Source organism: Hippopotamus amphibius, chromosome 3 (assembly GCF_030028045.1).
Source record: "Hippopotamus amphibius kiboko isolate mHipAmp2 chromosome 3, mHipAmp2.hap2, whole genome shotgun sequence".
Taxonomy (NCBI): domain Eukaryota; kingdom Metazoa; phylum Chordata; class Mammalia; order Artiodactyla; family Hippopotamidae; genus Hippopotamus; species Hippopotamus amphibius.
The window spans coordinates 154,732,161-154,802,379 of record NC_080188.1 but is presented as its reverse complement, the minus strand read 5'-3'; the positions used below and the strand labels follow the sequence as shown (position 1 = coordinate 154,802,379).

Genomic DNA, 70,219 nt, shown 5'->3' with positions numbered 1-70,219 from the left:
ATATACACATATACTTTCTTTTTTAATATTATTTTCCATTATATTTTATCACAGGATATTGAGTATAGGTCCCTGTGCTACAAGCAGGACCTTGTTGTTTATATGTGTATAACTCAGTCACTTTGCTGTACAGCAGAGATTGGCACAACATTGTAAATCAACGATACTTCAATTTTTTTGAATTATTAAAAAAAAAAACAACCCACAGTGAAGTACCCTAGTGGGTAATCACACCCACTAGGATGACTAAAATCAAAAAGTCAAATAATAAGTATTAACACCGATGTGGGGAAATCAGAATCCTCATACGTTGCTGATGGGAATGCAAAATGGTGCAGTCACTTTGGAAAACAGTATGGAAATATATCAAATGATTAAACATAGAGTTCCCATATGACCCATCACTTCCAATCTAGGTACATATCCAAGAGAAATTAAAACATAGATCCATACAAAATCTTGTACATGAAGGTTTATACCAGCATTGCTCATAATAGCCAAAAGGTGAAAATTCAAATGTTCACCAATGTATGAAAGGATGAATAAATGAAATGTGGTATATCCATACAATGGAATATTATTCAGTTGTAAAAAGGAATGAAGTACTGATACATGCTATAATGTGGACGAACCTTGAAAAATATGTTAAGTGAAAGAAGCCCGACACAAAAGACTATATGTTATATGATTCCATTTCTATGAAATGTCCAGAATAGGCAAGAATTGATATGTAGACGGGAAGCAGATTCGTGATTGCTTAGGTCTAGGGGGAGTAAGATGGGGCAGGAATTAGGGATGATGGCTAAAGGGTACAGGGTTTCTTTTTGAGGTGATGAAAATGTTCTAAAATTGACTGTGGTGATGGTTGCACAACTCTGTGAACATATTAAAACCATTGAATTGTACACTTCAAAAAAAGAAATTTGACATCTAGACACTTTGTAATGAAACTTAAGAACACTGAAAACAAAAAGAAGTCCTTAAAAGGGGCCAAAGAGAAAATCAGTTCATTACAACAGATCAATAATTACACTGTCAGTCAACTTCTCAACAGAAAAAATGGAAGCCAGAAGACAGTAAATTAATGTCTTCAAAGTGCTAAGAGAAAACAACCCTCAACTCACAATTGTAGACTCAAGAAAATCATCTTGCAAGAATGAGGATGAAATAAAGATATTTTTAGCTAGACAATAATGGAGAGAGTTGACTGTCATTAGACTTTCAAGAAAGTAGCTTCAAAAGGATGAACACTGGGAAAAAGAAAAATTATTCCAGAAGTAAGATCTGAGATTCAAGAAGAAAGATTAAACAAGGAAACTGGTACACATATTGGTAAATATAAAGAAACTGTCTCTATATACTAATAATAATCATAATAACTAATTTGTGGCATTTTAAAAAATAAATTTAAAAACTAAAATAATGAACAGCAATAGCATATCTCTATATGGTGACCAGAGTTAAAGCGTTCAAATGTCTTCATATTTTTCAGAGAAAAAAGGTTACAATATTAAATACAAATGTATTAAATACTAAAATTTCCATATTGAAGCAGGAGACAGCAGAGAATATAATTTCCAAACCAGTGGGGCAAAGGAGAATAGAATAAGAAAAAAACCTGCACAATGAAAATTGAATGAATTGTTTTGAAAGGCAATACAAGGGAAGAAAGAAGCATAGAAAAAATAGTGCAAATAGGAAGATGATAGAAATAAATCCAAATACACAAGAAATCGCAAAGAAAATATAGCTAAACTAATCTCATTAGTAAAAGAAATTGTCTGATTAGACTTTAAAAATTAAGATTTATTTGTTTATTCATTCTTGGCTGCATTGGGTCTTCGTTGCTGCCAGCAGGCTTTCTCTAGCTGTGGCAAGCAGGGGCTACTCTTCTTTGTGGTGTGCAGGCATCTCAATCCGGTGGCTTCTCTTGTTGCAGAGCACAGGCTCTAGGCTCACAGGCTTCAGTACTTGTGGTGGGCAGGCTCAGTAGTTATGGCCTGCGGGCTCTAGAACGCAGGCTCGGTAGTTGTGGCCCATGGGCTTCGTTGCTCCACGTGTGGGATCTTCCCGGACCAGGGATCGAACCCATGTTTCCTGAATTGGCAGGTAGATTCTTAACCACTGTGCCACCAGGGAAGTCCCCAGATTAAAATTTAAATTCAGAGATCCATCTAAAACATAAGGACAGGGACTTCCCTGACATTCCAGTGGTTAAGACTCCATGCTTCCAATGTAAGAGACATAAGTTTGATCCCTGGTCAGGGAACTAAGAACCCACATGTTGTGCAGGGTGGTCAAAAAAAATTTTTAATGAAAAAAACCTAAAAAATAAAGTAAAACATAAGGACACAAAAATGGGAAAAAAATATACAAGATAAATATTAACCAAAAGAATGAGATAGCTATATTAATAGCAGACAAATTGGCTTTAAGAGATTAGGAAGCATAAAAGACCACTATATCATTGTAAAATTTTCAACAATTCTAAACTTGAATGTACCAAATAAAAGTCTCAAAATAAATAAAGCAAAATTGATTGTTTTAAAAACTGGATAAAATGACAAATCCACCAACAAAATGGAAGATTTCAATATACTCTCTCATTATTAAGTCATACAAATTTTTAAAAAGTAAGGTATGGGACTTCCCTGGTGGCGCAGGGGACACAGTTTCAAGCCCTGGTCCTGGAAGATCCCACATGCCACAGGGCAACTAAGCCCGAGCACTGCAACTACAGAGCCCACACACCACAACTACTGAAGCCCGTGTGCTAGGGCCCATATGCCACAACTAGTGAAGCCCACATGCCTAGAGCCCGTGCTCTACAATAAGAGAAGCCACCACACTAAGAAGCTCACACACCACAAGGAAGAGTTACCGCCACTTGCCACAACTAGGGAAAGCCCATGCGCAGCAACAAAGACCCAACGCAGCCTAAATTAATTAATTAATTTAAAAGTAAGGTGTGAAAGAGTTAAGCAATAAAATAAACCATGTTGATTTAATGAACATATACGGAATTGTACACAAAACAATTAAAATTTATACTTCTTCAAGTACACATGAAATATTTATAAAAATTGATCATATACTGGATCCTAAAGCAATTCTCAACAAATTTCAAAACATAGGTATCATTCCACATTTTGTGACACAATGCACTGAAGTTAAAAATCAGTTACAAAACATAACTTGAACAGAAAAATACGCATTTAAAATTTTTTTTAAAACACTTCTGAAAAACTCATATTCAAGGAAGAAATTATATGGAACCTTTAAAATACTTAAACCTAAACAGTAATGAAAATACTACATATCAAAACTTGTGGTACACAGGGAAGTGTGCTTCAAAGTAAATATATAGCCCTAAAATGCTTTTGTTAGAAAAGAAAAAGACAAAAATTAATGAGCCAAATATTCAATTATGATAGTTGGGGAAAAAAACAAAAACAAAAAACCTCAAAGAAAACAAAAGAATGGAGATAGTAATAATAGAATAACTAACATCCACTGACTGGTTACTATATGCCATGTTCTCTTCCAAGTCCTTTTCACGTATTAACTCATTTAATCTTCCCAACAACTCTAAGAGGTACATACTGTTATTATTCCCATTTTACAGATGAGGAAACTGAGTCTCAAAAGTTTAAATAGGTTTCCCAAGATCACACAGCGTAACTCCATGAATGTGGAGAGCCTAGGAATTTAACCCAGGCAATCTGGCTCCAGAGCTTAAACTCTTAGCTAGTATAAAGTTGAAAACTTAGACTCAGCAGTTTAAAGTCTTCCCACAGAAAAAATACCAGGTCCAAACTATTCTATTTTTAGAATTATTAGAAAAATATCTTAGGGCTTTGGTCCTCTTTTGTACACACTCTTCCAGAGAATACCAAAAAAAAAAGGGGGGGAGGAAGGTCAATCCTTTAGTGGTTTAAATGTGGTATGCATTTCCCTTTCCTTTCCCTTCCCTCCTCTTCTCCTCTCTCTCTCTCTCTCCCCCTCACTCCCTTACTCACTCCTTCCCTCTCCCCACAAAAGCAGACCATCACAGTCCAACATGCCTGCTAGAGCTGCAGCCATCACACACGAGAATGGAGGAAGGAATTTAAGCAGAGGGTGTCTGCTTATCCTTCATTCTCCAAATTCAGTCACATGGCAAACCTGGCTGCAAGGGTCTGGGAAATTTGGTCTTTTAGTTGGGTATCAATGTGTTGAGCCCAAACTCGGGGTTCTGATTACTTAGAAAGATGGGCGAATGAATATTGGGGCAGCTAGAAATCTCTACAATATTCTCTAATTAGATTTCTACTATACTCTTGATACCAAATCCCAAAAAGAAAAATTACAGGCCAAACTTATAAACAGAATTGCAAAAACCTTAAAAGAAGATCCAGCAATGGGTTTATCCAAGTTGAGTTTATCCCAGGAATGCCAGAGTGGTTGACATTTTTTCAACTTATTAATGTAGTTCATTACATTAACAAGCTAAAGGGGAAACATGCTCTACCTGATGTTGAAACATATTTTAAAGTTATAGTAATTAAGACAGTCATATTAGCATAGCAATAAGAAAAAGCAACCAATGGAACAAAATAGAGAGCCCAGTAGTGGGCTGAGTCATGCATGAACACAATAAATGAGAGAGTTGTTTTTTCAGATCACTGAGGAAAGGGTGGACTATTTAATAGATGGTGCTGGGAAAATTAGTTACCTAGTTGGAAAAAAACAAAATTGGACCTGACCTCATACCATTTACAGGAAACCAATTCCGGTAGGATTAAGATTGTTGATGTAAAAAGCAAAAGTTTAAAACTTTAAAAAGATAGCATATCAAAATATATCTGTGACCTTGAAATAGGAAAAGACGTTAAGCAAGAAAACAAAAGATTGATAAATTCACCTACATTAAAATTAGACTTCAATTCATCAAAAAAGAACATAAAGTCACAGATGATTGAACTTGGTGTACCCCCCAAAAATAATAAATAAATTAATTAATTAAAAAAGAAAAGAACATAGTGAAAATACAAGACACAAATGGAAAGAAATATTTGCAACATAGATATAACCAGTAAAATATTACTATCCATAATATTTAGATACTCCTAAAAGTCAATAAGAAGACAAACAACTCAAAACAAAAATGGGCAAAAAAATGAACCATCATTTTACTGGGAAAACACAAATAACAAATAAGCATATGAGCAGATATATAAACTCCTTAATAAACTGGGGAAGTACAAATTAATACAACGAGGTAGCATTTTCCAGCCACAAAATCAACAAAATTAAGACATCTGAACTGCCAAGTGCTAGTGAGAAAGTGGAGCAACAGGAACTTACTATGCACAGCTCACTGATGGGAATATAAACTGGTTCAATCGCTTTGCAAAATGATTCACCATTGTCTTATAAAGTGGAGCATTCACATACAGTGCAACCCAACGTTTCTACTGCAAGATATAAACCAGAGAATCTCTTTCACCTGTGGCCCAGGAGACATGTACAATAAATGCTTACATATTCACGGAATGCAATACCATGCATAGTGAATGTGAATAGACTACAGCTAGATATAACAGTACGAACAAATCCCACAGACAAAATTTTAAGTGAAAACATCAAATTGCACACGACCATGTGTAACATGCTGTCATTTGTATAAAAGCAAGTAAAACCAAATTCTCTTCTCATATATATATATATATATATATATATATATATATGTTAGGCATCATACATATGTGGTAGAACCATTTAAAGCACACACAGAGACACACACAGTTTCAGATTGTGGTTACTTGGGCAGGAATTGAGGGATAGAGGCACTAGGACACACATCTTAAATTAAATGCTATTAATCATTTGGGGGGGTCACAGTTGTTTGTGTTATTATTTGCTTGACATATTCATTGCATACATTCATTAAGTATCAAATATTACATGATAAGAGAACTTAAAGTATATTTAAGGACAGGGAAGTATTTATAATGCTGAAAGAAAGAAGCAGAACATAAAACTTTGCATATAGTATGCATGTTTCATTTTAAAACAGATACACCCTTCATATGTGGGTAATTGTGCACATAGAAAAAAGATTGGATAACATCAAAATATAATGAGTGAATATCTCTGGATATTGGGATGGCACACATTTTTTTTCTTTATAGTTTCCTATGTTTTCCAAATAGTTCACAGGGGAATAAATGCATATTAATTTTACAATTAAAAATTTTGTTTGGGGAAGTTCCCTGGTAGCCTAGTAGTTAGGATTCCAGGCTTTCACTGCTGTGGCCCAGGGTTCAACCCCTGGTCAGGGAACTGAGATCCCTCAAGCCATGGGGCAGGCCCTCTCCAAAAAAAATTGTTTGGTAGGAATTAAACTACTTTGTAGTAAAAATTCTGTCAATGTCCAATTTCTTAAATCATTTCAACTCTGTTTTTAATATTCTAGATCTTGAGCTGGGTAGTGAATACAGAAACTTTCATTACATTATTCTTGACATCTTTCCACGTGTGAAGTTTTCATAATATTGTTTTTATTTTATTTTTTTTGGGGGGGGGGTGGAATCCTGATTTTTTTTTTTAATTTATTGGAATATAGTTGATTTACAATGTTGTGTTAGTTTCAGGTGTGCAGCAAAGTGAATCAGTTATACATACACATATATCCACTCTTTGTTTTTTTTTAATTCTTTTCCCATATAGGCCATTACAGAGTATTGAGTACAGTTGCCTGTGATATACATCAGGTTCTTATTAGTTACCTACTTTATATATAGGAGTCTGTATATGTCAGTCCCAATCTCCCAATTTATCCTTCTCCCCCTTAACCCCTGGTAACCAGGGTTTGTTTTCTACATCTGCGACTCTACTTCTGTTTTATAAATAAGTTCATTTGTACCCTTTTTTTAGATTCCACATATAAGCAATATCATATGGTATTTGTCTTTCTGTGTCTGACATTTCTCTCAGTCCATCCATGTTGCTGTGATTGGCATTATTTTGTTCTTTTTTATGGCTGAGTAATTAATATTCCATTGTATATATGTACCACATCCCCCTTATCCGTTCCTCTGTGGATGGACATTTAGGTTGCTTCTATGTCCTGGCTATTGTAAATAGTGCTACAATGAACACTGGTGTACATGTGTCTTTTTTTTTTTTTTTTTTTTTTTTATTTTTTGGGGGGTACACCAAGTTTAATCATCTGTTTTTATACACCATGTGTCTTTTTGAATTATGGCTTTCTCTGGGTATATGCCCAGGAGTGGGGTTGCTGGGTCATATGGTAGTTCTATTTTTAGTTTTTTAAGGAACCTCCAGACTGTTCTTCATAGGGGCTATACCAATTTACGTTTCCACTAACAGCATAGGAGTGTTCCCTTTTCTCCACACCCTCTCCAGCATTTACTGTTTGTAGATTTTTTGATGATGGCCATTCTGACCGGTGTGAGGTGATACCTTACTGTGGTTTTGATTTGCATTTTTCTGATAAGTAGTGATGTTGAACATCATTTCATGTGCTTTTTGGCTATCTATATGTCTCCTTTGGAGAAATGTCTATTTAGATCTTCCACCCATTTTTTTAATTGGGTTATTTGGGGGTTTTTTTGATATTGAGCTGCATGAGCTGTTTGCATATTTTGGAGATTAATCCCTTGTCAGTTTCTTCGTTTTCAAATATTTTCTTCCATTCAGAGGGTTTGTCTTTTTGTTTTGTTTATGGTTTCCTTTGCTATGCAAAAGCTCTTCAGTTTAATTAGATCCCACTTGTTTATTTTTGTTTTTATTTTCATTACTCTAGGAGGTGTGTCAAAAAAGATCTTGCTGTGATTTATGTCAAAGAGTATCCTGCCTATGTTTTCCTCTAAGAGTTTTATAGCATCTGATGTTACACTTAGGTCTTTAATCCATTTTAATTTTATTTTTGTGTATGGTGTTAGGGAGTGTTCTGATTTCATTTTTTTTACATGTAGCTGTCCAGTTTTCCCAGCACCACTTATTGAAGAGACTGTCTTTTCTCCATTGGATATTCTTGCCGCCTTTGTCATAGATTAGGTGACCATAGGTACGTGGGTTTATCTCTGGGCTTTCTATCCTGTTCCATTGATCTATATTTCTGTTTTTGTGCCACTATCATACTGTCTTGATTACCGTAGTTATGTAGTATAGTCTGAAGTCAGGGAGCCTGATTCCTCCAGCTCCATTTTTCTTTCTCAAGGTTGCTTTGGCTATTCAAGGTCTTTTGTGTTTCCATACAAATTGTAAAATTTTTTGTTCTAATTCTGTGAAAATGTAATATTGTTTTTAAATTGCTACTGAAAAATAAGTACATGATTGTAGGGGTTTTTTTTGTTTTGTTTTTTTCAAGTAGGATAAGGGAAATTGTTGGAGCAAAGAACTTCCTCTCTGAGCTTTGGCAAACACCAGGAGTGCAAATTTGCAGCTTTGGTCATGACTAGCTAGATGGCCCTACTGGCTGTATAGCACTTGTGAATTTTTTGAAAATTCTAAAATGTGAGAGTGGTACCATATTAAATTGCATCAAGTGTTCTGTAAGGAAACGTTTCTTCTTGGCTCCAGGAAATCTAATTTTTTTTTTTTTTTTTTTTTTTTTTTTTGGCACACGGGCTTAGTTGCTCCGTGGCATGTGGGATCTTCCTGGAGCAGGGATCGAACCTGTGTCCCCTGCATTGGCAGGTGGATTCTTAACCACTGCGCCACCTAGGAAGCCCGGAAATCTAATTTTATATCTCTGTATCCTAAGAGATATTTTTTTTCAAAATGACCCTCTACTCTGAAAGCTAACAAATTTCCGTTTATTGGGTACATTGAAATTAGTAATACGTAATCTTTCTAAAAATCCTTCAGTCAATGTATTTGCCTAGAGCTGCAAAAACGCAGTGTTAACACTGATATCAAAGACACTTTCAGCGAATTCCTAAACAGGAGCAAACCCTCTGATGTAAAATACTTCAAAACAATGTCTATAGACAGAGCAAATATTGTTCCAATTCAAATTAAATCAAGCCAGCGGGTTGCAGAGCTTCCCCAATGGAATCTAAAGGAAATGTTAGAGCTTCCCCAATGGAATCTAATGGAATCTAAGGGAAAGCCCCAAGCTTCAGAGGAAGCGAGAAGCAGATAAAGGTCTGATAAACTTCGCTCATTTATTTGCTTTTTCCCCTTTTACTTGACCCTTTGTCATATAGAAAGAGATTGACGTGAATCACAAAGCATAAGATCAAGCGCATGCAAGACCTGCCACTCACTTGCCTGGAGTTCTGCTTCGTCTCTGCTTTGCAGCCGCGAGCTACAGGGCGAGAAACCACAACCCCCAAAAGGCCTTGCGGATCTGGGGCGGGAGCATCCCGTGGATTGGTTAGCCCTCATCACCAGGCAAGCGATGATTGGCCAGCTCTGGGAATGGGCTGGGCCTAGACCGTTGCGAGAATTCGAGCCGTGAGAGAGCGAAGATCGCTAGCTGCAGTTAAAGTCCGAACTCCAGCCGCCAACTGGCATGGCTCGGCCGTACGTTTGCCTGCTGGCCTTGGCGGCTGTGCTGCTGCTGCTAGGTATCGCCGCCGTCTCCAAATCGAAGGGCCTGGGGGGCAAGGAGCATCAGAGGGCACCGCGAATCCCTTCTCAGTTCAGCCAAGAGGAGCGCGTCGCGATGAAGGAGGCCCTGAAAGGTGAACCTGGGTCCCCTTCACCACTTATTCTCACATATAGGGCGCTGTGTCGTCGGGCCAACCCGTGACTCCCTTCTTCCGTCGCAGAGGTCGGCTACTCGAGCTCTAGCTCCGCAGCACCCCACCGCCGAGCCCTGGCCCCATTCCCGGCACCTCGTGCTCGGCATGGGGACCTCACTCTTCTCCTAGACCCGGCTTCTGGGGACTCCAGCGTTCCCTGCTTACCCTGGAAGCTTCAACTTTGCCCCTGTTGGCATGCCTCTCATGCACCCACACCCACCCCCACCCCCGCTTGCGTGGAGCATTACAGCAAGCTTTTAACCTTTGAGAGTTTTCACTTGTTAAATAACTTAAGACTAAATGATCTGAACCTTATATACAGATGAGGGATATTGAAGTTTGGGTCAGTTAAATGATTTTCCCCAGCACCCCACACCTTGGAGTAAGCACTGGGTGACAACATTTAGTGCCTGTAGGATCCTGTGTTTCTAGATGGCTCCAAAAAGAAGTGTTGGGGGTGTTGCCGGGGTGTGAGATGCTCCTAATTCCCTCTCCTAATTAAAGGACATCTCTCTTCTAGACCTCAAACCAAGGATAAAACCTTATTTACCTTCTCAATATGCGTTTTCCAGGAGCAAAGAGGAAAGTTTCTGTTGACTGCTAAATCCTGTGTTATAATGAGATCCTTCCTCACCATTGGACTTAACTCCAGTCTTTTCTCTTCCATTAAGTAATGGATTAAAAGAAACTGCCTGCATAAACATGTGTGGGCAGATGCAAAAGCTAACCCTCATTGTTAAATGTAAACTGTGTTTGTGCTGGAGTGATAGGCCTGGAAGGCAGGGCAGGGCTTTCCCAAAGCATCATAGTATAAATAGGTCTCTGAAAGGCACTGGCCAGCTGCTTACCAGAGTTCCTTGCACAAAAGGCAAAAGCTAGATAAGAACCTAAAATAGGGACCTCATAGCAACATGGCTTAGAACTCTGAGCAGGGGGCAAAACACCTGAGTTCAGATCTTGAGTCTGCCTCTCAATCTCATGTAGGCAGTTTATTTAGTCTTTCTGAACCTTGGCTTCCCCACTTGTGTGATAGGCTATGATGCAGTGTTGATTCTTAGCAAAACTGAGTATAGAAGTCAGAGGCCCTCCCTTGACATCAAGCTGCCCTGGGTGCATTTGTTCCTACTGTTTTTGGATAGCCATCTAATCAAATAATCTCATGATCCATGTGTTTCTCCCCATCCTTTCCCAGCCCCTCTCCCCGGGTCCCTCACTGTCTGCATTTGATAGTGGAACTCTTGGAGAATGTAGAGCCTTCACCAAGGAGTGAGCCTAGTGGCAATTCAGGAACTGAGACTTCTGGGTAGAGTGGGTGAGATTGTTTATGACTGAGAAGCTTGCTTGGGAGCTTCCAAAGCCACCCCTTCCCAGGCATCACGTGCCCAAAAAACTGGCCGTGGCTGAGACATCAGTGAGACTCTGGATGAGCCAGTCTGTGAGGAATAAACCTACTCTCTGTATACAAAAGCGTGCAAAGCTTCATTCATGTGGGGACCCAGGACAGTGGGCTCCTTGGATTTGTCAAAGGAATGGTGGCTTCAGAGGCTGAGTGAGGCCTTAGAAGCAGTTTATAGCAGCTTCCCACTTAGGGTCAGGGTACAAAATCTACTCCCGTCTGACCTCCCCCATCCCATCTTGGACTTTATTTTACTTTAAGAACCACATTAGCCCAAATAAATTCAAAGGGCTTGAGATTATATCCCAGTTCTACTACTTACTTCTGAACAATCTTGAGCAGCTCACCTAATGCCTCTAAGCTCATTTCCTCAGCTTCAAATTAGGGAAAACAACAGTGCCTACCTCAAAAGACTGTTTTGCCCTCCGCAATGAGATAATGAGTGCAGGAGAACTTTTTATGTATCGAGGGCTGGGGGAAATCAGTGGCTGTTATCGTCTTCTATCTCTGACTCCGACAGGTGCCATCCAGATTCCAACAGTGTCTTTCAGCCCCAAGGAGCTCAACACGACAGCCCTGGCTGAGTTTGGAGAATACATTCGTAAAGGTCAGCCACAAACTATGGAAAAGAGCTAGAAGAGGTAGCGCTGGAGACACAGTACTTTTACAAGGTGACAGAGAAGTTTAATTGGTGACTGACCAGAGGGCAACCTAATTCACGTGGGCCCCTTTTGACCAAAGTTTGTACGTAGTATAGGGAGGGATAGAAGGGAGAGTCCAGGAGTTCGAGTGGACCCAGAGTAGAGACTATAAATTTGCCCTTGGAAGAACCAAGGCACAGAGCTGTTGGGCTGGAGTTTGAACTCTCCCAATCTTTGCCCTAAATATGTCAGCCAATAAAAATGATCTAATCCAAAGGTAGGACTAGGCATTCCTTCTCCCATAATTTCCAGAACTATGCTCTATGCTCCTCCCACCCCTACCTCCACACACATACCTACAGCCCATAAGTGCACATACGCCACCTACCTGAGCCCTACTGCAGATTCATTACTAACCCATTTCGGAGCTTCTAGACAGTCAACAACTTTGAACTATCACATCAGTCCTCTCCCCTCACCCCGCTGTCCATGAGCTAAAGAGAGATGGGTCAAGGGAAAAAAAGGAGACTTGGAGCTCTCCCCGGTACCCCTGCCCATAGAAAACGCTCATGGAGAGTAGTGAAGCCACTTTCCTAAATCAAATAAAAAACAGCTCCTCTCAAGTCAGCAGGTGGGAGGGGCTGGCAAAGGCACAGCAAGTAGCCGCCTCTCTAACACTCTGGGGACGGGTAGATCCGGGTTCAGTCCCCAGCCACCAGGCTCAAAGTCTTCACTAAATAGGAGGTAAAAACCAGGAAAGAAATGTACAGTAATAGTAGGCTAGATAAGCTGGCTGACAACACAAAGACGTGTTCTTCTTGGGTTTTGTTTGTTTGTTTTCAGGTATCCACAGAGGTATGTATGGATTCTTCCAACACAGCCCAGAGGGAGATCAAAGTTCTTTCTCCCATGTATCTAAGGCCACCTGTGCTAATACCTATCTGTAACCAGAATAGTTGACCTTGGGAACACCCACACCTGCACACAAAAGTGTGGCCATATGCTAGACAGAATAATCTTCGTCTCCATATAAAACAAACATTAGAAGTATTGTTTTGTAGAAGAAAAATATCTCTGATTTTTTTTAATAAATATATAAGGGTTATGTTTGGTTCCAAGTAATTTGGATACTGGGGCCTATTACATTTAAAATCTAACATCGTCCTAGTCTGCATCACCCTGCAACATGTATTTGTGACAATGTTAGAGGTCAGACCAAGCCAGATTTTGAGCTTTTATGTGTCATAATGGTGGGGTCTTGATATGCATGTTATTACACAGTAATAGCACATTATAGTATAGGGAAGAGGTATTTCAGAGATTTTCTGGGCAAATCAGGAATCAGACTGGCTTTGTACCAGAAAGCTTCCTAAAGGAGGCTGCATGTTTTAAAGGGGAGAGGAAAAAGACTGGGAGAATCAAATGGTAGGAAAACCAAAGGCAACTGTTGATTCTGGCTTTCTCTCATTGCTTTTCATCTCTTTGCTTCTAGTCTTTCCTACTGTGTTCAAAACCAGATTTATCCGGCATGAAGTCGTGGGAGGGTACAGCCACCTGTTCACTATCCAAGGCTCGGACCCCAGCCTGCAGCCCTACATGCTTCTCGCTCACATTGACGTGGTGCCTGCCCCCGATGCAGGCTGGGACGTGCCCCCGTTCTCTGGGTTGGAGCGTGATGGCTTCATCTATGGTCGAGGCACACTGGACAACAAGAACTCTCTTATGGTCTGAAATGCTATGTTCCCTCTGCCTTGGAGTCCTAAAGATTAACCCAGGCTGGGGGTGCTTGGCTAACTCCTGGGAGGCAGGAGAACCTTGGCTCCAGGAGACCTGGGTTCCAGCCCTCGGTTTGTCACTTCCCTGGGCCCTGATCTCTCAAATGTGAAATAGGGATTAGAGTAGATGATCTCCACGTACCCTTTCAGCTCTGACATTGATAAATTTATGCTTTTCTCCAGGTGGTAAAAGTTTTATGCAGAGCTGTGCTTCCCTACATCCCATCCCCTGGGACCATTTTAATTTGATCTCTCTAAAGAGAGTCTATCACATCCTAGTCCCATCAGCCCTGTTGCCACCTGCTGAATGTCTCAATCCCTTGGTACCACCACTTAGATAATAAGCCTTTCTCCTCTTCCATTGTCCTTCTGTCCCCCAGGCAATCCTGCAGGCCTTGGAGCTTCTGCTGATCAGAAACTACATTCCCCGAAGATCTTTCTTCATTGCTCTGGGCCATGATGAGGAGGTAGGAGCCCCTTATCCTGTACCTATCTCTGGGTCCCCTCTTGGGGGAGGGAGTATGCGTCACCCTGGTCTGGTTTGCTTCTCAGCTGCACAGTCTCCAGGGTATGGCGTGGTAGTTTGCCAACTTCACTGTGTATCTGTTGCCAGAAATATTTAAGGACTTTGACCAAACTGCAAATGCCTGAGCTCTCTGCCAGACATCTGAATTTGGTTTTTTTTAAAGGCTTTTTTTTTTTTTAAGAGCAGTTTTAGGTTCAGAGCAAACATGAGAAGATACAGAGATTTCCCTTATTCCCCCAACCTGCACACATGCACAGCCTCCCCCAGTATCAACATCCCCCACCAGAGTGGTACATTTGTTTCGCCTGATGAACCTACACATCATAATCACCCAAAGCTACAGTGTGCATTAGGATTCACTCTTGGTGTTGTATATTCTGTGGGTTTGGACAAATGTATAATGACATATATGGTATCCTTATGGTATCATACATATTTTCACTGCCCTAAGAAGCCTCTGTATTCTGCCAATTCATCCCTCCCTCCTTCCCCCAAACCCTAGCAACCACTGATCTTTTTACTGTCTCCATAATTTTGTCTTTTCTAGAATGTTATATAGTTGGAATGATACAGTATAGTCTTTTCGGATTGGCTTCTTTCACTTAGTGATATGCACAGATCTGAATTTTTAACAAACTCCCTGGTCATATCTGAGGCAGGAACCTAGTCCATCAACTACACCGTGAGAAACACTGGTGTGATGGGTGAGAAACAACAGGGAGATCAATAAATGTGTCTTATTCCAGTGATGCCACCTACTTTGACCCTGGGCGAATCACTTCGCACTCTGGGTCTCAGTGTCTTCACTTGTGAAATGAGGAGGGTTGGGCCCTTCTAGCTCTGACACTCCAGGATTCTGTGAGGCAGGACTGTTGAGGGCCCCGCCCTCCAGGAAGGAGCCTGGGTGGGGAGACTCTGGAGCCCCCAGCTATGCTGAATGGGTCACTGTGAGCTACCTCTGGAGGTCTGGCTGAGAAGGACTGTGGCTCTGGGTTCAATGTCTGCAGGTATCAGGGGTAAACGGGGCTCAGGAGATCTCAGCCCTGCTACAGGCAAGGGGTATCCAGCTAGCCTTCATTGTGGACGAGGGGAGCTTCATCTTGGATGGTTTCATTCCCAACCTCAAGAAGCCCTTTGCCATGTGAGTGAAGTGCCCCATCCCCCACCTTGGAAAGTGTTCTAACCCCATTAGAGTTGACCTCAGCCTGGTACCTATAAGCCATGCTGAGACAACTCTTCATTTTACTCCTCTTGCTTTAATCACCCCGAGCTTCGACCATGTTTGAGCTCCTCTTTCCCTTCCTCCTCTAGAGTAAATTTTTTTAAGCAGCATGCAGCTGACCTCCTGGCCCACCAGACCACTGCACAGATGGGCCTGGGGGCCTATGGGATCATTCAGGGTGGGAAGAAGTCAGGAGGGCCCTCTCTGACCCTCTCCTGCAGGGTTTCAGTCTCCGAGAAGGGTGCAATTAACCTCATGCTGCAAGTAAACATGACTCCAAGCCATTCTTCAGCTCCTCCAAAGGAAACAAGCATTGGCATCCTCGCAGCTGCTGTCAGCCGGTAAGCAGTTCCTGGCCCTGCTTCCTTGCCAGACTCAGGCTGAAAGACCTGGCACTTTCCTGCTTTGAGTCTGAGGAAGCTAAGCTTCTTGTCCTGAAGCTGGGCTAAGAAGCCGCGACGGGGGCTGCGGGGAGGACAGAGGGTTAGAGATCAGAAGAGGATCTCTCCATATGGCAGGCACGGGCCAGCAGACAAAAGCTAGGTTAGTTAGCTGGAATAGTCCAAAGTCCAGGCCTGAAGTTAGAGGTCACAAGCTAGAAAAGATGTCTAAATTCTCCACCTGCCCTGGCAAGATGACTAAAATAAACAAAGGCTGCTGACTGTGGGTGAGGACAGCACTGTCTATAACAGCAGAGCTTACCTCTGGCCAGTTTTCTTGCAGAGTGGGAAGAAGAATTATATTCATTCGGTTAAATAATTAACTACCTACCGTGTTCAAGACTTTGTGCCCAGTGATGGGCATACAGTGGTGGAAGAAACAGACAGTCTCTTTCCTCCAGGAACTCAACAGTTAGTAGAAGAGACTGAATTTTGCTGCAGTGTGGTAGGTGCAGTGAGACTGGGAGTGCCCTCCCTTGGGCTTGGTAGGCAGGGACAGCTCCTGCTGGTGGAGTAGAGGTAGCCCCCCTTGTGCTTTGAGATCTTGGAATGGTTGGATTGGTGGAGGTGATGGGGAAGTGAGTGGGAGACCTCCTGGCCAGGCCTGTTGAAACGTCCTGTCTCCCTCCTTCTCTTCAGACTGCTGGTCTTAGCCTGAGTTGGGTAAGTCTTGAGAACTCCATTTCTCTTCCAGACTGGAGCAGACACCAATGCCAAACATGTTTGGAGGCGGGCCATTGAAGATGGCATTGCAGCAGCTGGCAAATGAGGTGTGAGAAGGAGTCTTGCAGACTCCTTGTCAGCTGTGGAAGAGGAAGAAAGCGTGGCAGAGAAGTTGCCTTTAGAATAATAAAGGGGCCCTACGTCTGGCCAGTACTCTGCCCACTCTCACCTATTCCTAGCCAGTGGCCAAGCCAAGATGCAGGGACCCAGCTTGTTCGTTGCAGCTTTGGTGCGCAGGCTGAGAACCTGAGACCTAACGCTGGCACCCTGAGGGAGCTGGTTCCCACTCATCCTTGAGGCTACTGCCAAGTGCTCTCAAGGCAGATCTAACGTAGGGAGAAACCCAGGCCCCAGAACAGTGGCCCTCTTATGCTGACTCCTCTGAAATCCTGCTGACCTGCTGCTTTCCCTTTCAGTTTCCCTTTCCTATGAATATAGTCTTCAGCAACCTGTGGCTATTTGGGCCCCTTGTAAGCAGGTAAAGTTTTATCTTTCTGTCCCTCACATCCCCACCTCAAAACCTACCCACTTCCCGGTCCCCTCTGTTTGGCTTACCTGGGCCTGACTAACCATCCCTCAGCCACCAGACACTACATCGAATTCGTACGTAAGACATCCCTCCTAGTCTTAGAGATCTCCAAGGATTGGGAAAAGGGGTAATCCTACAACCTATTATTTCCTTCCATTGAACAATGTCTAACCTTAATCCTTTTGCTTTAGGTTGATAGAGAGGAATCACATAACCAATGCTCTGGTCAGGACCACCACGGCACTCACCATGTTCAATGCAGGGGTCAAGGTAACACCACCTGGTTCCTCCCACACACCCCTCCATCCCTTGGCTTTATCTCCTGGCTTCTCCTTCCTTCTCTGGTTACAGTTTGGATAGTAGGAAGGTCCAGTGCTGTACTGCTCTGTGTCATCAGATGCGTAAGCCTCAGGAGCAAGGTTTCTAGCTGACGTCTACAAACTCCATGAAATTGCTGGCCAAGTTTCATATATGTGTCTTTAAGGGGTCCCCCTCAGGCTCTTTGGGTCTGTACCCCTTCAAAAAAACAATCACTACACTAATGTGAAGAGGCATTATTTGGGATTTAATTCTTACGACCTGTACTCATTCAACATGTAATATTTTATCTCTCTACCACCTTTTTATTATTCTTCCTCATATTTTGAAAGATTTATTCACCTCACAGATCTAATGAATGATGACTATATTTTCCCCTGGTGTTACCCTGAGTTGAATGAGAGAAACTCACCTGCCATTTTAAAAATCTATATGAGGGAGGGAGGGAATACGGGGATATGTGTATAAAAACAGATGATTGACCTTGGTGTACTCCCAAAAAAATAATAAATAAATAAATAAATTTTTTTTTAAAAAGCTTTAATCAAAGAAAAAAAATATATAACATTTGTGATATATACGACACTTAAAATACATACGTTGTCTTTCCCCAAAATACAGTAAATATTATGTGGCCTTCACAAATGCAAATTCTATATGACGTTAACTTTTTTTTTTTTGGCCACACTGCACAGCCTGTGGGATCTTAGTTCCCCGACCAGGGATTGAACCCAGGCCCTTGGCAGTGGGAATGTAGAGTCCTAACCACTGGACCACCAGGGAACTCCCGAGGTTTACTTTTATAGAAATAAGTTTTAGGTGAACCAATATTTTGATAATTTTTTTTCCCAAGAACTACTTTTCAGTAAATTGGTCTACTTTCAATTGGACCAGCCACTAAGGGGCTGGTCTGTTTGAACTAGCCATGCTAGCTCACCTGGGCCGAGGCCTTTCTAAAATCTGGGAAGGAGTTAGACCATTCCATTTTCTACCAGTACCACCAGTACAACTTCAATGAGAAGTATTCACTTAGAATACAGCATGGCCTTGTGGAGCCTGGTAATGGGCAGCCCAGGTTGAGTATAAATGAATGATGCCTCAGAGTTCATTCCTAGAGTAACTGGCTGGAGGATCTGGCACGTCAACCAGACCCGAGCTGGCTTCACCAGCTGCCTGGAGAGTTCACCAAAATAATAGTACTGTGTCCTTGCATGTGAATGGTATTTTTATCTGTCAAGAATACTTTCATATTTGTTACTCCATTTGGTCTTCCTAACAGAGGATTATTGCCCCAATTGCCAGCTGAGAGACAGAGACACAGAGGTTGTCATTATTCAAAATCACACGGCTACTTTGTAATAGCCAGTTCTCCTGTCCCTAGTCTGGTGCCGTTTTGCACTGTACCCATTCAAAGACAGACAAGCAATTGGGGAATCTGTTCCCTCACGGCCTCTGAGGAAAAATTCCCTCCATAGCTTAACTCTCTTCTCTAATGAGTCCTGGGTTTTTCTTGGTCAGACAGAGACCAGAGTTAAATTTCGCAGCTGGATATGGGAAATCCTCCTCACCATCATCGTCACCACCACCATCATCATGAGAACCCCCTCGGGGCCACGATGCCTCAGATGCTCCAGGTGCCCCACCCTGAGTAAGGACTAATGCTGACCGCTGCAGAAGTGTCCTGGGTGCCCTGGGAAAGAGTGCACACAAAAGACTGCCCGTGGCACTGCGCGTGTCCATGTGGTCCCAGAGAACGCAGTCTTGCTCTGAGCAGCAGTCTGTGACCCCTTCCAGGACCAAGAAGCATGAAGGTCTGGCCTGAAGCAGAGAAACACCTCTAGTGTTGAACATAACCACAGGTCAAGGGCCCAGAGAGGAGAGGGGCCAACTGAAAAAATTAAACCTTGGATTTTTTAATCAAATCAGTTTCCTCTCCCCCTGTTGGTGGTCGTGGGCACTTCCTGGGCAGGGGTCAGGTGTGGTGGACTTGAGGTCGGCTCAAGCCAGGGTTTGTGGTTCTCTCTCTAGGTGAATGTCATCCCTCCAGTGGCCCAGGCCACAATCAACTTCCGAATTCACCCTGCACAGACAGTCCAGGAGGTATGTACCACGTGTTCCTGACAGCTGGGTCAGCATCAGTGAGGGGTGGCCGTTGAGACTGGGTAGAGCTGCAATCCCAGGGCTGGCCCAGGCTCTCATTTGTTCAGTGATTTTTCAAAGGCTTCCTATGCGCCAGGTGCTTGGCTGGGATAGGAGAGCTCTGGCTTGGGGGAACTTGGAGTCTGGGGGGTGGGAGATGAATGATAATAATAAGTGACAAATAGGAAATGATAACAACAGTAGCAAACACAGACAGTGGACTTTCTGTGCTCTTGGCACTGTTCTCAGATAGACACACACTCATTTAATCCCTACAACCACCCTATGAAGTAGGAAGTGTATTATCCTCATTTAGCAGGGAGAACGGAGGCACAGATCAACAGACCAGGTGAGTAACATGTGCAGCGTTATACATCCAGCACTCGTTCCAGGGTCTGTGCTTTTAGCCACCACATTATACGAGGATTAGAACAATTCACAACAAACAAATTACCATAGGACCAGTGCAAAGAAGGGGGCTGATGGATCAAGAAAGTCTTTTCTGATCACTAGAAATTTGAACTTGGACTTAAAGAACAAATAGGACTTTGCTAGAAGACATTCAAACTACAGCTAAAATAAAGTCTAAAGAGTAGAATAAATTGGGGAGAAGGATGGAAGATGAAAATAGAGTTGTGGTTTAGGGATCAAGGCCTTGTATGCCATGCGGAGGAGTTCAGGCTGTAATCTGTGGACAAAAGGAAACTGTCAGAGGTCTTCAAACAGGGCTGTGATAGACTCAGATTCTCTTTTAGGGAGACAGTGCTGGTGGCGATGCCGAGGAAGCCCTGGAGTAAGAAGAAACAGTTAAACTGTTGCAACATCTCAGGCAGTAGGTATGGAGGTCTGAATGAAGGCTGTGGTCATGGGGTTGAGAAGTCCCTGCCAGAGGTGGGAGAGATGGGTTCAGCAGGATGCGGTGTGTAATGGATGTGGGGTGAGTGAAAGGCAGGACGACCCCAAGGTTTTAAACCTGGGTAGTTGGCTGGCTGCTGATGCCTTTAGCCAAGATTAGGAATTCAGGAAAAAGAGCAAGTGCACAGAGAAATATACGGTTTAGAAATTTGAGAAGCTTCTGCTATGTTAATAGGCAATTATAAATACCTCAGATCTAGAGAGAGAATGAACTAGAGACAGAGGCTGGAGTATCAATAACTGAAACCTCTATGGCCAATAAAATCCCACGGGAAGGTGTGTAATGTTTGGAGAGAAGAGGGTTGCGGACAGAGCCTTGCAATATTCTGCTGCGAGCATCAATTTTAAAATTACAGAAATGAATGTATACTTGCAAACCATGATGAGTGCTCTGAGGAGAGGGGGCTGGGCGCTGTCACAGAATACAGCAAAGAACCAGACCTTGTCTGGGAGGTCAGGCAAGGCTTCCCTAAGGATGTGATATTTGAACTAAAAGCTAAAGGGTGAAAAGAAATACACAGAATGTTTGACATCTGTAGGAAAGGCCAGCTCATTTAAACATCAGGTGGAGCTAAAAAGAATTTAGAAGGTAAATCTGATCCTTCTGAAAATGAGCAAAAAAGGGCAACCTAACAACTGTCAGATGAATAATGTGTTCAAGGATTAAGCAGGGTAAGGGACAAGCTTCGAGGGGCCACCACACTTAGACTTCTGTGGTCCTTTCTCCCTGGGGCCTTCCCCATGGAGGGTGTTGTGTGTCCTCGCACAGGGTGGGAGGCACACCCCTCATTGCAGGGGTTGGAGGGACAAGCTGACAGCCTGCCCAGAGTCACCCAGCACTGGCAGGAAGCTAGGACAGTGTAAGCCCTGGGCTCTGCTGCTTTTCATCCAGTGCCAAGCTTTGTCCTCTCCCTGGGGGCTCATGGAGCCTAAATTCCCCTCACTGAGCTTCTTTCCACCAGTTTTTTTCCAGCCTCATTCCAACTCCGTGTGCTTTCCACGGGCTGTTTTCCACCAGCTGGGGCTTTCATCTCCGCAGGTTCTAGCACTCTTCCTTCCTCTCCAGTTCCCTGCCACAGTGGCCTTCCTTCCCAGCCTATCTGGTGAAATCTCCGGAATCCCTAGGCCCATCACCTGCCCCAGTGAGGAATGGAAAGCCCCCGTCATCCCAAATGCACACAGCACCTCTTTTTCCTGGTCACTCCTCTCCCTTGTGCCCTGATTCCATGCATCAGGGACACTCCCTGATGGTCTGAGGGCTGAGGGTGCAGAGCCTTGAGCTGGATCTGATGGAAACATAAATGGCTCCCAGAGCCATCTTCCTGCATCTTTAGCTGGTCTCTCCCATGTCATGGATGGACTCACAGATAGGTCTCCAGCACCCATCTGTGAGGAAGAAGAGCCTTCAGAAGTGTAACAGGCTACCATGTAGAAAGGAAAGTTTGTCTTGCATGGGTCTCAGGGAGTGGAAACAAGGCCACTGAGAGATGCTTCAGGGAGCCCTCACTTAAAGGAAAGCTTTGGAGTATGGCACCTTAGGTGGTAATGAGCTTTTCAGAGGCTGGATGTCCACCTATCTAGAGTGTTTTACAGAAAATTCCTTTCCTTCTTCATGTATTCATTCACCAAGTATTTACTGAGTGGCCACTGTGGGCTAGACATTCTTCCAAGCACTTGGGAAAATGGTGAACAAGCCAAGATTCCCATTCTAAACTGGGTTATGTGCTCATGGATAGAGACAGCAATAAGCAAGTAATCAAATAAATGAACAAGTAGAAGAAGTAGGTACCAAAGAAAATCATAGGATGATATGTCACAAAGCGATTGTGAGGTGGGAGTGGGGCGGTGAGCAGCTTTAAATACAGCGGTCAGTCCTCTCTGAGGGGGCATTTACACTGAAACCCAACAAGGAGCAAAGACCTGGGGCGACACACGCCCCTGATCTCAACAGAGGTGAAATCCTGCTGATGTGTCTAGTACTATATTATCCTGAGGACTATATAGAATATTTTATAATAATAATAAAAAGAGGTGGGGGAGGTTAGATGGGTGGGACAGGAAGCCACATCTCGGTAAATTATTAGGAAGACATAACAGAGTTGTTCAAAGGTGGAATAGGTTAAAACACATGATGGTGAGCTTTCTGCCGCTGGAAATAGTCAAGCATGATGACGGCCTGTCATAGACATTCGAATGAACAGCCTTACTGTAGGATGGAAGCTGGTCTTCCTGACTCTAAAGACCTTACCAGTTTTTAAGTACACATTGTCCTTGCCTTCAACGACTTTATCATTCATTTGAGAGGAAAATATAGCTTTGCATAAAATAGAAAACAACATAGTGTGGGAATGTGCTATAAGGACTATAGGAGCTCAGAGAAATGAGGGATCAACGTGCTCTACAGTGACCTTTGAGGTCCCTCTTACCATTCATGAGTCCCTCTGCTTAGTCCCATCCTTGTGCCTCTGATGATTGACCAGCATGGCCCCTCCATTCTAAATAGGCACGTAACAGCTCACATACATTGAGTGCCAGGAATCAGCCTGAGCACATTACATATATCCCAGTAGTGGTAACAACCACCTTACCAGGTAGGTGCTACTGTTATCCTTCTGTTAACAGATGAGAAAGCTGAGACACAGAGGTTAAGGAGCTTGCTGAACATCACACAGCAATAAGTGGCTGTCTGTGGCACAAAGTTTGGTATTACTCCTCAATTTTTATGCATGCCTCTCTCCATGCTCAGACTGTCTCTTGCCTCTTCTCCATCAGTTCCATATCCGTCCTTCAAATTCTGGCTCAAAATTCGTACCACTAAGGAATCCATCTTAAATAAACACCACTTTCTCTCTGGCTCTAGTCCACGCCACCTCAACCTGTAGGTAGTTTGGAAGCAGCAAAGCAACATTCCTTGTGAAGTTGGATAAACCACTTTCAGATACCCAGCCCAGCAATATTAACTGTATAAACCTTGGACAAACTCCTTAATGAGACAACTCCCATTATTATTTTTATTGGCTCACAACTTTTAAAATTTGTATATCCAACATCCATTGCATGCTTTTTATGTTCTTCATACTGGAATTACAGAAATGAGGTCTTTGAGTCAGGACCTAGCCTAACAACTGGTGGGAAACCTGAGCTCCTGTGGCACTCATTGAGGGAGGTCCAATATGTATGCCCTCTTCAATTTCTGGAAGCAGGAATCCTTAAATAATTTGGGACAGGGAGCAGCAGACTCTTGTGGGGATGACTTCAGGAACCTTCCAGTGGGTCAAGAATACATCCAGTCTACATATTAATTCTTGTATCAGAGTATTAAGGAGATAAGTGCTAGAGTGAAAATCTGACAAGTGAGTTGGCTCCTACCCCCAATCCAACAGCAGGGAATTTGGTTTGGCTCAAATGGTGGTTTCTAAGCCAGAAGTAGGAACCCTCATTTCCTTTCCAGACTCAGCTCATAGCATGCTTCTAGGAGACACTGACCTAAAAGGGGTCCTCTTGAGATCATGCCCCCCAGTTATGGGACACACAGTCCCCTTTCTAGGGCAGAGACAGTTCAAAAGCAACTGTTGATCAGATGGACTAGTGCTGGGGCTTTCCCTGGGTGGCTGGGTGGGCTTGGGGGCCACCCTAAGTCAGCATCCTGGTCCATTCCCACATGGCTCCGTATGACCTGATCCTCAGAGTCTGGTCTACATCCTGCCTGGGACCAGGACTTTTGCTGAGTGCAGCTCTAGTCATTTCAGACTGAATTTTCTAGAAGCTTCCTCAGGTTCCTTCCTGAGGAAAGGAGGCACAGAGAGAATGCTTGAATACCAGTACCCCAACTCCTGACTTTTTGTCTGTTGAGCTCATCTTCCTGACTTCAGTGCAGTTGGTTACAAACAGGAAGCAGGGATGCCCAGAGAGAAGAAAGAAAGTATATGACCCTGTCACCACCTGTCAGAGACTCTCCCAGGCTGAAGTGAGGTCATCGCATCTATCCCCCTGTCTCGAGATTGTTGAGATTTACACTGTGCTGTGCCTTCTACATTTTCACCCAGCCCAGGGTTCTCAACCCAAGGGAAAGGACACAATTTCCTGATTTTCCAGTCCCCCATCTGCCTCACAGCTGTAAGGCAACCTCCCAAACGTTTAACCTAAATCTACCATGCTGATTTCCAGGAAGACCAGCCCTTCTATCTCTTACAACCAGTCAGCTGAAATTGAGGTCCCAGTGATAAAATGAGTCTCCTTTGTAAACTCCAGGGCTCTGCCTTGCTGGAGAAGAATTAAGACTGTTTAAATTCATATGGTACTTGGATAGTAGATCACTAAGAAATCCAACTCCCTTTGTTTCCTGCCTCAAGGTCCTAAAACTAGCCAAGGACATTGTGGCTGACGACCGGGTCCAGTTCCACGTGTTAGATGCCTTTGACCCCCTGCCTGTCAGCCCCTCTGATGATCAGGCTTTGGGTTACCAGCTGCTCCGCCAGACCATACAGTCTGTCTTCCCGGAAATCAACATTGTTACCCCAGGTAATGACTTCATCAGCTGTAGCTGGGGGGAGGCAGGGGCCGGAACTATATCCTATCTAATATCCACTACCCCACCCCCACCCCAGCTGTTCAGCTTGGAAACAGCTGGCTGCTTCCTCTCCTGATGGGACTGGAACTGTATTTTCCCCTCCAAGTGGAAGTGAGAAAGCAAACAGGAAAGGATCAGAAACAATAAATTAGGTCAGCCAAGCCTAGGTCCTTGCTTAACCTGGGCCAGGCCAGCCACTCTGGCATGGAGTAGAGGATCCCTCCAGATTCCCCCTCCTCTGGAGGAGCCACAGAGGGGGCCGAGTTCCCCCCAGTCTGGTTCTGATCCATTCTAGGATAACAGCTCAGCAACAGAGCTCAGAATCCGCAGCCCAGAAACTCCTCCTGGCTGTACCATCTGAATTAACCCCCTTCACCTCTCCCAGTAGCAGTGCCTGTATGCCCCTTCCGCGGTCTTCCAGCGTACCTTCCAAATCTATGCTGTATAGACAGTGGTTCTCAAATTTAAGAGGAGAAGAGGATCACCTAGGGAACTTATTAAAATGCAGATTACCTGGACCCACTCCCAAAGATTCAGGTTAACCGACTCTGGAGAGGACCGTGGAACCTGCCTTTTTAACAAATACCCCAGGGGATGATGACTGACCATGGTTTGAGAATCTCTGGTCTGTGATGTGAGGAAGAGGTGCTCTAATGTGAAGGCCTGTGTTCACGTTCCTTTTATCCAGTTTTAATCATGGGTTTTCTAAGCTAATATTAGTACTTAGGACCTGCCCCTGCGCTAGGCATGGGCCCTTAAAGAGATTACAGTGAAATTCTGCATCATAAGCTCCTCAGGTGTAGGGAAAAAAAAGCGGCCTTGTTTTTTTTAATGAACTTAAATCTCACCCACTCCTCAGAAATTCAACCTCAGACATTATTGAAGCCCCCAAGCACCACCACCAACACCACCTTGAATCAGGCCCTCAGGGTTTATGTGACAGCATAGCATTAGGGTCCCTTAGTCTGTGGTCATCAGTCCTTGTGGTTGCCTCTGAGACATCCATTGTCCTGGCCATAAGGTCACTTCATGTTGCAGATTTCCTCTGATTCCTTGACCTGTCAGGGGATGAGATCTTTGACTCTAGACCCTGAGAACATACCCTGAATGGACTCTGAGATTTGCCATCTCCTTCGACTCCTGCCACAGAGCAGGGGCCTGGGTCCCCATCACCTAGGAACCCTGGCTTTCGCACCCCCAGATTCTCCTCTCTTGGCCCTCAAAGGCTCCCTACCTTACCCTTTCCCTTCTAGGGCACCTGCCATAATCCTGTCAACAGAGCTAGGCTTTTGCAAAATAAAGATAGGCAGACGTCACCTGGCAGAGATCCCCAAAGCCAGGAATTGTGAAGGAGCTGATTACCCATTTGAAACCAAGAGTGGAAAGGAGAACAGAACACAAATTACCATCCTGAATCATCCCACCACACTTTGATGCTCCAAGGGGTCTTTTTTCAAAGAACACTCCTACTGGGGACCAGTCCAGCCCCAGCTGGGGAGTGGGGTGACCTGCTACCTTCAGGAGAGTGAGACACTAGAGAGTATCCTGGGACTTTCCAAACCTGAAGTTTGACTCTAGGAAGACAGAGTCCTCCTTCAGAGGACAAGAATAACAGGAAATTATATTCTACTTTAAGAGGATTGCATTTTATAGCAGTAAAATTCCCCCAGAGACTGTTCATTTCTGACCTGGGTGATACACAAGAAAGCTCAGGCAATAAAGTGGTACTGAGATTTCTGGATATCTGGATTTCTAGAGTAACTTGTCTATGGGTATGAAATGATGCTATTGGCCTCCATGATCACCATGGAGAGAGGACCATTCAAGGGATGTCTCATTAATGCCCTTGGGAGGAGATCTCATGTTCCTGACTGAAATGGTGTTTTAGAAAGGTTTTGAGAACAAATAGCCTGAAGGACAAAAATTCATAGCTGCAGGCTTCCAGGGAAGGACCAGACATCTTCTGTGGTGACACAGGGGTCCCAATTTTCCAGGTAGCCCACCTGCCACCACTTCCTTGGCCTGGATGCTCACATCAAGCCCCATTCCTCTTGATTTTTCCTTTCTAGGTACTTGTATTGGCAACACAGACAGCAGACACTATACAAACCTTACCACCGGCATCTACCTGTTCAACCCCATTTACATGCAGCCTCAGAGCTTCAGCAGGTGAGTGAACAGGTTTGGACAGCTTTGTGGAGAGAGGAGGTACATCTGATCTTTCCCTCTTCCACCCCATTCTTCTGACAGTCCACAGAACGGGGGAAACCCGGGGTTTGCACAAACTAAAATAAAGATATTGTGGAACCCAACTGGCCAACTTTCCTCACCGCTAGAGTCTTGCCACTCCCCAGAATTTGTAGGAATTGGTGACTGTTGTTCAGGGATGGAGATAATCCAATGACTAGAGAGAACCTGGTAGAATTAGGACTCTTGAGTGCTAATCCACCTCTTCCTCCCTTTGAAAGAGTGTGTCCTCTCTGGATCTCATTTTCTCCCCCAAAAGAGGGGACTCCAGAGTTCTCAGTTTCCACTCAGTGAAGTGCACTGAGATCAAAGGTAGGCTCGCGCTTTGAATTCTCAAAAGAAAACAGACTTTAGGAAGCTAAGATATTCACCAATTTCAGCTACTGTATGTGAATTGAGTGAATGGGTTCTTCAGCAAATTTTCAGTCTTGGATTATGGGGGATGATTTCCATTTACCTCTTTGCTCCTTACCACATCCAGCTCTCATTTCCTCATCGTGTCAGTTGCCAATAAAACAAAAATATTTGAATATGAGCTTAAGAACAGATTTCATTGTGGGAGGCGTTGTTTGTTTTTTTACCAAGAGTAGCTATTCTTTATTTCCTTCATCCTTGAGGTTACATGTGTGATTTGGTTGTGTTGTGTTGTGTGGGGGCAGGTTGTGGGCATCGGATCTGGTGGCAAAGTTCTAGGTGAAGTGGAGAACCCTGGGCAGTTGCCCCTTCTGTCCACTTGTGCCCTAATGATGCGGGGTGGGGGTGGCTGGCTTAGAAATAAGTCTAGCTGGGACTCTGGCCTTAGAGAGTGAATTAAAAGATAACTTCCCCCCAGAGGAGAAATTATCAAGTGGATTCCAGAGCAGGAGATGATTTGCAGTCCCCAGGAGTTTGTCGTTATCTGCCCTCACTGTTCTTTGCCGTGGACATGCATCCTGGAGAGATGACCAACATGTCTTATGAAACCTCACTTCCTACAAATGGCCGCTCCCACCTTGCCCACTTTCTATCCCTGGAAGGTCAAAGGCCAGTGGCTCCAGGGGATGTGGGGCGGGGGGTGCTCTGTAATAACACTTGTACTAGAGCAAGGGACTCTTCCCCCCAAATCTCTTTCACTCAGCATCCACGGAATCAACGAGAAAATCTCGGTCCAAGCCTACGAGACCCAGGTGACATTCGTCTTCGAGTTTATCCAGAATGCTGATGCAGAGCCGGGGCCGGTTCCTCACCTGCACGAACTGTGAGGTCAGAGAGCCAGCTGGATTAGGGATGCCCGATGCTTGGCCAGGACTAACCCAAGGGGGAAGCCAGTGTTGATGAAACTTTGGGTCAGAATCACATTATAGTGACCTTGCCCACCTGCCTTGCTCACTCCTAAACTCACTCAAGAGCAAGGCCAGGGAGAAGGGGAAGGCCGGCAGGAACCCAGCTTCTCCCTTCCTCCTGACAACTCCATCCCTCAGCTGACCGGCATTTACTGCCTTCTTGTCCCTATCCTAGAAGGTATCTGGCTTGTCTGTCTTACGCTGGTGATGTAACTGCTCCCTGTTAGGGCCTGACTGAACAAATGCAGAGTTGAAAAATATCAACCAGATTTTACTATATACAAGTGTTTAATTTAGGGCGCACTTTTTGGGCTGCCTTTTCCATGGCTTATATAGTTCTTCTTGCTGTAACTTCCTTTCCTCCCTGCCCCCCACCCCCCTTGGATTGTTTACCTGCCTCTTCATCTTTCCTCTCCTGCCCCCGCATCCCTCCCCTTACACACCCATTTATTCTACACCTGGAGCAGGACTTAGTCAAACTATGTTCCTACTGTAATTACCACAACAACTGGTCAAATAAAACGGTCTATGCAGCACCAGCTGGTCACTGAGGGGTAAAACGGAGGCAGCGGGCTTCGGAGGAACCCCAGACCTCCTGGTTCTGGAGGCTGGAGCCTGGAGAAGAAAGCTTCTGTCCTTGGGCTCCTCCCAAGGGTTCCCTGGGCTTTGCTCCCTCCCCTGCCCTGGTCCTGCCACCTGCTGCTGCTGTCCCAGCCCAGGAGGCACTAATCTGTGGAAACATTTCCCTGGCACATCCTACAGGCAGAGCTCCCGAGGGAAGGGCAGCCTCTCTCTGGAGCCCAGGACCAGCAGGGCCCTGGCCCTGGCATCATGTCCTGGTTCAGACTTATCAAAGGAAAGTGGAGGGCAGGGGGTGGGGAGGACTGCCTGGAGGGGCTCTGCTCCGGCTGGTGGGGCGGGGAAGGGGCGAGCTGCCCTCCCTTAGGGGACTGCGGAGCTCCTGTCTTTTTTCTCTGGAATCCAAGCCTGAGCATATTGGAATCTGCTCAGTAGCTGTCAGGTGGGGAGCACTGAAAGGCAGCATTTCTTGGCTCAAGGCTGGGAGCTGTGCTTTGTGGATCACAAGGGAGTCAAGGTCATGGAGGGAGGCACAGAGGGAGCTGAGACTTGAGAGACTCCCTCTTTTTTTCCTCTCCATACTAGGACTTTCCATGCCTTCCTGGGGTTTGATGGCAGTGGGCTCCTTTTCCCTCCTCACATTCCTCTGCCCCTTCTTGCCCACCTGTGCATGTGAGCTGTTCTTAGGAGCTGGGGCCTAATAGAAAGTGTTAGAAACACAGTGCAGGGATTATTTGAGGTTTTCTGCTACTCCCCCTAAGATTCACATTCCTTCCCTCGCCCTCCCTTTTCTGGCCAATTCAGTACTTATTCAGCCTTTGTTAGAGGGTGAGCTGAAGAACCAAAAGGATTCTTCGCATTTGTACAGAGCTGTACAAAGTGCTTTCACACACCTTATCTCATCAGAGCCCCAAGAACCCCGTGAAGCAGGTGTCATTCTTCTTACAGAGCAGTTGGTTCTCCGAGAGGTTACACATCTAGCTGGAGGCAGATTCAAACCCATGTCACCTGGCCCCAAGCTCATTGTTATTCCATGATCCTATGTGACTGATGAAATCTACTTCCCATTGATGATCTTATTTAATACTGACAACTGCTCCGAAGGGGTTATTGCCCCTGTTTCTGACAGAGGAGGCAACTGAGACTCAGAGGTTAAGTCGTTTGTCATGCAGATGTTAGGGGCAGAGCCTCTCTGCATCCAAAGCCTGTGTGCTAATAGTACTGAAGAGGAAACTGAGGCTCAGAGAAGTCATTTTCCCAAGATCACACAGCTCTTAAGGGACAGCCTTAGAATTCAAATGCAGCTAAAAAAATCCCCAAGTCTAGTGCTTTTTCAATCGCACCCCACTGCCTGCCCCCAAGAACCTGTGGTGTGTGGCTCATTCATGCTCATCCAGGGAGATCCCAAGGACAAAGGCTGTTCTACTGTTGGATTTGGTTCTTAGCTCAAGCTCTCTGTTCCCCTGGCTGACCTCTCCCTATTCATACCTCCCCCTCTGTCTGCCAGCATTCCTTAGCACACCCACCCTCTGCTTCTGGGTTCAGCTCTTTTCCCTTCTTGAGTTTGGGGACAACCAGGTCTCTAATGATCTGTGGGATAACTGGGAGAAGGGTGAGCAGTGAACCCTGTCCCTATCTGGTCTCACCACTCTCTTCTAGCATCAGAAACGATAGTCTTCCGAACCCCCAGAATGGGAAGGAAGGCCTTGAGAGGGAACTGCTCCAAATCCTGGCTCAGAAAACACAGAAATTCCAGCCCTGTAGCCCCTGAAGTTTTCTGGAAAGAGCAGCTGAAAGTGCTGGCCAGAACAACATGAATCCTAAGATTCTGGGCAGGATGGGACAGTGAATCTGGGACTTTCTTCCACCCTTACCTCCATCCCTCTACCACTCCCCAAAGCTGCCTTGAAAGTTCTCCAGCAGATAATCAATCACACGTACACAGCACACCCCCATCAAGGACTTAGCACAAGCTTCTCACTCATACCTCACTCCCTAAGGTTGGAAGGAAGGCAAAAATATTCATAAGCAAAGAGGGTGGGAAAGGACAAAATTTTGGCTGAAGTCCCTTGACTTTGAACCTGAGTTGCTGAAAACGTGGCCATTCTGGATCCAGTATTCTTTTCTTCCAGAAGAAATAATGGAGACAAAGTTCCTACTGAAGAGCCAGACACTTCATTACTTTTTTTCAAATTTTAAACCTAATTAAATATTTTAATAAAAATAAAACTATTTGCAGTTTTTCAGTGTTCAGTGTCCATGTGGCTATCAATAAAAAGGATGTCATGTTTCATATATGTGACATCTAGACCTACAAATGTAAGATGCTCTAAATTATTTAATACTACAGGATGTTCCTCAGCCACCATGTGCAGCATTGCAAATATTACACTAATTCATGAGCGCCTCCAGAACCAGAAATTGGGACTCAAAAAGAAGCAAGAAAATGGTCGCTTAGCGCTCCTGGGGAATAAGCTGCCATGCAGGAGTCTTTTGCAGTCATGCTATCTGAGAGGAAGGATTTGACAAGTCAATTTTCTTTTCCCTTAGCTAAGTGCTTTGACAGCTCAATTCCTCCCTGCACTCCAAAGCTATGTCTGTCTCCAGAGTTCACAGTGACATGACCCACAAACCTTTAGGGCATTTCAGAGGTAATTTTTTTTTTCTCTGAAGACATAGGGCAATTTATATAGAGAAGTATTTCTCTGGGGCCTGAACTATGTTAGTCTTAGAAATGTGTGTTTAGGGACTTCCTAGGTGGCGCAGTGGTAAAGAATCCACCTGCCAATGCAGGAGACACGGGTTCGAGCCCTGCTCTGGGAAGATTCCACATGCCACGGAGCAACTAAGCCCGTGCGCCACAACTATTGAGCCTGTGCTCTAGAGCCCGTGAGCCACAACTATTGAGCCCATGTGCCGCAACTATTGAAGCCCACGCACCTAGGGCCCGTGCTCCACAACAAGAGAAGCCACTACAATGAGGAGCCTGCACACCACAATGAAGAGTAGCCCCCGCTCTCAGCAACTAGAGAAAGCCCGTGTGCAGCAACAAGGACCCAATGCAGCCAATAAATAAATAAAATAAATAAATAAATTTATAAAAAAAAAGAAAAGAAAAGAAATGTGTGTTTAGGGCCAGATGCTCTCTGCCAGCACTGAGTGCTGAACCCCAAGTGACAGAAACACCTTTATGTTTTTAATAGATTTAGTTCTTTTGTGGCTGTAATCAATGGTACCTTCTAAAGCATGAAGCCCAGGGCAAGGAGCTCGCTTGCCCAGGTCTAAAAAATAAGGTCTTATTTTATATACCCCATGGTGCCTGGTCAGTGGGGGGGGAATCAGGAGGGAGGGCCTCTGTGATGAGGAGGTCATGAATAAGCTAACACCTCAAGATTGAATAAGAGTTAACAAGGCAGAGAATTAGGGAGAATGGGGAGGGGGGAGATGCGCCAGATGGATAGAGTGTGCAGGTGAGAGCCTGATGCCTTCCGGAAACTGAAAGGAGGCTTGTTTGGGCCTTGTAAGTCTGGAACTTGACTTAAGGACAGTGGTAAAGGGGAGAATAGTCACAAGGTTATTTTTCCTTCCTTCCATCTTTCCATTCTTGTTTTTTTCCTTTTATTCCTTCTTTCAAACACTTATACAGTGATTACTATACTCCAGGCACTGTTCTAAATACTTATAGCTATCAATATCTATAGCTAGATATCTAGTTGTAGATAACGATAAATAGATTTGTGTGTATATAACCATTTAATACTAATAATTACCTTGTGAGGTAGGCTGCTGCAATGTTAGAGTTGAAAAATCAACTCAGTGGATTGGAGAAAGGTAGGCATATTAAAAAGTTATGTAGGTTAGTCATTAGGGAAATGAAAATCAAAACCACAGTGGAATACCACTTCACATCTAGGTTAGCCATACCTTAAAAAAAAAGGAAAATAACAAGTGTTGGTGACAGTGTGGGGCAATTGGAACCCTTGTACATTTGCTGGTAAGAATGTAAAATGGTGCAGCTACTGTGGAAAACAGTTTATTGTTTCCTCCACAAGTTAATCATAGAATTACCATATAACCCAGCAATTCCACTGCTAAGCATATACTCAGAAGAACTGAAAACAGGTATTCAAACAAAAGTTTATACTTACAGCAGTACCCTTTACAATAGCCAAAAGTTGGAAACAACCCAAATGTCCCAAGTGAATGGATAAACAAAATACATTGTATCCATACTGTGGACTATTAGTCAGCCATAAAAAGGAATGACACATGTTGCAACATGGATGAACCTTGAACTTATTATGCTGAGAGAAAGAAGCCAGACACAAAGGGTCACATATTACATCGTTCCATTTTTATGAAATGTCCAAAATGGAGACAGAAATCAGGCTAGTGATTGCCAGGAGATCGGGGGAGTGGGAAGTGACTGTTTAACCATCAAGAGGCTTCCTTCTGGGGTAATGAAAACATCTTGTACCTAAATAGAGGTAATTGTTGCACAACATTGTGAATATACTAAATGCTAATGGATTGTATTTTTTAAATTGAAGAATAGTTGATTTAAAATGTTTCACATGTACAGCAAAGTAATTCAGTTATACATAAATAACTGAGTCTTTTTCAGATTCTTTCTATTATAGGTTATTACAAACCCTGTGCTATACAGTAGGTCCTTGTTGTTTATTTTATATATAGTAGTGTGTATGTTTTAAACCCAAATTCCTAATTTGTCTCCACCCCCTTTCTTTCCCCTTTGGTAATCATAAGTTTGTTTTCTATGTCAGTGAATTGTATGCTTTTATTTTATTTATTGAAGTATAGTTGATTTACAGTGTGTTAATTTCTGTAGTACAGCAAAGTGACTCATACATATATACATTCTTTTTTTTAATATTCTCTTCCATTATGGTTTATCATAGGATACTGACTATAGTTCTCTGTACGATACAGTAGGACCTTGCTGTGGATCCATTAACAAGGGAATTGTATGCTTTTAAATGATTAATTTTATGTTATGTGAATTTTACCTCAGTTAAGAAATAAAAGTCTTTAGGAGTTGGAGCCAATGAATGCCACTTGGTGACTGATGGATGGTAGGGAGATGGAGAAATAGAGGAAGGAGTCAAGAATGACTCCCAGCCAGCTGACTTGAGCAAATGGGAGAGTGACAACATTTACTGAGAAGGGGAAGACTGAAGAAGGAGTAGATATCTAGGAGATAGGAGTTCCATTTTGATATGACAAGCGGGAAGTGTTGAGACACCCAAGTCTGGAGCTAAGAAGAAAAGTCTAAGACAAAGATATCTGTGAGTCATCAACATAGCACCATAAATTAACACTACAAGAATCAATGAGACTCAGTCTCTAAGGGTCTGATTAAGGAAGAAAAACCACATTTGTAAGTTTAAATCAGCATGTTAAAAGACACATCTGGTAAGGAACTATTCTCCAAAACATACAAAGAACTCTGAAAAGTGAACAATGAGGAAACAAACAACTCGATTAAAAAATGGGCCAAAGACCTTCACACAGTGGTCCCCAACCTTTTTGGCACCAGGGACCAGTTTTGTGGAAGACAATTTTTCTGGGGGGGTGGGGGTGGGGAGGTGGCAGGGGTGGTTCAGGCGGTAATGCGAGTGATGGGGTGTGATGGGGAGCAGCAGATGAAGCTTTGCTCGCTTGCCCACTACTCACCTCCTGCTATGCGGCTTAGTTCCTAACAGGCCTCAGCCAGTACTGGTCCACAGCCCAGGGCTGGGGACCCCTGCCTTAACAGATGCTTCACCAAAGATACACAGATGGCAAATAAGCATGTGAAAAGATGCTCCACGTCGTGTTATGGGGAAATACAAATTGAAACAGTGAGGTACCACTACACATCTATTATAATTGTAGGCCAAAATCCAGAACACTGACAACATCAAATCATGTTGGGGATGTGGAGAAACAGAACTCTCTTTCATTGCTGGTGGAAATACAAAAAAATACAGTCCCTTTGGAAGACAGCTTGGCAGTTTCTCACAAAACTAAACATACCCTTACCATATGACCCACTGATCGTGTTCCTTGGTATTTACCCAAAGGAGCTGGAAACTTATATCTACACAAAAACCTGCACATGTCTGTTTATAACAGCTTTATTCATAATGGCCAAAACTTGGAAGCAACCAAGATACCTTTCAGTAGGTGAATGGATAAATAACTGTGGTACATCCAGCGAATGGAATATTATTTAGTGCTGAAAAGAAACGAATAGGCAGAGCACACAGGATTTTTAGGGCAGTGAAAATACTCTGTATGATATTATAGTGAGAGAGATATATCTTTATACATTTATCCAAACCCACAGGATGTACAACACCAAGAGTGAACCCTAAGGTAAACTATGGACTTTGGGGGATTATGATGTCAACGTTGGTTCATCCTTGGTGAAAAAATGTACCACTCTTGTGAGTGGTATTGATAACAGGGGAGGCTGTGCACGTTTGGGAAATCTCTATACCATTCTCTTAACTTTATTGTAAACTTAAAACTTCTCTTAAAAAATAATCTTTAGGGAATTCCCTGGTGATCCAGTGGTTAGAGCTTGGTGCTTTCACTGCTGTGGGCACAGGTTCACTCCTGAGTCAGGGAACTAAGATCCCACAAGCCGAGCACTGTGGACACAAACAAAACAAAACAAACAAAAAAAGCAAAAACAACAACAAAAAACAGTCTTTAAAGAAAATAGTGTCAGCAAACATTACAGAACTTTTAAAATATAAGGCACTAAAAATTAATATAAATTTTAAAATATAAAGTCTCTATGTTCAAGAACTTTGTAGCCTAGTTGGGTAAACAAAACCAACACATAAAAGGGCACATGTTAAGTTGTGTAACGTAATCATCAGAGACTACATTTCATTTATCGCCCCCCCACTTCTTTACATGGGCGCAGCCACATTTTGAAAACTCAGCTGCTCCTGAAAATGCCACATTGTCTCCTGCCTGCCTGCCATTGCACTTTATTTCCTCTAACTAGAGGGCTTTTCTCCTCTGTTTTCAATTCTTTGGGGCATATACTTAGGAGTGGAACTTCTGGGTGATATGGCAATTCTGTGTTAAACTTTTTGAGGAAACACTGAACTGTTTCCACAGAAGCTGCCCCATTTTACGTTCCCACCAGCAAACATACAATGGTTGCAATTTCTCCGCATCCTCACCAACACTTGTTATATTTTCTGGGTTTTGCTTTTCTTTTTTTTTTTTTATAACCAACCTAGTGAGTGTGAAGTGGTATCCCATTATGGTTTTGATTTACGTTTCCCTAATGACTAACCTAAGTAACTTTTGGATACACCTACTTTTCTCCAATCCACTGACTTGATTTTGAGCTAAGTTGCAACAGCCTACTACATAGAGTAATTATTAGGATTAAATGAGTCAATATATAAATCCATACAAGAAGATTCAACTGTAGCACCTCCATGTCTTTAAAGACTTCCAGAGCCAGTGTTCAGTGTTTCCTCCTATGACAAAGGCATCTTGGGGTTTTTTTGGTTTTGTTTTCTTGTTTTGGGCGTTTTTGTTTGTTTGTTTGTTTGGCTGTGCTGGGTTGCTGCGAGAGAGCTTTCTCTAGTTGTGAGAAGTGGGGGCCACTCTTCATTGTGGTGCACAGGCTTCTCATTGCAGTGGCTTCTCTTGTTGCAGAGCACAGGCTCTAAGCACACGGGCTTTAGTAATTGCAGTACACAGCCTCAATAGTTGTGGCTCATGGACTCTAGAGCACAGGCTCAGTAGTTGTGGCTCACAGGCTTAGTTGCTCCACAGCATGTGGGATCTTCCCGGACCAGGGATCGAACCCGTGTCCCCCGCATCGGCAGGCAGATTCTCAACCACTGCGCCACCAGGGAAGTCTGACAAAGACATATGGTTTGCTAAAGCTCCCAAGGGGTTCTAATATGCAGCCATGATTGAGAACCACTGGGGAGGGGCACTGTTACCCAAACTGGTCAGATCACGGGAGTCATCTGGTATACTAATTAAAAGGGTGGATTTCCTGGCCTGGCACCAGATCTTTGGAAACAGAATTTCCAGGAGAGAGGCCTGGAAATCCATATTTTAAAAGAAGTGCCCACAGGTGATTCCTATGACCAGGCCTGGGCTAGTGGATAATCAAAGGGCAGTAAACACAGAGGGCATTTTGAAACTAGATAATCTGGTTTGCAAAATATGATCTTCTTGTATCCGGTCTCTGGAAAGATAAAGTTTACTCATCTTTGACTGATAACTTACTGCAGGGGTGCTGTCCCCCTAGACTATGTCCCCACCCACATCCCTGTGACAGAGATCCTCCATCTTTAACCGTTTGCAGTTAGGAGTGCTCTCACACTCTGTGAAGTCTAGACCTCAGTGTAAGTCCCAGAGAGAGAGCCCGAGCTGTCCCTTCCAGATGCTTAATTCTTGTTTATGGCTCTTCCTCTTTGGTGAAATCATACTAGTCCTACTGTGTGTGGGAACTGTTCCAAATGCTAAGGCATCACTAATTTCCCCAGCATCTCTAAGAAAGAGAGTAGTATCTCCATTTTTTAGAGATGGCCAGAGACATAAAGGAGTTTGCTCAAGGTCACATACCTAATATGTGACTGAACATAGATTCAAGCCCATGTGATTACAAAGCTGTGGTACATTCCACTCTGCAACTGTGCCTCTCTCAAAGATTACTTCATCTCCCCAGTTATAGCTCACCAGACTATTTACTTGCTGCTGTCTTCCCAGTTATGCCCTGTAATTTCAGAACTGCAGTTCCAAAATACCTGGTACCATCCAGCCTAAAGAAATCTAGGGAAAGTATTCAAGGGACTTTGGGAAAGGGGAGCTCAGTTAGAGAGAAGAAAAGGGGATGATGAGAGCAACTAGCTTTGAGCACAGATGGCCACACTTCCCCATCCACCCCCATCACTACATCCTCCTAGAACTGAATGAAGCCGGAAGGGGATATCACCTTAGCTCCAGGCAGCAGGAAAGAAGTTGACCTTTGGGAGGGAGATAGCTGGGGAGGGGTTACAGCAAGAGGAAAAATGGGAGGGGGCATCCCTTCCCCAGCAGAAACAAAAGACAGAAAACTTTCCAGCCATGTCAGGCTAGTCTCGTTGGTTAAGGGAGCCAGGATTTACAGCGCCCTGGAATTTTATGATATGTCAGGATGAGCATCCAGGTAGTTCATGAGAAGCCATTGGTAGGTAGCAGCTGTCCCTGAAAGAAGGCCACGGGACCTGGAGGACCTCAGGACAGAAGCTAAATGAACCACATATTAGAAAAGTGCCAAGCAAGACGAAAGAGGGCTGCCCGCGGAGGTACCTCCCTCACTGGCCCCTGGCAGATCAACACCTCCTTCTTCCTGCAAATCCTCCACTCCTGCCAACAATCTCATATTCTAAGTGAAACACTGTGCTTGCTATACAAGTGACATTTCATGACACGTCATCAACCCCTCTCCAACTAAACTGCTAATCCCCCAAGCTTATCCTACATAGAAAATTCTGGAGCAGCTGCTAGCCTCATTGTCTTCTGAGGGAGGACCTAAGGAGGGGATGTTGTGAGTTTATTGCAGTGTTGCAAGGGGGCAATTTCTCTTCTGCAGTCATGGGAATTGGTCAGACTTCTGACCTGAACTGGTATCAGCTGTAGCTGAAGAAGGAGAAGGAGAGGACAGTGGAGAGAAAGAAAGTGATGAAAGACTGCAAGAGAACACAACAGGCCTGGGGAAAGACTTCCTGGAGATGAAGGTGTTGCAGGAAGGGGGACCCCTTCCAGGGCCCGAGAGGGCTCTTGTCTAACACTTGGAAATGAACTGTCTGAGGAGACACACGTGCTGACAAAGCAAGAGACTTTATTGGGAAGGGGTGCCCAGGCAGAGAGCCGCAGGATCAGGGAAACCAAGAGGAGTGCTCTGCCACGTGGCTTGAAGTCTCAGTTCTATGGTGATGGGATTAGTTTCTGGGTTGTCTCTGGCCAATCATTCTGCCTCAGGGTGCTTTCTGGTGGTGCATGCAACCACTCAGCCAAGATGGATTCCAGTGAGGAGGATTCTGGGAGGTTGGTAGGACACCTGGACTGGCGTCTCCTCTCTTCTTTTGACCTTTCCCTTTGGAAAAGGTTGGTGGTGGCTTGTTAGTTCCATGGTCCTTACCAGGATCTCCTGTCATAAAATAACTCATGCAAACTGTTACTGTCTTTGCCTGGCCAGGGCGGGCGTTTTCAGTCACTGTTTCCCCTAACGAAGGGGCTGCCAGTGACTCGGTGGTCTTTCATCTACATGATGGACGTTGCAGGTCATAAGGAAGTTAAAGCCAGATCCTTAATGGGGAGGTAGGCATGAGATCCTGCAACCAGTCTCAAGGCATCTCCTTTGGAAAGGAAAAATGTAGAAGAGCTCTCTCAACTCACAGGCTTTAAGAGTAAGCAGGAGGGGGACTTCCCTGGTGGTACAGTGGTTAAGAATCCACCTGCCAATGCAGGGGACACAGGTTCGATCCCTGGTCCAGGAAGATCCCACATGCTGCGGAGCAACTAAGCCCGTGCGCTACAACTACTGAGCCTGTGAGCTGCAACTACTGAGCCTGCATGCCACAACTACTGAGCCTATGCACCACAACTACTGAAGCCTGTGTGCCTAGAGCCCATGCTCTGCAACAAGAGAAGCCACTGCAACGAGAAGCCCACGCACCGCAATGAAGAACAGCCCCTACTCTCCACAACTGGAGAAAGCCTGCACGCAGCAATGAAGACCCTATGCAGCCAATAAATATGTAAATAAATAAATAAATAAATTTATTTTAAAAAAAGAGAGAGCTAGAAAGCAGGAGGGAATTCCCTGGTGGTCCAGTAATTAGGACTCAGCGCTTTCTCTGCCAGGGACCCCAGTTCAATCCCTGGTCAGGGAACTAAGGTCCTGCATACCATACAGCTCGGCCAAAAAAAAAAGAAAAGAGTAAGCAGGAGTAGCACCTACATGACCTTGGAGGTTCTTGTCATACGAAGGTCCACTGTGATGCTCAGAGACCCTTACTGTCTCCTTGACACCACCACCCCCTCCACCTCTGAGGCTCTCCTTCTGAAGCATCTGGCTGGCTTGCTACCTGCTTATAGTTCCTGTCTTTTCATCGGTGACCCCTGCTCCCTACATCCGTGCTTCTCTCTTCACAGACTGTAGCTATTTCTGCTTTTTCAGTAGGGAAGAGCTGGGTGTCTTCCCCTTGCCAAGGTCACAGCTGGCTGCACTGGAAAGAAATCTGCTCCCTCTAGTCCCTTTCAGTGTTTGGCCCTAGGACTCAGCACAACACAGGACAGACTACCTGGATGAGTCTCATCCTTCTCATCCATCATTCATTCCACGTATTTATTTAGCACCTACTCAGTGCTAGGAGCTGGGAATACGTGAGTGATCAAAATAGACATAGAGCTTATAGTCTTGTGCCAGTGGCCCTGAGGCTTCAGTATTTATATACTCCTAGAAATATTTGCAGTACCCATAACCAACAAAGAACTCATATCTGAAATGTATATTAAAAAAACAACTCGTATAAAGCAATAAGACAGAAAGCCTAATAGAAAATGGACAAAAGAAATGGACAAAGTACTTGAACAGATATCCAAATAGCAAATAAATATATGAAAAGGTGCTTAATCTCATTGGTTACCAAGGAAATGTAAGTTTGAACCACAATGAGATTTCATTGCACACCCACCAGAATAGCTAACATTTTAAAATCTTTACAGATTGACAATACAAAGTGATGATGTGGAGTAACTGGAATTCTAAGACACTGCTGGCAGGAGTACAAACTAACATGAGCACTGTGGAAAATTATTTAGAAGCATTTATTGACACTAAACATATAAACATACTCTATGACCCAGTAAGTCTGTTCCTAGGTGTATATCCAACATAAATAGAAACATAAGTGTACCAAAGGACAGAAACAAAACTGTCATAGCAGCATTATTTACAATAATCCCAAACTAAGAACAACCCAAGTGTCCACCAACAGAAAATAGAAAAATAAATTGTGGTATATGCATTCAGTAGTGATGAAATAAAATTCATATTTTATTACAAGACAAGAAAAATTTAAACATAAAAATTTTCTCTGCCCATGTGGGCCTCTTCCTTCTCCTATAGTCTGTATTGTGCATCTGTATTAACCAGACCTCCTTAGGAGATAACTTTCCTTCTCTATCTCGTAAGGGGTCATGATGACCCACTACGTACTTTATACTGCAGATCTGGATTGCATAAACTGTCGATATGTCATTCAGTGTACAAACATTTGTCTCAAAAACATACATAACTATGCTTTGACCTTCAACAGTCAAGAATTTTCTGAAAGACTGTGTCCTGCGTTATAATCCTCATATTGTCTCAAATAAAATTTTCTATTTCTTTCTTAGATTGACTATTAATTTTCCATCAATATCTGCAATGGCATACCATACAACAATGAAGATAAATGAGCTACTGCTACCACAACAATTTGCATGAATTTCACAAACATAGTACTGAGTGAGAGAAGCCAGACACAAAATAGTACCAACTGAATGGTTTCATTTATATAAAGTTCAAAAGCAAATAAAACTAACATATGGAATTAAATAGAAGTTAATTTGGGAAAGAAAGTGGCATAGTGACTGGGAGGATACATGAGGAGGGCTTTTTGGGGTACCAGTAATGGTTGAATTCTTGATCTGGGTGGCCATTATACAGGTATGTTCACTGTGTCATAATTTGTTGACCTGCACAGTTAGGATGTGTGCACTTTCCCACAGGTCTGGTATACTTAAAAAAACAAAAACAAAAAAAAAAAACCTCACAGGAAAGGGGGAACTGTTTCAGGGGGATTAAAAAAAAAACACAGAAGGTAGGAAGGGAAGAGAAGACAGATCAAGATTTTACGTACAGGTGGCTTAGCTGTGGCAAGATGAAAAGGGGGCAGGGAGGACTGTTGAATGGAGCAGGGCAGGGATTGTTTCCATCCCCTGATTGAAAAGTCTCCACATACATCAACCTTAAATCCCCACCCATCCCTACACCACCTATTCAGAAACGGACCCTTTTGGAAGAAACCCATTATTTCCTAGTCTAGCAGTTCTGTCTCCAGGCAGAGACTGAGTGTTCGTAGCCAAAATTAGAACCCCAATTTTGACACTGACATTTCCTCTAGTAGGTGCTGAGAGACTTCAAGCCCTTGATGCAAACGTCCCAGCAGATAAAATGGAATAATCCTGAGTACTAGAGTGGGAGGTGAGGAGCTAGGTTGTACGTGTTTAACACCCTTGCCCAAGGGAATTACCTGCTCCTGTTGCTGTATGTGCTGGGATGTGCGTGTAGCTCTTTCCTCGGAAAGAGGAAGGCCCAGCCAAAAGCTGCATACCCAGCACTGTGGTCTCTCCCCAGGCACACCTCTACTCCAAAACCCATCCAGGGGTCTGGAGTCATGCTCGAATGCACCCCTGAGCCACTTTCCGGGAGGAAAATGACAGGAAGGAACCACTGGTCACAGGTTCCACTCACAAGAGGGGAAAGCCTGGGGTGGCGGTTCCTTTACGGGGGAGGTCACACCCCCTGCACAAAAACATCCCCAAAAGAACCGGCACTGGGTTTGCGCGGAGAGGTGGAGCTACCCCTGGGAGGAAGTGGCAAAAGGCGAAATGGGAACACCCCTCTTTGATCCCATAAGGTGCGTCAGGGAAAGTTGGATTTCGTTTACCCCGGGATGGAGACATCTCTTCCCATGCTGCCACCGGGATCAGTGGGTCAGCGGAAGCCAGGCTCCCCTCTGCCCCTACCTCAGGTGGTGTGTATAGGACCACAGCGGTGAGTCTGACCTCTTTTCCCTCGCGCCCGCCCATCCCCACCCCTTTCAAGGCTGGGACTTTATTAAGACCGGTTTCATCAGGCTGAGCCACGCGCTTGGAGGAACGCGGAATCTGGCGGAAGCGCGAGGAGACAAGCCAGCAGGAGAGGAGTTGTGTCCAAGAACAAGGTAGGGACGGTTCTCTCTGGGAACCAAGCGCGGAGTTAAGAGCACGGGAATGGCTGCTTGAGCCCCGGAGGTCAGAGCTAGCTGGCTCCACGGGGAGGTGTCCCAGTCTCCCCGAAGGCCAGAGGCTCAAGGAAACGTTCAAAATGCAGGATAGACGCGCATAGGCGCACACGCCTTTAAAGGGCGAGGGAAGGCCCCAGCGCGGCCGGGCGCGCGCCAGGGAGGTGGCAAGGCGCCTCGAGTGGGAACATCGGGCAGCCGGCTGATGGGCGCTGGGACCCGCAAGCCGGCCTCGGGCTCGCGTCACTCCTCGCACTGCGTTCCGCCGGCGCCCCGCCTCCGGGGCACGAAGCGAAGGAAAGGGGCCGGGCCGGGCCTGAGCCCGCCCCCTCCCCGCCCGCGATTGGCTGCTGCAGTTGTCCCTCCGGAATCTATTTTTGATGGAGGGGGGGTGCCACCCAGTCTGCCCCAGATCACGTTTGCCACTAGCAGCCAACCAGTTGGGCCCAAGTCCGCGGGCAAGAAGCGATTGGGGGCGAGTGAGCTCGGCCCCACGGTCCCCCGTCCGGGTCCCCCCGCCCCCGCCCGGGACCGAGGCGGTATATCCTGCCCTCCCCGGCCATCTCCCCCTCGTGGAAGCGGAGCGGCGGCCTCTCAGTAACGCAGAGGCGAAATGTAGCTAGCCGGGTGTCGCGGCTGGAAGCTCACCTTGGCTGGGGGTGTCGGGGGGCACGCCGGGGGCCGAGGAGGAGTGCCGAGGAGGAGGAGGAGTGATGAGAAGAGGGGGATCCCTGCACCCCCCGAGACCACGGGTCCCTGCTGCCACTCGCCAGGCACCCCCCTTCCTCCCAAGCGAGGGGCAGGTCAGTCCTGTTGGGTCTAGGGGGTGGGTGGCGAGGGCGGGAGACCTGGCGCGCAGCGTATTTGCTGAGTCTGAATCGGGGAGAGGCGGGAGGGCCACGCAGATACTTCTCTCCCTCCCTGCGTTTGGGGATACTAAGACGGTCTTTTTTGTCCCTTCATCAGGGCATCCTGGGTCACTTTTGCTTCTTTCATCCCAGGGCCTTAGGGCTGTCTGAAGCCTCTTTACTGGAAGGAGTGGGGTGAGGGACTGGCTTCTCTTCCTTTGAGCCCCCTTTCAGGTTAGGTGACCTGCTAGGAAGACGGGAGGAGGAGGCTGGGTCAAGTTTTCGCGGACTCAGAAACTTTTCTGGCACAGGGGCAGTGGACTCTCTCTTGCTCAGAGGTTTCCTCCTGGATCTCTAGTGAGGGTTTTTAAGAACCACAGGACAGTGTTTAAAGAGACTGGAAAAGGGAGTCCTGGTGACGTGAGTGTCTAGAAAGAGAAAACAATTCCCGTGGGCCAGTTACTGGAGTTTGATCCACCCTTTCCCAAACTGGAGTTGACTAATTGTGTGTGTTTTGAATACTTAAAGACCTATTCATCCTAACTAGGGAAATTCTCTTTAAATTTATTTTTTACTTGTGAGAGCTATTCTGGAGCGGTGGAATAGAGTGGGGTCAAGGCCTGAGGATTCCTTTAGGTAAGAAAAGTGGGGCCATTGCAGCTAAAGAGACATGCGTTTGGGAGCAAGTGCATATTGGCTTATGCTGCTTTGTTTTTTATTTTGCTTTGTTTTACTTATTTATTTGGATGGTGCTTTTGTTTTTTGTTTTTGTTTTTTAAGAATTCCATTATATCCAACTCTCAGTAACCCTGGGGAGCAGGGAGAACCTAGGGAACTGAAATGTGTGCATAATAACTGGTAGCTTTACCCTCTTTCCTTTGAAACTGAGATAACACCCTTGTCCTATCTGATAAGCTCACAAGGCCAAGAGCAGGGGGAGAGAAATAGGAACAGGGGCCTGGATCCAAGTCAGTGTCTGAGCTTTTTGTAACACTGTTGACTCTCAAGGGCAGGAGTGGGTAGGCCTCTGGCTCTTGGCCTTGGTCTGGCAGGCTTGCCACATTGCCCAGGGAGTCCTCCCAGTTGTTTTTTGTTTGTTTGTTTGTTTGTTTCCTCAGGGGCTGAGGCTTTTAGGGGTCTGGGGACCTTTACTCGGTGATCAAATTCTCCCTGCTTATTTGCCCTGTGTGACTGTAAACAGTCACTTTCTACAGCAGGGTAGCTACAGGGAGCTGTGACTAAATTTGTAACTGACCCTACTGGGAGACCACACCTTAATAATCTTGGGTTCTTAATGGGCATTGAAGAAGGGATCATCCCCAGGACATCCCTTATCATCCCCGGTTGCTGAGAAGGCAATGCCAAGATCTCCTGCACAGCATCTTCCCAATCCCAGGCTGGCCACGTCTCACTGCTGTTGACCACGGTGGTGGTCCCTGTGGGACAGTGGGTTGCCTCTTGGGAGGATGGCAGGGATCGTGCCCTCTGGGCATCCAGATGTCACAGGGCAGGAATGGGTGATTTTAGTGAAAAAAGGAAGGCAAATAGCAAACTCTTTGTACCTGCCTTGTGGGAGGATTCCCCCAGTAGGAGCTGTCCTCTGCTGTAGCATAACATTCTCTTTTTCTTGTCTTCTTTCTTCCCACATAAGGTGTTCCATACAGATTCTTGTGACCTTAAGGACCAGGGATTTGGGAAGATACAGGGTCTTCCCAGGAAGGAAGGACATCTCTGGAAAAAAGGAAGAGAGACGACAGGCAGTGCCCTGGGACCAGCTGAGCCCGAAGAGCTGCGGGAAGCTGAAGGAGCCCAGCCAGAGGCGGGGGAAGGAGCCACAGCCCCAGGCCGAGGCTGCCTTTTGAAAGATCTGAACTCAGGCTACTTTTCATGAAAGAAGGGCCACCGCAGAGGGCACCCCAGATTTGGCTGGGCTCTCTGGCATCTACTCTGGATGCCCCCTGCTCTGAGGAGCCTGCGCTGAGAACCAAAGAAGTTAAGAGGCCAGAGAAGCTTCCCCCAAGCACTGCGCTGGCCGGCTGGGTCAGGCATCTGCACCCCTAGTGGCCAGCTGCAGAGTCTGGTGAGGGGTTTCTTGCTCCCCTCCAGCTTGTAGCTTCAGTGCTTGATGGGGCTGCCTGTTGGTGGATCAGTTTTTGCAGCACCTGATAGGAGCGGAGAGCCGTGGGAAGAGGTCCCACGGCGACCAAACCTGGCTTCACCCCAAGACTAGGTTCTTTCCTGAGTTAAAAAGGGAGAGAAAGCAAAAAAAGAGAGTTCCCCCTTCTCCTCCTCCCTTCCCGTCATGTCCTCTAAGCCAGAGCCGAAGGACGCCCACCAGCTGAACGGGACTGGCCCTTCTGCCTCACCCTGCTCTTCAGATGGCCCCGGGCGAGAGCCTTTGGCTGGGACCTCAGAGTTCCTGGGGCCTGATGGGGCTGGGGTAGAGGTGGTGGTGATTGAGTCTCGGGCCAACGCCAAGGGAGTTCGGGAGGAGGACGCCCTGCTGGAGAATGGGAGCCAAAGCAATGAAAGTGATGACGTCAGCACAGACCGCGGCCCCGCACCACCCTCCCCACTCAAGGAGACCTCCTTTTCCATCGGGCTGCAAGTGCTGTTTCCCTTCCTCCTGGCAGGCTTTGGGACTGTGGCTGCCGGCATGGTGCTGGACATCGTGCAGGTAGGACCTGGGGAGGGCAGCTCTTGACCCTGGGCCCAGAGCCACCTTTTCCTCCTGGGAAACTGTCTCTTAGAGCTGTTCCTTCACCTCCCTGTCAGAAGCAGCTGCTGCTTCCTGGAATACTGTTTCCCCTTGGATCATGCCCTGGGTTTCTTCTTCATCTATTTACTTTCTACAGAAGCCTTGAGGAAGCTCGGTAGCCCCAGGGAGGTGGTCAGGGCAGTATTGCTTAACAGAAGCAGAACTGATTCCAGAGCTCAGGCTTGGAAGAAGAGAGGTGGAATAGGGTTGTTGCCCGCTACCCCTCCTGGGCAGTTCTGCTGAGCCCAGCTTAGTAGGAGACATTTAGATAGGTCTCCCCTTTATACTTTCTTTTCCCTTTACTTTGGGGTTTCAAGGATACCCATAGTAGAAAGCTCAGTTTCAAGTCTCCCCTTTTTCCCCCTGCTAGGCAGGAATTTGTCCAGCTGCCAAGAGGGTCTCAAATTAAGTGGGAAGGTCCTTAAAGGCATTTTGTGTTGGTTGTCTACCTGTAACCTTGGCAGGATCTCCCTGGGGGATGGGGGTGGGCACATGCTGTCTGATACATGATTGGGGGGGGGGGGGGTGGCGGGTTGCTATGCTAAGACATAGAAGTGCTAATTATGTGACATGTATGGGGACAAATATAATCAGACCTGGGCAGAACTGTCTCTCCTCCTTTCTCCTTACCTTTCATGAACCCACGGTGGGCAGAGTGCGCTTTGTGAGGCTCCTGGGTAGAATTAAGGAGAAGAATTGAGAGGACTGGGAAGCTAAGAGCCAGGGATATGCTATGTTAGCATATTATGGGTTAGGACTTACCCAGAACCTCCAGGTCCCCACGGTGGTTAAAAGCCTTGTTTCCGGCTAAAGGTTTTGAAGCTCAGTAAGGCACACAGAGCTTTCTGAAGGTGCTGGGTTTATCTAAGTTAAACATTAGCATGTATTAAATTCCTACCGAATGTTGGGCTCTGTCCTAGGTACTCAGAGAAATACGAAAGCTGGAGGAGATCTGGCCTTTGCCCTTTGGGACCCCTCCACCGCCACCACAGTGTGTCCCTGACTATGGAATCTCTCAGGAGGACATGGAGTTCAGCATCCCCTCCCCTTTGCCAAGCCAACCCTACCAACGATGCATGTGGTGGTCCTGCGGTCAAGTCTCTCCATGCCGGTGTCCCAGGAAACAGGGTGGTGGGTTCTAGGTGGTTCTTTCAATGACGTCTACCTGGACCACACTGACTTGAGTCCTTACGAGAACCCGCACCTTTGGTTGCTAATGAGGATGGTGTTTATGTCATGCCTCCTCTCTCCCCTAACCTGTCATCTTGGGGATTGTTCCTCATGTCTGGAGCTGGGAAGGCTGGCTTTGGATTCCTCCCCCTGCTAGCTGCTCCTCCTCCTAGGGCAGTGAATGGGGTTAATGGGAGGAGGAGAAATGAGACCAAAGTAGCAGTTCTCCACCTCTTCTGTCCATTTCCTGTGGCCTTGGTTCTCATCCTAAGAGTTTTCTAGTTCTGGTTTGGTGCCTCCAAAGGGGTATAGAGCCAGGGTCTGATGGTGACCTGGAAAGGGGTTGTTTTATTTTCTGGATAATAAGAACAGGAGTGGGGAGCATCTGTTGGGCTCTTCTGCGGGCCCACGAGGCAGGAACCTGTGGCTCAGAGGCATTAGGTGATGTGTCCCTGGTCATCTGACTCAGAACCTATGCCATTAACCTCTGTGGCCTTCACCGCAGTCATGGTTCACCAATTGGTTAAAGACTTTGGGAGGAGTCAGCTCTCTTTGTCTTTCTCCAGCAGGGTAGACTGGAATCGGGAATAATTGGAGTTCCATTCTAAAATGAGCAAGAACGAAAGTTCTTAGAGGGCCCCTCCCTCCCCCCGCCGTCTGACACACTCAAGAGAAGTCTAGAGCTGGAAGAGACTTCTGACATCTTGCCCCACCCCTCACCCATGGTCCTGAGACACTGAGAAACACAGGTAGGGAATCTTTGGAGCCTGCCCAGTGTGCCCACAGAGGGCCAGCATTTGCCCTTGGTGTGGCACCTAGGCTCACCCCAGAGCTAAGGTCCAGTTGGTATGGATGACAGTGGCTGGTTTGTCCTCGTCCCCCTCCCCCAGCCTCCTGCCACAGCTGGTCTGGAGCAGGCCCTGCAGGTGGCTGCAGTGATATCATGGCAGGGGTGGGAGCAGAAAGATCAGGGCCCACAGGGAGATTCTTATTCCATATCTAAGGGGATGAAGGGGGTGACTGACCATCTCAGATTCAGGAAGAGCAGGACAATTTCCAAGGGTTCACAACACATTCCCCCTTCACAAGCTAAGATGACCTTCAGTGGGATGGAATCTGGGGCCCTAAGGCTGGGACCATCAGGAGGGGCTGGTTGGAGAGTGTCCCCAGTGTCTCAGAGCAGCTGAGCAGAAGGCTGTGTTGGTGCAGATGTCTCCTTGGTCTACGGCCCCCCGTGTTTCTCCACTGCTGCAGAAGCCCCAGTCTCTTCCCCAGGCCCATTTCTGTCTCCTCTTATCTGCCCTCCTCTCCACTCAGCATGTACAGCCAGCCTCTGCAGTGAGATAAGGAAGTAGGAAAAGGTTAAGTGGACTGCAGCCTGCTGCCACTTCCCCACCGTGGCTGAAAGTTCCTATAGCCTTTGGGAAGGAAAGCAGGACTGGGCCCAGTGCTGGAATTGAAGGGGTTGGGATCTGGGAGCCTCCTTGCTGCAGATGCCCCGCCCCACCTCCTGCTTTGGTCCTAGGCTGCCTCAGAGCATCTTACCCCCCTCTTCTGTCAGCCTTTTGAGGGATGGGGGTGACAGGAGGTGGTGTGCCAGCCTTCACGGGAATTCCCAGCTGTGTTAAAACAGGTGGGGGAGAAAAAAAAAAACACAGATGAGACTCCCAGCTCCTTATCCTAACTCACTGCTCACTTGCTGAGGACCCCAAGGAAAGGAGACACCCCCTCCCCCAAACACCTCCTCCTCCTCTGGCTTTTCTTTCCCGCTGTGTATACAGAAGAGTCTACAAAGATGAAAGTGAATGGCAAACATGGGCTTGGGGAAGTAGAGTGGGAAAGAGGCATTCCTCCCGTGGCTGGACTGCCCCCACGGCTGCTAGCATTCCTGGGCAGGATGCTTGGGTTCCACATGTCCACCGCTCTTATCACACTTTGTACAGCCCTCTGTACCCAGGTGCTGCCCTGAGGTCCTTCTGCTTGGACACCTAGAGGATGTCTGCGGGTGGCAGGGAAAGCCTCAGGTGAAGTCTGGGTTTACTCTAATCTGAGCTGACTCAGTCCCCACCTTGAAAAGTCAACTCCAGCCCAACTTCCCATGTTCTCCCACAGCCTGGTTCTCAGAGCTTCTAGGGATCTTATTCTTCTCCATGTCTTTGACTCCAGCTGTGACTTTTATCCCTGTTGCTGTCTTCCTGGAAGGGAAGAAGGCTCAGGGCAGAACACTTAAAGGCAGGCACGGGTCTGTCTGCGAGGCCAGAAGAGGTGAGGGATGGAAGAGGCAAGCTGGAAGGACCCGGATGAAGTAGCAGCAGGGCCACTGAGGTGTAAGACTTAGGGTGATTGCTCTGAATTGGGACTACTTCTAAGTGTGAGGGGAGCAGTCTCATCCCTGACCCCCAAAATATCAGGGACCAGTGAGCCCTCACTCCCCCGCATGCATGGACAGAGAAGGAAAGGGAAGAGGAGCTGCATTTCTGAGAAGCAGTGAAATCTGTCCATGTGTCCCTTCCCCACTTCCTACCAAGTGCTTCCTGGAATGTGCCCTTTTCCATCCCCAGCAGAGCAGGAAGGCGTGGGTGAAGGCTTGGCTGATGGGTTTGACTTCAGGAGTAGGCGCTTCCAGCCAGGATGGACAGGATGGGCCTGAATTAGGCCAAAGGGGAAAGGAGAGACACTGTCGGCCCCTGCCACACTCTACCCACTGCTCACCTCAGGGCAGCCTGCTTCCCGGGCTCTGCGTCCTGGGCTCTCTCAGAGCCCCGCACGTGTGTGTGTGTGTGTGTGTGTGTGTGTGTGTGTGTGTGTACATCTCAGGGGCTCCCCTGCCTGAGCTGCGTCTTTGAGAGGCTTTTGTGGGTGAAGAAAGTATGTGCCTAGGCATTGGCTACTCTCACCCAAGTGCCAGATCAGGGCCTTGCTGGGCAGGGGGGCAGGGGGTGTGAGGTTCCAGGCTATATCCTGGCCGGCCAGGAAGACTTCTGCATAGGGGTGTGATCGCAGCCAATGGTTCTCCTTGCCTGTCTGTTCTGAATCCTATCACCTCTAAAACCCCATCCCTTCTAGGCCCTTGTGTAGTTGAAGGAGAGGGTGTGTGTGCGCTGGGTGGTACAGGGATTGGGGAGTATTTATAGTGGCAGCCAGAGGGGCTTAGCTGAGCTTCATACATTTTTTTCTTAATTGTAGAGACAAACAATATTCCTTACAAACAATTCAGGAAATATTGCTGGCAGACACTCGGAGTATATCTTTCCAGGCTCCTTCACTCTGCCAATACGTATACATATTTTACATACGCCTACCTGGAGAGCGCAGCTTTTCACAGAGCTGGCTGCTTGGAAGCTGGGAGGGGCAGGTGTTATGCAGTGAGGAGGGGACACGAGACTGGGCTCTGAAAGGACCTTCCAAAATCCCCAGTCAGCCACCCTTATGAGGGGTGGGGAGGGAAGCAGAGGAAATTCTTCCTCTCTGGAGCTGTGTGTCCCGTTGAGGTGAGGGAGGAGGGGGAGCAGAGCAAGGTCTTCCATGCTGGGAGCTCAAGGCCCAGTGGTATGCACTGGCCGTGTCCAAGCGTTCCAGTCCCCGAGTTCCTCCAGGGCAGGTGGGGCTCACTGAGGCTGCCTTCTCTCTGGGGGTTCCATGGCTGAGAAGGGATTTGGATCCTTCCTGGCTCTTCCTGTGGGTGCCTGAAAGCTCAGCACCTGTGGCTGGGGGGACAGGGGGTTCCTTTCCCATCCTTCGTTTTCAGAGAGAGCCTTCCCTAAAAAGAGTTCTGCGCCTTCCACCAGAGAGGAGCTGGGCCAGGAGCTCAGGGAAGGGTACGCTCCAGCCCTAATGAAGTGAGCCCTCCCTGGGGTCCTGGTAGGGACTCTCCCACATCAATACACAAGCCCACACACCCCCACAAAAAGAACTGTGACAAGAAAAGAGAGGTCCTTGCCTTTATAGGACCCCCTAGCGTCCAGCCTCCCCTGGTCTCTAACCCTGGCCTTAGCCCCCTCATCTTTTTTTTTTTTTTTTAATTGTGGTAAAAAAACACATAATATAAAATTTATCATCTTAACCATTTTTAATGTACAGTTCAATAGTGTTAAGTGCGTTCACATTGCTGTAAAACAGATCTCCAGAACTTTTTCATCTTGCAGAACTGAAAATCTACACCCATTAAACATTAACTTCCCTTTTCCCCCTCCTCCCAGCTCCTGGTAACCACCATGCTACTTCTATTTCTAGGAATTTGAATACTTTAGATACCTCACATAATTGAAATCATATAGTATTTATCTTTTTGTGACTGGCTTATTTCACTTAATATAATGTCCTTAAGGTGCATCCATGTTGTTGAATGTAACAGAATTTCCTTCCTTTTATGGATGAATAATACTCCCTTGTGTGTATAGACCATGTTTTGTTTATTCATTCATCCGTCAGTGGGCACTTGGTTTGCTTCTACCTCTTGGCTGTTGGGAATAATGTTGCTATGAACATGGATGTGCAGATATCTCTTTGAGACCCTGCCTTCAATTATTTTGGGTATATACCACAGATGAGGTTGCTGGGTCACATAATAGTTCTCGTCTCAATTTTTTAAGGAACGGCCATACTGTTTTCCATAGTGGTTGCACCATTTTACATTCCCATCGACAGCTCCCAAGGGTTCTAATTTCTCCACATCCTCACCAACACTTGTTATTTTCTTTCTTTCTTTCTTTTTTTTTAATAGTTGCCATCCTAATGAGTATGAGGCGATATCTCATTGTGGGTTTGATTTGCAGCCTTGCTCATCATAGACTATAGAGTGTCAGTGCTGAAATTGCCTTTAGGGACCATCCCATCTGATCCCTGAAGTGTACATTTTATAGTCAGGAGCTCAAGGCCCTTATAACTTGTCTAAAGTGCTCCTGCTGGTCTCTGTGGGAGGATCTTGGGGGCAGAGTACAAGGCCCATCCTTGTGGTCTCTTGTGGGAGACCCAAGGCTCTCAGTCCAGGGCCCTTGTCATTAGAGCACTTTGCCTCCCGACCTTGATACTCTGATCAGCCTGCATACTCTGTCTGGCCGCCTGACCCCTCCCCTCTCCAAACCTGAAGGCTTTGCATGCTTAAAAGAGTTAAAGGAATACAGAAAGGAACCTACATTGCCCCTGGGATGACAATACAGCCCCAGGCTTCTTTGCAAGCCTTCAGTTTCAATTGCAACTAAAGTAGCTTTCCAATAGCCAATCCTGGCTCCTACATTTTTCCATGTTAGCACTAAGGAGTGCAGTGCTCTCTGAACCTCAGTTTCCTCATTTACAAAACAGAGCTAAAAATAGCTCCTACCTCACCGGTTGCTGATAGGATAAAATGAGAAAATGCACATAGAGCCCTTAGCCTGGCACATAGTGCAGACTTAAAAGATGTTAGCTGAAGGAACAGATTAGGAGAGCCAGGCCTGATGGTCTCAGGGCTGGAATCCATGTTTCCTGACTCCCAGTCCAGTGCTTTCCCTGCTGGGTACACTTCCCTTTACTGACTGAGAGATTGGGGAAGGTTTGTGGGATGAGGGAGTGCAGAGGATGAGTGAAAAGCCTCTTGCAGACCAGCACTCTGAGCTTTGGGGGCCACAGTCTTCATTCAGAGCCTGTTCTGAAGGAGAGCTGCTGTGGCTGAGGCCCAAAGCCCTTGGAGATAGAAACCAAACAAACTCTCTAATCTTCTCAACCCCAGCCCCGCAGAGCCCAGCGCTCAACAGCTGAGACAACACCACTCAAGGCCGAGGCCACAGAGAAACTAGACTGAAGGCAATTTGAAGGGAGATTGCAAAGGAGTTCTGGGGTGTAAGCCAGCCCAGGGTGACTCAGCTGTGTAGGTCCCCACCATCTTCCCCAGCTCCGCAAAGCAGGCAGAAGAAGCAGAGCCAGGCTAGGGCCTCCTGACTGGAAGGCACCCACTACATCTCCCCTGTTCTAGGTGGCACTAAGAGGGGCTATGTTGTTTGGAGCACCATGGACTTGGTTTGTTTCCAGAGTTCCTGGAGGGAAGGCATCTGACGCGCTCACTCCCTGCTGATTCCGTTTCCCCCTCAAGCCCCTGCTCCCAAACGACCCCATAGTAACCAAGCGAGGGTGCGTGTGTGCACAGCACAAAAAGCCAAACTCTGACAGCGGGTCTGCAGCAAAGTAGGGGCTTATTGCAGGGCACCAAGCAAGGGAATGGGAGACAAGCCTCAGATCCACTCCCACTTGGTGTTTGTGTAAGGGGCATTTAAAGGGGAAGAACAAAGAAGCTGGGGTTAATCATCATCTCGTGACATTTCTTAATTGTAGTGTTAGGACTCAGAATGCCTACTGTTTAAGAGTCTCTGGTCTGGTGGTCCACGACCCAAGCTCATCTTAACCTGAAGAAGCAACCTGAATCTGTACGTTAAAGATGTTATCATTGACCTGAGACATCTTAGTCATCTCTCTGGCTGATTGATATTCAGTTAGCACAGGACTGAGGTCAGAGGGGACAAAAAAGGGGATGAAGTTTTAGATAGAGATATTACTCATAAACTCGGAACAGGAACTCACTTTTAGGGGGACTCAGTTTCATGTTCAACCTCGATGATGGCTCTTTGGGGCCCTGTTTTCACCTTGCAGCACTGGGAAGTCTTCCAGAAGGTGACAGAGGTCTTCATCCTGGTGCCTGCACTGCTGGGGCTTAAGGGGAACCTGGAAATGACCCTGGCATCAAGGCTTTCCACCGCAGTGAGTGTCCTGGCTGGGAGGAATGGGGCACACAGAGGACTCCGGGGCAGCCCAGAGCCCTGACTAGGAGATCACTGCAGGCCTTTCTCAACTGCCCAGGTCTGCCGTGTGGGTCTGGGATAGAAAGGAGTAGGGAGACCCCAGGTTGGTTGTCCTACTCCTAGGCAGGGACTCTCTGCCCAGAGTGGTTCCCAGGCTCGGTTTCTGGATGTCCCAGCCATCCCTGGACTCTTGCCCCACCCCCTGCTTCACAACCCGCCTCGTGACTGTTTATGCAGCTTTGACAGGCGAGCATCATGCTGGTCCCCCCACCTGCACAGAGGGGGGCCTCCTCTGATCTCCAGCCCTGCTCTGCAGCTGGGCAGGAGCAGAGCCAGGCCTCCGCAGCCCCGCTCCCATCCCACTCCCCTTCCCCCATGGCAGCCTGCTCCTCTGTACGGGAATAGATGAAGAGGGGCTGCTCAGCACTCCCACCTCCCACAGCCTCTTAGATCAGCCGTCATGGTTCAGAGACTGAACCAGATACAGGGCCTTGGGGTGGGAGGCAGGAAACAGTAAAACTCAGGAGGCCAGGGGAGCCAAGTGTCAGGGATGTCCCTGCATGGCCATGAGCCTGGAGAAGGCAGCAGAGAGAAGTGGCAGCCAGCCTAGCCCTCCCCAGCTTGCCCTCCTGGCCTACTCCCATGCCGCCTCATTCCTTCCCAAACACTCTCGTGGCCTCCATCCTGCACCAGCAGCTGACCTTTCCTCCCTAAGATGGCAAGCTGGCTTCAGAGCCAGGGATGAATCAGGTCATTCTAACCTATGTGGGAATGAGCTGCCCAGGTGAGCGGGGCAGAGCATGGAATCAGCCTCTGCTCAGAGGCTACCCTGAGAGGAAGGGAGAAAAGGAGGCTGCCTTGGGAGCTCCCTTCCCACCCCCAGCCAGAGGCAGGAGCTCAAGGCTCTTTTGCTCCTTCCCTCTCACCCCAGCCCCTCGACCCTGCTTCCCTTTCCCTGGGGGTCATGTCCTGGTCCCAGAGTCGTAGGTCACATGCACTGCCTGCTGATCCAAGGCAAGATCCTAATGGATGGAGCTGCAGGCCTTTTCCAGCCTGGAGCTCCAGACCCTTGTCCTTCTTCTCCCAGGCCAACATCGGGCACATGGACACACGCAAGGAGCTCTGGCGGATGATCACTGGGAACATGGCCCTCATCCAGGTAAGGGAGCAGGGACCAGAGGTGGTGGGGCTACGCTTCCGCTCTGGTCAGGAATTTGAAAGGCTTGAGTCAGCCACCTTCAGCTACTGAGTGAAGCTCCAACGTCCTGCTGAGCTGGCTTCTCCCAAAGGGACTCTAGGAGGTAACCATGTTTCCCAGGAAAACAGCCAAGATGGGGGGGACCCCAGTATCTCCAGTGTCAGTTCTTGGCTTTCAGTGGTATAAAGGGCTTGTGTCCGTACAGATCCGACTCAGGAGGAGACTCAGGAGTGCTGAAGGTCCTTGACCATTGTTGTCTCATCCCCCCATGAGGCCAGACAGGTTCTGGACTGGGAGTCTTCCCCCTTGAGTCCCAGGCCTTGTGTCTGGACTGAAGTCTCAGGCTCTGTCGAACCTCCCCCAGTCCCCAGAGGAACACTCATTCAGCCAGTAACATGTCCTGGGCTCCTGCAGGGTGCACTACTCAGTACTGGTGTCTGGTGTGAAACTAAATAAATAAAGACATCATTCCAGCCTGGGAGGCCTGGGTAGGCCAGCCCTGCCTGCCTCCTGGGGCTGCTGAGGGCAGGAAGAGGTCTGGCTGAGTGCTCAGTGACCTCAGCTAAGAAGCACTCTGCTCTCCAAGTTACCACTCCCCTTCTCAGGTGCAGGCCACGGTGGTGGGCTTCCTGGCGTCCATCGCAGCCGTCGTCTTTGGCTGGATCCCTGATGGCCACTTCAGTATCTCACATGCCTTCCTTCTTTGTGCCAGCAGCGTGGCCACTGCCTTCATTGCCTCCTTGGTACTGGGTAAGGAAGGGACGGGAAGGGCCGGAGGATAGGAAGGGCTGCCCCAGGGTGTCAACTAAACCTCCCACTCTCCTTCTGTTGGTTGATACCGCATTATCTCTCCTTCCCTGCCTGGCCCCTCTCCTTCCTCCCCAGGCATGATCATGATTGGAGTCATCATTGGCTCTCGCAAGATTGGAATCAACCCAGACAATGTGGCCACGCCCATTGCCGCCAGCCTGGGCGACCTCATCACCTTGGCACTGCTCTCAGGCATCAGCTGGGGACTCTACCTAGAGAAGGGTGAGGCTGAGGCCACCGAGGGTGTGACCAGGGTGGACTCCTGGGTGGGATTGGGAGAGATGGTAGTGGGTTTACACATGTGTAGGGATTTCTTCTATGTTCTTAACTATTTGGTTGGAACCCAGCTGGTAATAACTCCCTACCTTAGATGAGGCTAAGTACTTATCTCAAATTCACGCGGGCAGCAGGAGCAGGGGTGAAAGTATTTGAGAAATATGCTTGGTGATGTATATTCTTACTTCCCTTGGAAAGTAAGGGGGAAGGGCAAAGGAAAGGAACTAAAGGCTGGAATCTGTTTACAAAATGAAGAAGAAGAGGGGAGATAGGGATTTCTGGGGAATCAAAGCAAGAAACTTAGGATCTGGTCTCTGCCCCTAATAAGTTCAATGTCTGAGGAGGTTTTACCTTGGTTTCCTCATCTCCAAAATGGAAAAGGCTGGCCCTATCTACCTCCTGGGTTTACAGTAAGCATCAAATGAGGTAATAGATTTACTGGCATTTAATGTGGTGTTACTGTTGATCTGTCGGGGCATTTGCAGGCGCAGCCAAGGAGAGGCTGGGAGCAGGGAGCCTCGGTGCTCACCTCCCTCCCATCTCTGCCTCTCTCAGGTGTCTGGCAATACATCTACCCCCTGGTGTGTGCCTTCTTCGTGGCCCTGTTGCCTGTCTGGGTGGTGCTGGCCCGACGGAGCCCAGCCACAAGGGAGGTGTTATACTCGGGCTGGGAGCCTGTCATCATTGCCATGGCCATCAGCAGGTAGGCTCGGGCCCTTGATACCCACCCTCCCCCTCCCCCCTCCCTGCCACAGACTCACTTTTAAGCCCCGGAAAGAGGAAGTGTGATGCAGACCCCAGAAATGCCTTCAACAGTGGATCCGTCACATGTCCTTCTGCTGCAAGTGGCAGGCACCATCTGACATGGGTTTCATTAGAAAACAGAACACAGTGGCTTAAGGAACTAAAGAGGTGCAGCAGGATTCAGGGACATAAATGATATCATTAGGGCCCCAGTATTTTCTGTCTCTCGGCTCTGCTTTTCTCTGTGCTGGCCTGCAGCTCCAGGTTTGCACTTACACTTACTAATTCCAGCAGGGAGAGAGATTCTTTCTCTCGACAGTTCTGCAGAGTCCCATTATAGAGTGTCATTGGCTGTCATCCAGTCACCTGGCTATCCCTGAACCAATCGCTGTGGCCTTAGGGATGAGCTGCTCTGATTGGATGGGCCTAGGGCCTTGCCATCATTGGAACAGTGTCACTCGAACCACAGCGACTGACTTGGAGAGAGGTGGTTCCCTGAGGAAAAGCCCAGCACTGTTACCAGAAGGGGAAATAAATACCAAGCAGACAGAACAGCAGGCAGCTCCTCTAGCCAACTTGGGAGGTGGGTGAAGGAGACGGCTGCCTGACCCAGCAGCGCCAGCTTGCTCGGGGCGCTGTGCCAGTGTGAATGTCAGAACATCAGCTGGTTCTGGCAAGGGGAGGCGAGGACTGGAGGACAAGGGACTCCTGGGAGCCACCTCGCTGCCCACATCCAGATGACCCATGCCTCTCATCCCAGGGACTAGAACAGAAGCTTTCAGTGGTCTTTGTGTCTTGTCTTTGTGTCTATGTAGTGTGGGAGGCCTCATCTTGGACAAGACTGTCTCAAACCCCAACTTTGCAGGGATGGCTGTCTTCACACCCGTAATTAATGGTGAGTTCTTAGTATCCGCTGCCGGGGGAAAGGAGAGGGCAAGTTCAGAGGATTTGGGGGACTTTATATCAGTCAGGGTTCTAGTAAGCAAGAGAGTTCCGCTCAGATGGTTCAAGATTTAAACTGCTATTTGAAACTGGTTACTGGCACCAGCGCATGAGCATTGGGTACCTGAGTCCGCACAGAGCTGTGGAGATGGGCTGAGCAAGGCAGGGCCTTGTCTTCTGGCTGTGTGGGACCACAGGTGCACACGCTGCACTGGTGAAGAAGTCAGGGTCCCTGAGTCTGCAGATCTGCCTGAATCCCTTCCTGCACTCTCAGCCATGCCAGGGGTACACAGGACTACCACGTCTCCATGGTAGGGGGATGGGAGGAGCCTGGAAGACTCCCTGGAGAGGAGGGGCATCTTTATCTTCCTTCTTAGTGTCTCACTCTTCTCCTGGGGACTGGGGAATGGATCATGCCCTCCCCAGTCCCCCCCTCCCCCTGTCTCAGGTCTTATGATGTGTCTCTGCAGGTGTTGGGGGCAATCTGGTGGCTGTGCAGGCCAGCCGCATCTCCACCTTCCTCCACATGAACGGGATGCCAGGGGAGAACTCTGAGCAAGCCCCTCGCCGCTGCCCCAGCCCTTGTACCACCTTCTTCAGTCCTGGTAACGCCAGAGTCCCCACCTCCTAGGTTCACTCCATCACTTAAGAGACAGCTGGGGCCTGGATATGTAGGTTCCCCTTGTCTGTTGGGCTGTATGTACCAGTTCTGGAGGGCAGAGCCCAAGCGGGAAGACTGTCCTTTCCTGGGACACCCTGGGGGCTGGGGACCATGGAATGGAGACGTAGAGAGAGTCAGCTGTCTGCTGCCCTGGAGTGTAGCATGGTACCTCCTGACTTTGAAAGGCCTCCTGGAGCCAGTTCTCCTCTTTCCGTCCTCCTCACACCCTCTCTCCCCTGTCCCAGATGTGAATTCTCGCTCGGCCCGAGTCCTCTTTCTCCTCGTGGTTCCAGGACACCTGGTGTTCCTTTACACCATCAGCTGTATGCAGGGCGGGCACACCACTCTCACACTCATCTTCATCGTCTTCTACATGACAGCTGCACTGCTCCAGGTATGGACTGGCAGGGGCACGGGGAGGGGCCAGGGCTGCCCTGCAGGGATGGGAGGGGAGGTCCAGGCTTGGCCCATCAGATGCTCTGCCAGCTCTTTCTCTGTGACTGTGTGGCCAATAAACACTGAACAGGGGCTCAGGAGAACAGGCTGTAGTTCCAGCAAAAGTCACTAACATGCTATGTGACTTGCTAAGTTGTTTTACTTCTCTGAGCTTCAACGATACGCTTTTAAATTGAGAGGTGTAGACCAGAGGTGGTGGATTTCAGGCAGGTGCCACCCCCACTAGCCTGACCACAAAGCTCCATGTGGCTCTGTTCACAAGCTGGGCTTCCTCGGGGGATTTCACTTGAATAAAGCGTTTCGCAGCTTGAAAATGTGTCAAAACCACTACACTAGGTAATCTGTAGGATCCCCTCCAGCCTTGCCACCCTGTAATACTAAGATGCTTTCTCCTTTGTTTTTAATACATTTTTTTCAACTTTTTATTTTGATATATTTATATATTCACAAGAAGTTGCCCCAAAAAATGTACAGAGAGATCCCATGTACCCATTCCCCAGTTCCCCGCAGTGGTAACATCTTGCATAATTGGAGCACAACATCAAAACCAGGAAATCAGTGTTGGTACAATGCACAGAGCTATTCAGATAGCACCAGTTATACATGCACTCGTGTGTGTGTGTGTGTGTGTAGTTCTTTGCAATTCTGTCACATGTATATTCATGTAACTACCATCACAGTCAAGATCCAGAATGGTTCCCTCACTGCAAGGCTCTCTCATGCAGCCCCTTTATAACCCATATTATTATATTTTCAATTTCTATCGATTTGTTTTTTGAACAGGTAATAACAGTCACATAGTTCAAAAAATTTGTAAGGTTCTTAGTGAATTCTCAGTGAAAAGTCTTTTCTCTCCTTTTTTTCAGTCATCCAGTTCTCTTCTTCACAGGCCATCGGTGTCATCTGTTTCTTTTCCTTTTCCTTTTTTTTAAGTATAGTTGATTTACAATGTTATGTTAGTTTCTGGTGTGCAGCAAAGTGATTCAGACGCATATATAGGTAGATATCCTTTTTCATATTCTTTTCTATTATAGTTTATTACAAGACATTGAATATATTTCCCTGTGCTATACAGTGAGATCTTCTGTTTATCTATATCTGTTTCTTATATATACGTCAAGCTTATTCTATATTTATGCAAGCAAACATACATATTTTTCTTATTTTCCTCCTTTTTTTAAGCACACATATAGCACATTGTACATGCTGTCCACACCCTGCTTTTTTCACTTAATTTATCTTAGAGGTCCTTCCACAGCCCTGTGTAAAGAGCAGAGAACACCCTGATTTTTATGGCTGCCTTCTCTTGTGTAGATACATTTGTATTTAACCAGTCCCCTGTTGGCAAGCACTTATCCAATCCTTCACCCCCAACTTTAGAAACGTTGTATGTGAGGACCTCTTGGCGAGGGCTGGGCCAACCACATGCAGTTTCCCTGCAGCAATTACCCAAGCTGCCACATTCCGTTGTGAGTTGGGGTGAAGCACACTCGGTGGGAAAGGGGAAGGTGTGTGTGCCAAGGGTCTGCGGCTGGACAGCAGCCCTTGGCCACGTCGGGAAGGATGAGCCCGGCTCCATTCCCCATGGTGAACACGCTGGGGGACACTCTCACCTCTGCTCCCTTCTCTAGCCTGTGCAGGGCCATCCCTGCACTTGATCCCCTCTAAAGGTTCTTCCTGATCCCCTCACTCCCTCCTCCCAGCCATGTGTCCCAGGGCCTGCTCAGGAGGCTGGAATGTGGGGACAGCTGCCGCCGTTCCCTTCGTGGGACACGTCCCGAAGTCGTCCTGGCCACGCTCTTTATTTAAGACACTTTTACAGCTGCTGGCAAGGGTGTGACGTCATAGGGGGCTAGCCCTCACCCAGGGCCGGGGCCACCAGGGCCACAGGAGTCCAAGGCAGTTGTGTGTGGGGCAAGGCAGAACATGAAGGGTGCTGGAACTGTAACCTCTGGCTTCCTTGGAGAGAAGACAGAAGAGTAACCAAGTTTGCCTAAAAATAGGTATCGCTCCTGGCTTCTAGATCCCCCAGTGGGCCCTGCTTCCGGTATCTGGTCCCCTTCGGGCAGAATTTGCATACCACAGTATTTACAAAGTACAGTCAAGGTAAAACCTCTCAAATGACTGTGTTGGAGCTTTACCGTTAGAAACCATTTCATTCTCACACAGATGCAGTCATGTGGGGATCCCAAATGTCAGGAATCATGCAGAGTATATAAAAGATGCAGGCCCGCCCACTCCCCCAGAGTATTCTAGACCAAGTGCATCACCAACTTAAAAGTGCACGTGAATCTTGTGAAAATGCAGATTCCGATTTAGGAGATCCAGAGTGAGGCCTGAGAGCCTGCATTGTTCACAAACTCCCAGCTGTTGTTGATGCTACTGGTCCTGGGCCCACCAGCAAGGTTCTAATCTAGATCATTCTGAATTTTCTGTAGGAATGGAAGAAAAGCAAGGGCACAGATAAATCAAAGCAGCAGATAACCCCAAATGTCTTCTGAATTGATATGCACTGTCTGCTCTGTATTTAGCCGACTTATTCTTAATTCTGTTTTGCTAGGACTAATGTTCAAATCAGCGTGCATTCTTCGAGCCCGCAACAGCAGAATGGGAAGGGTCGGGAGGAGGCAAGCTTGGGGTGACCAACTGTTACTCGGACACCTGTGCCGGCAGCAGCCTCAAACACGGTCCTTACTCCACTCTGCTCTGAGGACAGATCCCTGTATGAAAAGCAAACCCCCAGCCCCCTGCTGGGCTCCCGGAGAGGCCAACATGGCAGGAATTGGGGTGACCTGAGAATAGGGTGACCCAGAATTAGAGGCAAGAGGGCTGAATTCCTGCATCAAGTAGGATGTCCATTAGGAAGCATCTTGTTTGGTAAATTTGGGAGCAGAGTGTGATGCTGATGCGGGGGACTCTGGGGAGTTCTTCCTTCCCAAAGACCTCAGATTACGCCTGTCGTCCGTGCAGGGTGGTCACTGTGGGGTGAAGGATCATAGAGGAGTTGCCAGGGTGGGAAGACGAGCTGTTCCAGCTTAAGGACTGTGGATAGCCAAGCCTTGTGATGCAATGAATGGGTGGATCGTGTGGCCTCTGGCTCCCCCTGGAGAGAGGGGATGGCTACAGGCTGGGCCCTTCTGTTTCTCCAGGTGCTGATTCTCCTGTACATCGCAGACTGGATGGTGCACTGGATGTGGGGTCGGGGCCTGGACCCAGACAACTTCTCCATCCCGTACTTGACAGCCCTGGGGGACCTGCTTGGCACTGGGCTCCTAGCACTCAGCTTCCATGTCCTCTGGCTCATTGGGGACCGAGACACGGATGTCGGGGACTAGCCTGGTCACTCAACCTTCTTCTCTCCACCTGTCTGCACTTTCTGTTTGAAATTTTTGGGGGGTTCCTCTTCCCCCACCCCATCCCACTCGACACTCCCACCTCTTTCTAGGACTTCACTTTGATACCAAGTTCTCATTATTTTCAATGGGAATTTTTATACATTGAGCCAAGTTTGTAGAGCAAGAATTCAGGCAGGGCAGATGGACTGAGATGAACAGTACGAGTAGATCTTTGAGACAATCACCAAGTGCAATTTCATGGTGGGTGCCTCCAGGTGAGGTGGATGGGGGCAGTGGTTTCTGTCTGGGATCTGGGGACATTTGGTTTAGCTTTAGCAAACTCAGCCTCTGTGAGTAGGCTCTGGTTTGGGGGTGGGGGTTGTCTTTGTTTTCCTTTTTTTCTTTTTGGTTGAACAGAGGGATAAATGTCACTCTCCCCTCCCCTGCCCTCCCCCACACACATACTTTTTCTGGAAATGGACCAACTTCAGAGCACTAAGCAGGAGACAGCTACTCCTGGCCCCAAATAATCTCAGCCCTATTCTCTGCCCTGCTCCCAAAAAGAATGAGGTGAACCCCTTACATTGTATGCATGCCCCTTAGCCAATTTCCTGATAAATACCACCAGCCCCTCCCTTTGGTCTTTTTTCCAAGTTGATTGCTTCGTCCAGGAAGAAATGAGCCGTGGCCTGGTCTCCCTGTTGGCTCACATCCACCCATAGGTTTGCCAAGATCTACATCCTCCCCAGGCCCAGAGAACTGATGCTTTATCTCTGTTCAACCTTTATCTCTAATTGTTTCTAAGCACCACCTTCCCCAGAGCTTGCCCGGTTGGGTTCCGAGATTAGGGACGGAGAATGGGTATGCTGGGAATGGGAATGGTTGGGAGGTTGAGGGCAGCCAGGGGTGTTTCCCCGCTGCTGTTTCTCCTGAGGCCATAATCACGTGGTCACCTTGGACTCTGTCACTTCCTGAAATCACTCATTCTTTCATGCGGTGGTGGTCAGTTTTCCTCTCCCTTGGCTCCTGCCCACATTCATCATCCATCCATTCATTCTTTCACTCATTCGACAAATACACAGCCTCCCCAAGAGAAGCTCTTCTGCAGGCATTGGTCTGAAACATTCATTAAGCCCTATTTATTGAGTGGCTACTATGAGTTAGGTCCTGTGCCAGGCACTGACTAGCTAGGGGTAAAGGAAGCACAGTTCTAACTTTGCCTTATTCCCCGGATATGAAGGCCATGTGCCCTTTACAACCTGGCAGAGAAAGTTTCCTCGCTGTATTTCCATCGTTGTCACCAAGCCAGCTTCCGCCTCTAGATTCCGCTCCTAGATCCCACCCCCGTGCAACACTGACCCCAGCTAGAGCCCCCAGCCCCACTGCTCAGGCACTGTTGATTTCCCTAAACTACCCTTCCTCACCCTCCCTTCCCTCCCTCTCCTCACCAGCCACCCACAAGGGGATTCAGAGCTAGAAGGCGGGACATCAACTGACTGCTTCGGCTTTTCTCTGCCCAGCCCAAGGTTGGGAGAACACTGGAGCCTCTGCCTCTTCCCCACACATTACTGTGAACAGGTCAGAATTCTGTTGTCCACACTCACATGTGTACAAATCTGGGCATTTGGATGCAGGTTTTTTCTAGCCTGTCTATCCGCAGCCTCCCTCTTAAACCCTCCCCTCTGTAGCCTAAAGGGCCCATCTCCAGGGGAAGACTAGGCAGTGACCCTGTTTCTTATCCCCACCATGCTTCATCCCAGGAACTTGCCCTTTACCTCCAGAGACTTTTCTCTCCCTCCATTTCCACCCAGGCCTCCTTCCAGAGTCTAGAACCTTAGAATTGGAATCATAGAGGTTATCTAGCCGGGGTGGTGTCCAGCAGAGTTCATTAACACCAGCCTGGCCTTGTCCTGCTCTTCCTCAGGCCTTCTTTCGTCTTGTCCTCCACCTCCCGACACATTTGCACACAGACTCTTGTACAGGCACCAAAACCAACTCCTCCGCCCCCGAGACTGTGCCCCTGTGATCTGCAGTCACCCCTGCCCCAGTCACTCACCCCTTCCTCATCTCTGGAGTTCAGCCAGGCTGCCCTGGAGGATGCCAGAGTGCCCTCCTTGGCCACAAAAGTAGGAAGGTAGGCGTGCCACAAGCCTTGAGTGTGTGAGCAGAGGGAGGACTGTGGGGTGAGAGGGAAAGAAAATGAAATTCATGACTTCATGACTTTCATGGAAGATCCGTTTCTTTTCCCCGGATTGCACAAACTGCATGGACTTTTGGCCTGGCTGTGAGGAGCAACATTGGTTTACTCTTATATCCTTAAAAAGCTACAGAACTGTGTCCTAAGAGAATTATTTATAGTGACTATAACTGAATTGACAAATGTCAACGTAACTGATAAATTATATTTGGTAAAATAAAGAGGACGTTTATTTAGGTGGTTGGTGGTTCCCGTGTGTCTCATCGAAAAGCAGCTTCCGCTGTTGTTTTGGGCCCCTCCGGAGTCCCATCCCCTCCTCACACAGAAGTGGAAAGGGGCCAGAGTCTTGACAAGAAATGAAATATCTCTTAACACAGAGATGTGTGATAGAAAACATCAGCCATTTATTGAGAAGCGATCAGAGCTGCTCTGGGACATATTCCAGGAGACTTGCTCTGTCCGTGCTCTCCACACACGGACTCGGCCCCAGTTGGGGTATTGTGCAAAGGGTGCAAGCACCTGTGGGTTAAGATTCCTTCCCTCCAGAGGCTTATAATCTGCTTGGGTCAAAATAATAATAGCTATTCTTTGTTGAGTACTGACACATGACTTCACTGTGCTCTACCCTGTAAGCTCTTAGAAATTTACAACTGACTGCAAAGGATTTAGAGTCAGACAGGCCTGAGTTCAAATCCCAGATCTTCTGCTTGTATTTGTGTGACCTTGGGCAAACCATTTGCCCTCTCTGAGTTTCAGTTTCCTCATCTGTACTCATACGTATTTCCTAGGGTTGTTAGGAGACTTCAATAAGATAATTCACATAAAGCACTGAACACTGTGCCTGGCGTCCACTAAACCCCAACATACTAGTGAATTTTAAAGTGAGGGGGAGGTGGGCCAATGACTAGGCAGTGTCAATACCCTGACCATAGGGGTAAATCGAAGGTGGTTGGGGAGCTGGCAGGTGGAAAGGACACCTAACCAAGTCTTGAGAGTCAGGCAAGTCTTCGAGGAAGCCAGGAAGAATAGGAGTTTGCAGCATGTGGGAGGAGAGAACCATCCTGGAGAGGAAACAGTAAGCTAAGCAGAGAAGTTAGCCTGGTGCTTTTGGGAACTACAAATAGTTCACATGACTAGAGTCTGGAAGGCAGGGGGTGATAACGCAACCCCACTGAGACACACACACATGTTCGTGATGAAGCAGTTTTTCTGAGATGGCAGATGGGGAAGGGCAGAGTCACAGTGCAGCCCCACCCAGGTCTGTCTGACTCCAAAACCTCTTCTGGGGAACCACTGCCCGGCCAGGACACATCCACCAAGGATTCGTGGTGACAGTGTTCTATAGCACAGAGTGCTGAGCTCTACCCTGCTTGGTGATCAGCCTTTTTTTGGGGGGGGGGCTTTATTGAGCTACAACTGACAAATACAAGATATTTAAAATATATAATGTGATGATGTAATATATGAATATGCTGTGAAAGGATTCCCCCCCGCCCCGGGTTAATGAACACATCCATCTATCACTTCATTTCCCTTTTTTTTTCCTATTGAAAACATTTAAGAAATCAGCCTTTCATAACGGGCCTGGGCTCTGGGACTAACTCTTCAAAGCAGGAATATGTTAGTGAGGCCATTAAGGGTTAATGAAAAGAGGATAATTGCTTGTTAATTATTATCTGTGTAATATTTAATATACAGTATATTATACTCTATGACACAATTTTAAATAATGGCCTCATTTACAACTTCAGTATTATCTCATAATTCTGCAAAATCAATATTATCACCATTTTACAAGGGAGAAACTGAGGCCCAGAGAGGTTAAGTAAGTGTCTTGCCCAAGGTCATAGATTCATACCCAGGTTTCTCTCAGCCCGGTGCATTCCCACCATGCCTGGAGCCAGATGAAAGAGCTGGCGGAGGTGTCCCTGGGTAGAGCACATAAAAACATTATACTGAAATGATCAAAAATATGGTGATTGTTATCTCAGTTTTGCCCTTGAGACACCTTGTATTGCTGCAAAAATGATAATTGTCTACAGAAATAGACAACATCTTCCAGTGGACGTTTAAAAACAAGCCTCCCAGGCGCCAGCCTATCCCTGATGATATTTTTGCAGCATAATTACAGGCAACACCACCAACCCTGAGATCAGTCAGCTGACAGTCTCCTGAAATCCCACTGTCTCCAGCTAAAATTCAGTAACTGAACAATGCACAGGATATTGCTGTTTACTGCACTATATTTTATTATATTATCTAAATATAAAATAGTTTAATATGACTCAAGAAGATCTCTGGCTTGAAAAAGAAATTTTTTTAAAGCTGGTAAGAAGACAAATTGCAGGGAGTTCCCTGGTGGCCTAGTGGTTAGGATTCTGGGCTTTCACTGCTGTGGCCCGGGTTCAATGCCTGGTCAGGGAGCTGAGATCCCGCAAGCCGTGCGGTGGGGCCAAAAAAAACAAAATGAAAAACAAAACAAGATGCAGAAAAGTGAGGACCGGTTGGCCAGACAGGAAAAAAATTTAAACATAATTTGAAAGACTTCATGGCTATATTTATGTTTAGTTAAGTGGGGTTGATCTTTTCCCTGTGTTAGGGTCAAAGCTGATGGCCAGAATCCTCTGGGATACCCCAGAGCATCATTAGAATTCTCCTACTCCTACAACCAGGCGCAATTGCCAGCCTGCCTTCTCCAATCAAGGCAGATTCTTGTTTTTTGAGCTCATGTCCACTTTTGGAGTGAGGCAACTCTTGGAAAACATGCTGATGATGCCATACTCTTCTGAGAAGTCTCCCTAGTTTCCTCATACAGCTTAATTTTAAATATAATAACAAGCACGAGCTTTAGAAGTAGACATAGGTTTGAATCCCAGCTTTCTCAGCTCTTTCGATCCCCAATAATCCCATCTGTAGAATGGGACAGTAATGTCTTCTCTGTGGAGCCCTTGGGCACACAGAAGATTCAATAAACAGAAGCTTTTATTATTATTATTTTATAATGTTGATTGAAATAAGAAGAGAAATACTCAGAATATAGAGTTTGGGAGGAATATGAAGGAACTGGTGAATTGAGAACCCACCCTGGATTCTGCTCATTAGTGGAGTGAGTGCAACTGAAGTTGGACAAAGCTGGGCAGTGAGGCGGACCGGCCAGCTTCACAGGTCTCCACTGGGTAAGTGCACTGTGACCCTGAGCCGGCTTCATCCTTAGACACCCGGAAACTCGATCCCATCCAGAAGTCATCTCAGGGAGGCTGACTTAGGCCCACAAACTCACGGAAGCCTGTGCATAAGACCAGATGGTCAGTGGGCCTGATAGATGTGTTGGCCTGACCAGCACGTTCACTCTCTGTAAAGAAGCTACCCGGGAAAAGGGTATCAGAGAGGTACTTAGAGAGTTTGCGACCCTAACAGGGAAGTTTGCTTTATAACTTGGAAATATAATGGTGTTGGGCCTTGTTAGTCAGCTGCAGAGTCTCAACAGCAGGGACACCTGACAGGAGGCCAAATATTCCCTTTAGACTCTGGTGTCTGCCAGACAGAAGCCAGAGAGGTGTGGCCACTCTACTCCTCTCACTGTCTCCTTTCTTTACTTCTAACACTGACCAACTTCCCTTCAGATGAACACGTTTCTTCTTTAGATATGTTTATACTCAAATCAGCCTAGCCTCCTGCCTAGGAACCTCTCATTACATGTTGATTATAGAATTTAACTCTGGGAGGCCTAGGAAGACCGCAGAATTTCTAAGTTCTTGGTGGAGTAGTGGGGGGTTGTCAGTGGGTAACTAAGGATGGCCTATGGGTATGATAATCTCTGCCTTGCTCCCCTCTTACACAGTTGAAAGGACACAGAAAATTAGAATGGTCTGTATTAGAAGGGAATGCCTGCATTATGTAGATGCAACTTTCTCAGTGACATGTTGACAGTTGGAACCACACATTCAGTTCTTTAAACCAAAAATTCTCCTCCACCCCTTTTCCTATCTTCTTTCCCTTATTTGGGGTGGCCGGGAGGGTATCCATGGAGGAAGGCAGATGTGGCAACAAAATCAGTAAAAACTAGGGTATGATGTTTTTCCTAGATACTCCCAGGCTCAAAGCTAGCTGCAGACTCTTGGGTATAGGCCCTCAGAGGAGTGATTGACACGTTGCCCTTTGAGCCCTCCAGCCTCTCTCTAGAGGGTTTCCTAGGGCAGCTTGCTGCGGAGCCTTCCAGCTGAATGCTTAGCTGGGTCACAGGCGTCTCACCAAGCTGCTTCCTGTGCCCAAAGCAATCACAAAAAGTTATGATTACTTAAGAGAATCTGGAGCTTGGGACTGAAGGACAGCTGCAGCCCCCTGGCCTGATCCTTCGCTGGGTCCAATCCTCTCATCCATACTCCTAGGCCACTTGCTGTATCACTTCAGTCTCCATTGCAAGCTACAAAGCATTTTTCTACTCCCTTCCTAGCACAGGGGTGGAGGCTATGGAGATTATATAAACTTTCTCTCTCTCTCTCTTTTTTCCCTTTGGCTGCACCGTGCAGCTTGCAGGATCTTAGTTCCTCAACCAGGGACTGAACCAGGGCCATGGCAGTGAAAGCGTCAAGTCCTAGCTACCAGACTGCCAGGGAATTCCCTAAACTCTTTCTCTTCTATTTGAAGTCAAGCTCCCAAGTTCTTAGGCGATTTCCTGTTGCTGGGTCACTTCTTTAATAAATATCTATTGAAATCATATGGTAGGAGTCACCAACCTGAAATTAGTGATGTAATAAGCCGTACACAACATCCTTTATGTAGGGCTCTTGCTAAAAACATCTTTCCAGAATCCAATCTTGAGAAAACAATAAGACAACCCACTCTCTACAATACAACCCTTTAAAAGAAA

General features: G+C 46.8%; 2 protein-coding genes across 9 annotated transcripts; both read left to right on the top strand.

Moving 5' to 3' along the window:
* The first annotated feature begins 9,475 nt into the window (after positions 1-9,475).
* On the top strand, positions 9,476-41,597 carry PM20D1 (peptidase M20 domain containing 1). 5 transcript variants are annotated; one of them, XM_057729638.1, is made up of 14 exons: positions 9,476-9,698; positions 11,675-11,761; positions 13,288-13,520; positions 13,951-14,037; positions 15,104-15,237; positions 15,540-15,659; positions 16,453-16,528; positions 16,898-16,959; positions 17,202-17,280; positions 19,357-19,428; positions 24,735-24,903; positions 27,022-27,121; positions 28,317-28,441; positions 41,533-41,597. In XM_057729638.1, the coding sequence occupies exons 1-13, from the start codon at positions 9,527-9,529 to the stop codon at positions 28,438-28,440; spliced, it is 1,515 nt and encodes a 504-aa protein (XP_057585621.1). In that variant the 5' UTR covers positions 9,476-9,526; the 3' UTR covers position 28,441; positions 41,533-41,597. The 5 variants fall into 5 exon arrangements, with proteins under 5 accessions (XP_057585621.1, XP_057585620.1, XP_057585622.1 ...); XM_057729637.1 differs by lacking the exon at positions 41,533-41,597 and adding an exon at positions 31,233-31,272; XM_057729639.1 differs by lacking the exon at positions 41,533-41,597 and adding an exon at positions 30,760-31,210.
* Positions 41,598-42,798: 1,201 nt separating this feature from the next.
* SLC41A1 (solute carrier family 41 member 1) lies at positions 42,799-65,587 on the top strand. Of its 4 annotated transcripts, XR_009052774.1 has the most exons (13): positions 42,799-42,955; positions 43,038-43,124; positions 45,684-46,709; positions 54,582-54,689; positions 55,818-55,889; positions 56,534-56,678; positions 56,814-56,960; positions 57,570-57,717; positions 58,574-58,653; positions 59,171-59,305; positions 59,607-59,755; positions 61,198-61,286; positions 62,967-63,101. XR_009052774.1 is itself a non-coding variant. In XM_057728698.1 (12 exons), exons 3-12 carry the CDS (start codon positions 46,335-46,337, stop codon positions 63,150-63,152), a joined length of 1,545 nt encoding a protein of 514 aa, XP_057584681.1. In that variant the 5' UTR covers positions 42,799-42,955; positions 43,038-43,124; positions 45,684-46,334; the 3' UTR covers positions 63,153-65,587. The 4 variants fall into 4 exon arrangements, 3 of the variants coding, with proteins under 3 accessions (XP_057584681.1, XP_057584683.1, XP_057584682.1); XM_057728698.1 differs by lacking the exon at positions 61,198-61,286 and having other exon boundaries at positions 62,967-65,587; XM_057728700.1 differs by lacking the exons at positions 43,038-43,124; positions 61,198-61,286 and having other exon boundaries at positions 62,967-65,587.
* The last annotated feature ends 4,632 nt before the right edge of the window (positions 65,588-70,219 follow it).

What these genes read in the sequence shown, in the direction of transcription:
- SLC41A1 (XM_057728700.1), top strand. Translation starts at nt 46,335, where the DNA reads ATGTCCTCTAAGCCAGAGCCGAAGGACGCCCACCAGCTGAACGGGACT. An exon ending in CTTCACACCCGTAATTAATG is followed by an intron (nt 58,654 to 59,170) that starts GTGAGTTCTTAG and finishes GTGTCTCTGCAG; the next exon opens with GTGTTGGGGGCAATCTGGTG. An exon ending in TGACAGCTGCACTGCTCCAG is followed by an intron (nt 59,756 to 62,966) that starts GTATGGACTGGC and finishes CTGTTTCTCCAG; the next exon opens with GTGCTGATTCTCCTGTACAT.
- PM20D1 (XM_057729638.1), top strand. Translation starts at nt 9,527, where the DNA reads ATGGCTCGGCCGTACGTTTGCCTGCTGGCCTTGGCGGCTGTGCTGCTG. An exon ending in AATCAACATTGTTACCCCAG is followed by an intron (nt 24,904 to 27,021) that starts GTAATGACTTCA and finishes TTTCCTTTCTAG; the next exon opens with GTACTTGTATTGGCAACACA. An exon ending in CAGCCTCAGAGCTTCAGCAG is followed by an intron (nt 27,122 to 28,316) that starts GTGAGTGAACAG and finishes TCTTTCACTCAG; the next exon opens with CATCCACGGAATCAACGAGA.